The 71,724-nt window shown below is 39.6% G+C and overlaps 2 protein-coding genes across 7 annotated transcripts; one reads left to right on the top strand and one right to left on the bottom strand.

Moving 5' to 3' along the window:
* Positions 1-20,778: 20,778 nt before the first annotated feature.
* On the top strand, positions 20,779-52,382 carry TSPAN13 (tetraspanin 13). Of its 2 annotated transcripts, none has more exons than XM_011961738.1 (6): positions 20,779-21,289; positions 44,398-44,565; positions 45,232-45,312; positions 45,986-46,099; positions 47,202-47,315; positions 51,261-52,382. In XM_011961738.1, the coding sequence occupies exons 1-6, from the start codon at positions 21,227-21,229 to the stop codon at positions 51,333-51,335; spliced, it is 615 nt and encodes a 204-aa protein (XP_011817128.1). In that variant the 5' UTR covers positions 20,779-21,226; the 3' UTR covers positions 51,336-52,382. The 2 variants fall into 2 exon arrangements, with proteins under 2 accessions (XP_011817128.1, XP_011817129.1); XM_011961739.1 differs by having other exon boundaries at positions 44,398-44,550; positions 45,268-45,312; positions 51,261-52,377.
* A 5,199-nt stretch (positions 52,383-57,581) lies between these two features.
* AGR2 (anterior gradient 2) lies at positions 57,582-70,888 on the bottom strand. 5 transcript variants are annotated; one of them, XM_011961733.1, is made up of 8 exons: positions 70,707-70,888; positions 67,407-67,552; positions 67,069-67,132; positions 66,896-66,948; positions 65,489-65,562; positions 63,379-63,442; positions 60,662-60,751; positions 57,582-58,727 (listed from the first exon to the last, which is right to left on the bottom strand). In XM_011961733.1, the coding sequence occupies exons 2-8, from the start codon at positions 67,543-67,545 to the stop codon at positions 58,678-58,680; spliced, it is 534 nt and encodes a 177-aa protein (XP_011817123.1). In that variant the 5' UTR covers positions 67,546-67,552; positions 70,707-70,888; the 3' UTR covers positions 57,582-58,677. The 5 variants fall into 5 exon arrangements, with proteins under 5 accessions (XP_011817123.1, XP_011817124.1, XP_011817126.1 ...); XM_011961734.1 differs by having other exon boundaries at positions 57,584-58,727; positions 60,668-60,751; XM_011961736.1 differs by having other exon boundaries at positions 57,587-58,727; positions 60,668-60,751; positions 67,407-67,550; positions 70,702-70,754.
* Between the last annotated feature and the right edge of the window lie 836 nt (positions 70,889-71,724).

Here is a 71,724-nt window from a genome sequence, read left to right as displayed (position 1 = left end):
CAGTGGGGCAACCGGAGTCTTGACCTCCCCGGGCTCAGATGACACTCTCACCTCCAACCTCTGGAGTAGCTGGATGGACTACAGGTACATGCCACTACACTGGCTACTTTTTGTGTTTTTTATAGAGATGTAGTTTCACCATGTTGCCCATGCTGGTCTCAAACTACTGGGCTCAAGCGATCTGCCTACGTTGGCCTCCCAATGTGCCTGGATTACAGGCGTGAGCCACTGCACCCGGCCCATAACTTTTAAAGTACAAATTCTAATAAGTTTGTTTTGCAAGCCTATTATTGTATGAATAAAAAACTTAAAAATGGGCCAGTCATGGTGACTCATGCTTGTAATCCCAGGACTTGGGGAGGCCCATGTGGGAGGATCTCTAGAGCCCAACAATTCAAGACCAGCCTGGGCAACATGGTGAAACCTCTACAAAAGAAATTTTTTTTTTAATTAACTGCATGTGGTGGCATATGCACCTTCAGTCCCAGGTACTCAGGGGGCTGAGGTAGTAGGATCACTTGAACCTGGGAGGTTAAGGGTGCAGTGAGCCACGGCTGTGCCACTGCACTCCAGCCTGGGTAACAAAGTGATACTCTGTCTCAAAAACAAACACAAAACTTAAAAATGAAAATTATCCTTGAAATTTACCATATCTAATCTGTGATCTCATGGAGCTTATATTCTCTTGGGGAAGATGAACACATAAATGCAGAGGCAACTTTTCCACTGCAATTGTTGGGAATGCTTTGAAGAAAAAATGCAGAGTTAGAGAATTAACTTCAGAACTAAAGGGTAAAAGAAATGTAATCACGCCTCACTGACAAGAAAGTGGTGTGGGGACCTAGTGTTTAGGGTGGGTGAGGAAGAAGAAGGGTTGAGAGTGGACAATTTTGGTGGAATGAACAATGAGTCTGCATGAAGATGCTTTAAGAGACGAGAGATTTGAGGAGGCTCCAGAACAAAGAAAGGAAAGGAGGTCAGTGGAGAGACGGAAGCAGGGGAAGTGAGGGCAGTGGACAAGTGGGCTGGGCCTAATCAGTCAAGTTACACAATTTGGATTTTATCCCAGAATTTAAAAAGCTCCTGAAAGCTCTTCAGCAAGATTGTATCATAAATTTTGTGCTAAGAGAATAAGAGGGGAAGAAGAGAAGCTGGTCAGAGGCCATGCCAGGAACCCAGGTACAATATGAAGGGTGATTGGGCACCGTGAAGGCAGTGGAGATTTTGTGATACATTTCTTGAAAGTAAAGCAACAGGACTTGATGACTAAATGTGAGCATGGAGTTAGGTACAGGGACACTCAGGAGGCTTCAGTGAGCTGAGATCGCGCCACTGCACTATAGCCTGGGCGACAGAGCGAGACTCCGTCTCAGAAGAAAAAAAAAAAAAAAGAAGAAAAGCTAGGATTCTCCTACATGTGGCTAAGATATAGATCAGAAGGCTTATTCACTATAACAAAATCACTAACCAATTAATCTTAAGATAGACAATTTAGAGGACAATTCAAGGAAACACCAATCAATACCTAAGCTCAATTAGTGACTCTTATCAGGAAATTTTAACTGCTTATTTCTGCTAAATCTAATTTGGGTTTCCTGTAAATTTGAGTAGAATTAACTTAACCTGAACCTTTATTATTTGAGATAAGTTGCAGTGAGCCAAGTCTGTGCCATTGCACTTCAGCCTGGGTGACAGTGCAAGACAAGACTATCTCAAAACAAAACAAAACAAAAAACAGCAGTACCCATTCCCTACTAGCTCCTTGTTCTCCAAATTATTCATAAAAACCCTGAACTCTAAACCTTTGGGCAGACTGATTTGAGTGATGACTCCAATTCTTCTGCATTGGCCGGCCTTGTGTCTAGTAAACTCTTTCTCTGCTGAAATGCCCCATTCTCAGTGAACTGATTTTGTCTGTGCCGTGAGCAGGAAGAACTCACCATGCAAATAAAACCCCATCATGTCATCTTTCCGTTTCAGTTCAACCAAAAGAATAATTTCCCTTTTGGTGAACTGCTGCAGCCAGGCCTTTCAGAAGCCACCTCTAAAAATTTAAGTATAAATAATTTGAGGAAAGTCTGTAATCAGTGAGTTAGAATTTCAAGGATCAAAGATAATAGGTCTCTTAAAGTCCCTCTCATCTCTATAGAGCTGTCACCAGGCTAATAGCTCAGACACTCTTAGTCTCTCTCTTTCCTGTCTTTTTCATTCTCTCTGTTTGTAGCTTTGTGTTCTGTCTCTCTCTTTCTCTCTTTTCCCCCATCTCCAGTCTCAGGAATATGATATTTGTTTATTTTCCTTTGGTGATTATCCTGTGATTGTCTGTTTCTATTTTCTGTGCCCATCCTGCTGTACTTCCTCCTGTCCCTCCCATTAAACAAATAAACAAATATTTATTGAGCTTCTACTTTATATTAGGCTCTGTGCTAAATTCTGGATATTTAACTAAAAATAAATAAGATTCTTACCCTCATTTGTAAACATGGTGCTTGCATTTCCCCTTTCCTTCAGTCTGTCTGCTTTCTCTTTCTCTTTTACTTTTTACTCTTCCAACTTCATTAACTGGGTATAATATGAAATTAAACTTTTGTATTTTACTTTATTTTATTATATTCTATTTTTGAGATGGAGTCTCACTCTGTCACCCAGTCTGGAGTACTGTGGCATGATCTCGGCTCACTGCAGACTCCACCTCCCAGGTTCAAGCAATTCTCCTGCCTCAGCCTCCCGAGTAGCTGGGATTACAGGTGCCTGCCACCACACCAAGCTACTTTTTATATTTTTAATAGAGATGGGGTTTCATCATGTTGGCCAGGCTGGTCTAAAACTCCTGACCTCAGGTGATTCACCCTCCTTGGCCTGCCAAAGTGTTGGGATTACAGGCATGAGCCACTGTGCCTAGCCCCAAATTAAATTTTTTGAAATACCATTTATCTATGTTGAATCTAATATTCTACCTCCCACTCCACGTTTTAATGCATTTTTCCTTCAAAAATCAAAGTAAAATGATAAATAAAGCTAATTAAGCAGGATTTGAGGTCTTGTCCAAGATTCAAGAACATTGATAATTCTTAGCAAAATGTATTAAGATTATTTACATCTGGCCGGATGCGTTGGCTCACATCTGTAATCCCAGCACTTTGGGGGGCCGAGGTGGTCGGATCACAAGGTCAGGAGATTGAGACCATCCTGGCTAACATGGTGAAACCCCGTCTCTACTATGGAAAAATTGGCTGGTGCCTGTAGTCCCAGCTACTCAGTCGGTGGGCTGAGGCAGGAGAATGGCGTGAACCCAGGAGGCGGAGCTTGCAGTGAGCCGAGATCATGCCACTGCACTCCAGCCTGGGCGACAGAGCCAGACTCTGTCTCAAAAAAAAAAAAAAAAAAAAAGATTATTTACATCAAGTGAACTAAATAAAGATTATACTTAATTTCATGTCATTTTAGGTCAAATTTTGCTACCAAAACAATCTCAGCACTAGATATAAAAATGTGTATAGTTTTCAGAGCTTTTTAGTTTAGAATAAGCATAAAGGATTTTTCATCTGCCAAGTGCATGGCTAGTACATAACATAAACTAAAAGTAAAATTCTAAGGCCCCCAACTGACTGAACAGACCATTTATTGACCAAAAGGACCCAGAACTACCTTGAAAACTTAAGTTCTTGGCGATGATGGGACAGGGGTAAGACGCACATCTTATACCCCATCCCTTGCAACCTATGATTAGATTTTCTTCCATAAGGGCTAAACAGAAACCACCCCTTTCAAAAGATTCCACCACAGATACCAACCAATCACCTGATACTGTCGCTCATGTTTTGCCTGATAAGAGAGCACGAACAATCGAGTTGCTTTGGCCAGTTTATACAGAATACACAATAAGGATTTTCAAGTCCTCTGCTTTATCTTTTGATACTCGGATCATGCTAATGCCACCATTTTTTTGTACATTGACCCAAGAAGGGGCATGAAGCTCAATTGCACAGGTGCATGTTTCTCCTTTCATAACTATTCATGACGCCTCTTATGGCTTATTGAATATGTATATCTGGGCAGCCTGCTCAGCATAAATTCCTGTTCCCCTTGCCCCTCCCTCGAAATATCTGTTTTTGATTTCTGGTTGGAGGTTATGCTTCCCAGCTTGTCAGAATGGCCAACCTGCAGGCTGCAGCCCTTTGTGAAAAATAAAGCTCTCCTTTCCAAATTTGTGTATGAACGTCATCATTCTTCAGTTGACAATAGTAAGCAATCTTAGAAATATTTGTTGGGTGAAATTTCACCTATTTAATTGTCTTGTATACCTAGAGTCAAAATATGTGCATAATGAAAGGACAAATACAAATGAAAAATAAGAGGCTTATTTCTCCCTGTAGAAAAGGGAAGCGTTTTTTTCTCTCCTCTTATTTTGAGCATTTGCTTTTAAATAACTTGTAATTGTAGATACTCTCTTCTTCTTTTGAAATGTATATAAATCCTTTTGAAGACTAGATTGAGGTTTCCAGCTTTATGACCTAGGAATGCCTTTTTCAAGGAACTGGGGGCCATCACTTTGAAATATAAACATCGAGGGAGATAGCACCCTACATGCTGGTTTCAGTGGAGATTATTTAGGTGGGCACCTTGCTTCAAGTTGCACAACTACCTCTTGTCATAAAGATAGGAGAAGTTTGTTTTTTTTTGAGACGGAATCTCACTCTGATGCCCAGGCTGTGATCTCGGCTCAATGCAACCCCCATGTCCCGGGTTCAAGTGATTCTCTTGCCTCAGTCTCTTGAGTAGGTGGGATTACAGGTATGTGCCACTACACCCGGCTAATTTTTGTACTTTCAGGAGAGGCAGGGTTTCACCATGTTGGCCAAGCTGGTCTCAAACTCCTGACCTCAAGTGATCTGCCTGCCTTGGCCTCCCAGGGCACTGGGATTACAGGCATGAGCCACCATGCCTGGCCTGCCCCTCTGTGATGCTTTTTTTTTTTTTAAAGAGGGATTCAAACATCTTGCAATCTGAGACACCAAAACAGATTCTCCTTTATCAACTAAGAGGAACTCTACAGTTGAGGAAACAAAATCACCTATAGGAGTTGAGGGTTCAGGGCTCGGCTGGCAAGGCAGATTTCTAAATCCTTATGGCTCTAAACTTCCTAACAATAGGAGCTACTGGACCTCTCCTAACTGTGATTTATAACCCAAACCACTACACTCTGACTAGACAAAGGATAGACATCTTTTCTGATGAGCTATCGCAGACTTTAAGCTATTTCAGCCAGTTTATGGAGCCTGCACACACACACAAACTGTCTCTGTGTTCATCTTTTGAGATGAAGAGCCAAATTTCACTTCATTTTAATGGTAAAACTTCACCACAAGGTGAACATGGAATGTACACGACATGTATTTACTCACTGTGCATGCACTCAGCTCCTCTCCTAAATGTGTGTAGCTTTCTCCCCCAACCTGTTGAATATGTATGACTCTATTGTGTGATACAGGCCCTGTGAGGCATAAAATCCAACCTGTCCTTCTCCTTTTCCAAGAGAGAACACCTTTGGCACATGCCAGAGAATGTCTTTTCCGAGTCTGCAAACCAGTATTGCCCAAAAAGCTCTCCTTTCTGCCATTTAACCATCCTGGTAGTCTTTTGGATGACATTCTGGATAAAGTCAATTAACTAATATAGATAGTGTGATACGGTAAAACACATATTTGGTTTTCTTCCTTGTTTCCTGGCATACAACTCTTAAAATTCATAGATACTCCGAAGTGATGTCTTTTTGTGTGCTAATGAGTTGACTGATGGCCCCTAGGTAGCTTCAGAATGGGGGTTGGTCGCTGGAAATATTAAGGCAGAGCTAGAGGACTGGGACTTTCAGCAACATCCCCCACCTAAATTCTGGGGAGGAGAGAGGGGCTGAAGGTTAAGTTGATCACCAATGGCCAACGGTTTAATCAATCATGCCTATGTCATGAAGCTTCCACGAACACCCAAAAGGACAGGGTTTGGAAAGCTTCCTGCAGCTGAACAAGTGGAGGCTTACAAGAGGGTGAACAAGAACTTAACATGTGCAGGAAGACGCGGCACCCCAAGTCCATGGGGACAGAAGCTCCTGCACTCAGGACACTTCCAGACTTCACCCCATGTGTCTCTTCATCTGGCTGTTCACTTATATCCTTTAAAATATCTTTTATAATAAACTGGTAAATGCAAGTAAGTTTCCCTGAGTTCTGTGAGCCACTCTAGCAAATTAATTGAACCCAAAGAGGGGGTCATAAGAACCCCAACTTGAAGCTGGTCAATCAGAAGTTCTGGAAGCCTGGACTTGCAACTAGTGGGAAGGAGGGGATAATCTTGGGGACTGGGCCCTCAACCTATGGGATCTGAGGCTATCTCCTGGTAGATAGCATCAGAATTGAATTAGAGGACATAGAGGACACCCTGCTGGTGTCTGCTGCTTGGTGTAGTGGGGAATCCCCTGCCCTATTTTTTCACAGATGTATTTTGTGTTGATTGTTGTATGAGACCAGAGAAAAAACACAGATGGTCAACCCAATTGCTAGGTAAAGTAGGATAAACTATGGTGTGACAAATGGTGTTGGCAGTCCTCTTATTTGAAAACTACTTGGCTAGGCATGGTGGCTCATCACCATAATTCCCAGCACTTTGGGAGGCCAAGGCTGGAGGGTCACTTGACTGCAAGAGTTCGAGACCAGCCTGGGCAACATAGCGAGACCTCATCTCTACAAAAGCTAAACAAAATTAGCCGGACATAGTGGCACAGACCTATAGTCCCAGCTACTCTGGAGGCTGAGGTGGGAGGCTCTCTTGAGCCCTGGAGGTTGAGGTTGCTGTGAGCCGAGATCATGCCATGGCACTCAAGTCTGGGTAACAGAGTGAGACCCTGTCTCAAAACAAAAGTAAATTATTGCTTATCTTGAAAGTATGTATGTAGTGGATGACATCTGGTTGACGATAGAAGAGGGTGAGATTACTTTTTGTTTTTGCAATCTCTTAGAAGATTGCCTATGATGTACATCACATTCTGATTTAATGTTTATTCAGTAATAAAAGTGTTTTCTTTCTTTCTTTATTATCATTGTGATTATTTCTGGTTTGGGAGAACATTTTTTTACTAAGTTGATTTTTCCCAGTAATTTACACCATGATACAGTAGCCATAGTTTAAAGATAATGTTCAGCTAATTTTAATTCCTTCCTAGTATAATTAGTGGTGCTCACCAATTATTCCATCCATTTGATTCATTCTGGCCAAAGGACTGTGAGCCAAGTTGCATGAATCACTTTTGAGTGGAGGTTTTGACGAGCATGTGTGTGTTCTCCAGGCTCTCTCCCTCTGGTGTGATAAGATAGAAGCTGCTCAGATTGCTGGGTCACTGTACGAAGGAACGCTGCTCTGACTCAATTTTGCACGTGGGAGGAATAAACTTTCTATTACAGCATAGTCTACTGTAACTGACTAATACAGAGCCTAACCCAGGCCTAGGAGTTATAAAGGCCAAGAGTAAAAAGAATATAAGAGAATTAAAAATAGTTTAGTGTGACTGGATTAAAGAGTGCTTGAAGGTCAGTAAGAAGAATTAGGTTGAAAGATAGATAAGGTCCAGGTTTTGAAAAACTTTGTAAACTATGTTAAGGAATCTTTAAGATGGCAAAGAGCCGTTGAGGATTTTAAGCTAGAGTGACAATCAGGTCAAATTTATTTTTTAGAATGATTTCTTTTGTTGAAGGGTAGAGAATAGATGGAAGCAACTAAAGTTTGAGATAAGAAGACGACGTATAGACGCTATCATAGCATGTCAGAAGAAAGTGATCCTGAAATAGGCAGGAACTGAGGGTATAGAACAGGAAGGATTTAAAAGATTATAAATAGGTGTCTTCCAAGGCCTTGGGAGGGATTCTGGGAATGTATTCACACAGTCGTATGCTTTTGTAAAATTTGCAAACTTAAGACATTTAAATTTCAAACTGTTAAGGCTGTTGACTCTACTACAACTTCACCTCTGCCAGGTGGCTTTATAGAGGCCATCAACATATTGGGATTTAGTTAGGGGTAAGTTGAGTTAGGGATATATTTAGTTTGGACTTAGTACAATGTAGTTATATAGCCTGCAGTCACTTCCATATATAGTTAATTTGTTGTTGGTCCCAGGTACGAAGGTACTTCCACTGTGTCAGTTCATGTGGTGAAACACAATGATGCCATGCCAGAGATCATAAAGAAATTTGTTAGGGTGTAGTAACTAGTCTCAAAGATGGCCCCCAATGTTTCCTGGTATTAATGTTGTTGTGTAGTCTTCTCCTCTTGAATCTTGGCTGGCCATATTACTTTATTTTGACCCAAAAACTGTGGTAGAAGGATTGGGTGACTTCTGAGACTAAGTCCTAAAAAAGTCTTGGAGCTTCTGCCTGGATCTCTTGAAAAATGCAGGGGAAGCAAGACATCATATAGGAAGTTCAACTACCCTGAGATTGTCACACTATGAGGAAGGTTAAGCCAATTATGTAGAGAAGGCCGGTATACCCCAGCTATTGCAGCCATCCCAGCTGAGGCTCCAGAGAAGTGGTAAGGAGGCCATCTTCTATGTCCAGCCCATTAGAGCCTTCAGAGGAGTCTACCCCCTGCTTCCAACTAACTGGAGCAGAATGAGGAACCGCAAATGAGAAACACTGAACTGAGTCCAGGCAATCCACAAAACTGTGAAAGATGATAATAAATTGTAGTTTTAAGATTCTGTGTTTTGAGAGTAGTTTGCTAGGTAGCAGTAGATAACTACAACTGAATCACTGGCCACAAAATCTTTGCTACAACTCCTACCAAGAGGTTGAGTCTATTTCCTCTCTCCTTGGACCTGTGCTGGCCTGTGACTGCTTTGCCCAAAAGAGTACAGCAGAAGTGACCCAATGCCAGTGCTGAGGCCTGTCTTTAAGAGTACTGGCAGCTTCTACTTTGTCTCAGCACAGTGAGCCACTGTGTAAGAAGTCCAACAACTGTGCTGGAGAAACCACGTGGAGAGGTCCTGAGGCTGTATAGAGAGGGAGAAGATCCCAGTTGAACCCCAGCATGTGAGGCTGGACCCTCCAGACCAGCCTGAGTGTCACCTGAATACCACAGAGTGACCCTGTTGACACCATAGGGGTAGAATTGGCCCTCCAAGCCCTGCTCAAATTCCTTACCTACAAAATCGCGATGTATAATAATATGGTTAGCATTTTAAGCTGCTAAATTTGGGGGTAATGTATTATATAGTAATAAATAAATGAGACAAAGAATTTCTGCAAAGTTATATAGTATGACTAATAATGAATTGTGACTACAAGTTGCAAAGAAGAAAACAGTCAACGTAAATTATTGATAATAAATAGCTTTAATTAACCATGCTAGAGGAAAGACTTATTATTTTTCTATTCTCTCTGGAAAATATTACAAAACTATTGTCATATGAAGAAGATATGAAAAAGTAAGCAGCCGAAAAGGTATTAAATGCTGGATGTGGTGGCTTATGCCTGTAATCCCAGCACTTTGGGAGGCTGAGGAAGGTGGATCGCTTAAGCCCAGGAGTTCGAGACCAACCTAGGCAATGTGGTGAGCAGCCTGGGCAAAATTTCTGAAAAAAAATCAAAAAATTACCTGGCATGGTGGAACATATCTGTAGTTCCACTACTCAAGAGGCTGAGCTAGGAGGGTCACTTGAGTCCAGGAGGTTGAGGTTGCAGTGAGCCGTGACCATGATCTTGTCACTGCAGCCTGGGAGACAGAGTGAGACCCTGTCTCAGAAAGAAAAAAAAGAAAAAAAAAAAGGGTAGGAAAAAATGTATTATAGAGCGATTTGCATATTACAAGGCAGTTAATTAGTACAAACTATAAAATATTTTTCAGGATTTTGTGAAGGAGGCTTGTGGTATATATAATTATATCATTTGTTTTGAATATTTATAATTTGCTGTTTTTTAAATGTCAATATTCACATTTGTACCAAATTTTGTACTTTGTATTCTTTTTCTGAAAGAGCTTCAGCAAATTTTCAGAACACTGCAATCGAAGTCAAGAGTCTACAAACTTCCAAAGGGAAGGAAAAACAATAATAAAACCAAACCCAAATCACCGCATACAAAGAATCAACATGGCTTTGGACCTTTCTACACCACTGGAAGATAAAATTTAACAGCCAAAAGCCCTCAAACTTTTAGCAGGAAATAATTTCCAACAGTGTAGAATTTATTACACTGTGAAACCCTTGATCAAAAGAGAGAGAATAAAAATATTTTCTGACGGGTGTATAGGGCTTTAAACATTTCAACCATTCACCTTATTTCAGGAAAGTACTAAACAATGTGTTCCAGTGTATTTGCACTGTAAACAGGATATGACTTAACTCTGACACACTTTTATTTCCAAAACCTCTGTGTCTTTGCCATAGGTTGTATCTAGTAGACTTTGTCAGAAATATCACGAACACACATTTGGTACATTTTGACAGTAACAGCCAATATGCAAAGTCCTCTGAAGTGAAATGAGAAAAGTCACCTCACCATCTGCATTCTTTAATAAACAGCTACTGTTCCAAAGAAAAATGTGTGTAAGAAATTAAGTTTGAAAAAGTACACAGATGGTTTTACTATTTTTTTCTATGATAATATTGTATAATCTAAAACTCAGATTACTGGCACATTAGGCTATAAGTATTTATCTTACCTTCTCTGGTCTCTTTTATAGCTTAATCATAAAGTAATCATCTGGGTACATTATCAACATGCAGGGATTCAGGACCCTGTGGTCCTTTCCAATTACTATTTTCTCACCCCTGGACCCCTGAAATGCATGACTCTCCTGACTTTTATGATTATCTGGCCCTCACTTTTATTTACAATTTCACTCTTTAACATTCATCCCTAAACACTGTAAGTTTATATGTTTTTGTTCTGTAAGAGAATCATACAATATATATTTTTGTACTTCTGGTGTCTTTTACTCAACTCTATCTTTGTAAGACACATTCATATTGTTGCTGTAGCTGTATTTTTGTTTGTTTGTTTGTTTCTAGTATTGGATAGGTTTCTGTTATGTGAATGTACCATGACTTAGTTATCCATTTCTAGTATTAATGAATATTTGAGTTGTTTCCAGTTTGGAGGATTGCCAGTACACCAGGAGCTGCATTAGACTGATCAATCTCCCTTTTAGGACTCAGAAATTCTTCGTAGATAAGAGACAGAAAGATGTTTTTATAACATTTAAGAACATGTAATCACTCTTATAAACGCCAAGGTTACTTTCATTTTCTTAAACACAATGACAGCTTATTTAAATAAACTCAGCTGGTCACTTGAATTGCAGTTTCCCCTGTTCGTTCTTACCTATTACTCTCTGATTTATGTGTATTAATTGAGGCAGTATTGATGCAGGAGTTTTCTTGGCCACTTTGTCAGCCAGGGACCTCCACAACTTTTGATGGCCCTCTCCTCTCTGTTTTTTTTTTGAGATGGAGTCTTGCTCTGTTGCCCAGGCTGGAGTGTAATGGCGCTTTCTCAGCTCACTGCAACCTCCGCCTCTTGGGTTCACGCCATTCTCCTGCCTCAGCCTCACGAGTAGCTGGGACTACAGGCGCCCGCCACCATGCCTGGCTAATTTTTTGTATTTTTAGTAGAGACAGGGTTTCACCGTGTTAACCAGGCTGGTCTCAATCTCCTGACCTCGTGATCCACCAACCTTGGCCTTCCAAAGTGCTGGGATTACAAGCTTGAGCCACCGGGCCCAGCCCTGCCCCTCTTCCCTCACCTGGGCCTTGCTCAGGCCCAGGCCTGCCACTGGAGGCACTCCACCCACTTGGCCCACCTGTGCTATAGCTTGTACCCATGTTCAGTGGCTCCTGAGCACTTGTCACACATCCAAGAAGAATGAGGATACACTGACAATTGAAGGGTGAAGATGGGCAGAAAATAATTTTATTGAGCAACGAAACAGCTCCCAGTGGAGAGGGGAAGTGGTGGGGGAGGTGGTCCCACCCCCACAGTCAGGTGATTTATCTCCCAGTGTGGCTGAGGCCAGGACTTCTACGGCCTCAGAATAGGGGAGTGTGTACTGATTGGTTTGTGAGTATGTAGAGAAAGCCTAAAGCAAAGGCACTAATCAAAGGTGGGCACAGCAGGGGAGAAAACAAATTCAGAAACGGTAGGCATATGTAAAATAGGTGAAGGGTGGAGATCAGAGGAAAGCATGTCAAATAGGAAGACAGGTTCTCAATCTGGTCTGTGGATTTACCCTGGACTTTTAGCTAGCCTTATACTGTCTTTGGCTCGAAGGTTGGGTTTCACTGGGGAGCCTCCCCTATCTTTTTTAGGCATTTGCCTGCCTCCTGTCACCATCAGCATTATTAGCTTTCAGAGACAAACAACGTGCATCTATTGAAAGTGGCCCTTGGACACAACACATTGGCCCACAACATTCAAAATGGAAACAGATTCACGCCTCAGAATCCAAAAGTGAGTAAAAGACCAGTGGAAAGTGAGGATGCAGAGAATAAAGAGGCAAAGAGTAGATGGATTATTCAGTCATTAAAGCTGATTGTCCCCCTCACTGAAGGCAGGTTGTCAGTGGCCAGGCTGGATTTGTCTGGTTTTTGAGCTGGATTTGCTCTTTAGGCTCTGGAATTATATGTAATACTGTAGTAGCTAAATATACCACTAAAAATACTCACTTCTAGAAATTTAGAATTGAGATGTTAGTGCTAATATAATCTAACCAGATGGTCAAATAGATATGTATGTTTTACTCTTGATCATATGAAGGAAAGAGAAAAAAAGAATTTACATCCAACATCTGGCTGGTAAAAGCCAGAAAAAAACTTCACATTTAATTTGTGGTTGGAAGAAAAACATTTTCTGAAATTGAATTCTGGTTTGAAGTCCTCTGGTACGAACAGGGATACATCCTGCACAGCAAAAGGGAGACTTAATATTATTGTAGGAGCAATGAATGTGTTGCATTTAATTGCTAATGTTTGGCAATACATTAAAAAGAGTAGGATAACACAGAGAAAATACAGCAAGGGATAGACTCAGAAGGAGAGTGACTTCTGTTGTTCATCAGCTTCTTTGTCTCATTGTCAGCCAAGAAGCTCCCTGCCCATGCTTCGTTCAATCCGAAAGATTGCAAATCATTACACAGGAACGTTTTTGGTTCTTTTCTTTGTTTGCTTAGGAAGCAGAAGAATCAGAGGAAAAATGGAAAAAAAAAAGTAATAAAAAATCTCTTTGTCATTAGAAATAATTTAACCAAATCAATCCACTTAAAATCATTGACATATGTTTTTAAAATTGTCACTTAATTTATTTAATAATAATACTTTATTGGCTAAGGAAATATTACACTGAAGTTTAGTGATAGCAATGTGGACTACAATTGAAGCAATTTAAAATTAACTATACCACTGATATTTTATGCGACTATAACTTATCTATGATAAACAATTAGATAAGCAATTATAAATTTATCTAATTTCATGTTTATATTTCAGAGAAGTCAGGAAAGTATTTTGGTAGGGTAGGTAACAGTTCTGTATAACAGTTAAGGAGTAATTTTGCTTAGGATTTATTGGGGATGATCAGATCCTAGTGTTCAATTATTATTATTTTTTTCCTCCTATGGTCTTGTCTGAAAAGGATTGAATAATATTTGGGATTTGTGTGTGTGTGTGTGTTTGTTTTTTAGAGAAAGGGTCTCACTATGTTGCCCAGGCTGGGTTCAAACTTCTGGGCTCAAGTGATCCTCCCACCTCAGCCCTCTGATTAACCACAGGCATGTGGCACTGCACCTGACTGTCATGTTGAATTCTTTAAAAATAAATGTTGACCTTACGTTTGAATAATAAGAATTTCACAAATTCAAGTTAATGTCAAGCTAAACCTTAACCATGAAGAGTTTTACAATAAGAATTGTTAAAATTTGGCCAGGTGTGGTGGCTCATGCCTGTAATCCCGGCACTTTGGGAGGCGGAGATGGGCTGATCAACTGAGGTCAGGAGATCGAGACCAGCCTGGCCAAAGTGGTGATACCCGTCTCTACTAAAAATACAAAAATTAGGTGGGCGTGGTGGCATGTGCCTGTAATCCCAACTAGGCAGGAGGATCGCTTAAACCTGGGAGGCAGAAGTTGCAGTGAGCCGAGATCGCACCACTGCACTCCAGCCTGAGCAACAGGCCAAGACCCTGTCTCAAAGAAAAAAAAAAAAAGAGAAGAAAAGAAAAAAGAGTTGTTAAAATCTGAAATTGATTACCCAGTGAAGTGAGAGAATTTCTTCCCCGATAAAATGATGAAGACTCCAAAACTGAAAGATGGCTTGAAATGTGACTAGAGAAATCTTTGTAGAATTCAGGGAAAAAATGTAATCAGAATTATTTTTCAAGAAAATATACTTCTAAGATCTATTATGGGGAGCATAAATGAAGCCAGTCCCATGTTATGCTCTGAAATCCATCACAGCATTTGTGCTGATATATCCAGCCTGTGACAGTGTGGCAGGGACACTAAGACAGGGTCATTCCAGGAGAGCATGTGGGATTTCTCTGACATCTGGCTTGGACTCCCAGTTGGCCTTGCCAAATCTCCTTAAACCTGCACTGCAGTCATAGACCCTTTCTTCCTTCCTCTCTATCCCCTTCCTTTCTTCTCTTCCCTTCTTCTCTCTCTCCTTCATAGAAGTCAAACCTGCATTGTGGTCTTTTAGCTCTCCCAGCCTCCAAGAGCTCCCTTCCTATTTTCCCTCATGGACATTTCTCCTAATTAATTGCTTGCACATCTAACCCAGTTTTGGCATCTGCTTCTCAGAAGATCTGGACCAATGCACAAGAATTCTCTCATTGTCCTGACTCAAAAACATGTATATATATGTATATATATATATTTAAAAATGTGTATATATATATATTTTACTATTTTTATATTATTTATTTATTTATTTTTTTGAGAAGAGTTTTGCTCTTGTTACCCAGGCTGGAGTGCAATGACACTGCCTTGGCTCACTGCAACCTCCACCTCCTGGGTTCAAGTGATTCTCCTGCCTCAGCCTCCTCAGTAGCTGGGATCCCAGGTGCCCACCACCACACCCTGCTAATTTTTTGTGTTCTTAGTAGAGACAGGTTTTCAGCATGTTGGCTGGGCTGGTCTGGAACTCCTGACCTCAGGCTATCCACCCACCTTGGATCCCTCCCAAAGCGCTGGGATTAAAGGTGTAAATTACCATGCCCAACCTCAAAAACATATTAAATGAGCAGGAGGAGGAAGAAGGAGGAGGAAGAGAAGGAGGAGGGGAGGAAGGGGAGAAAATGGGGGAAAGGAGGAAGAGGGGGAAAAGAGGAGGAAGAGGAGGAGGAAGGAAGTATACCAATCTCCTAAATTGTTAGAAGGTCATCTCATATTAAAGATTTATTCAGAGACTAAGAAAGTATATGTAAAATGGATGTTTGTCTTTGTTATTCCTAGTTGGAAATTGTTAAAAATAGTTTGCTTATGTAGTACACGTTATAATTTTATGCTGCCACGGCCTACATTTTGAAGTTGGACTCACATCAGAAGCAGGGCTCAGTTTCCAGTTCCACACCTTCCCAGTTTCTCAATGTGGCCAATCCAGACACCCGCCTTATACAACTTCTTCCTGGTGACCACCTCCCAGTGGGATGGCTATTAATAGATGCAGCCTGCCTGACTGGCCCGCTGAGCCTCACACCCTGCATGGACTGTGCAGACATGCCACAGTGACCGCTTGTCAGTCACTGGGTGACCTCCTGGAAGTCGTGCCTGCTTGTTATGAACTCACTAATTAAAACTCCTCATGGGAAACCCCTGGAACCAATAAGGGCATTTGCCCACAGGCCCCCATCTCTCTCCCTGCTCAGACTCCCAGATATCTCTGTGTATGGCCTCCAGGCATGCCAGGTACCCAGTAAGTAATAAAACCTTTATTTCCATCTTGTATCTCTTCTAATCATTGGAGGGGTACTCTGCATCTTAAAGATCTTAAAACAGTTTAGAAGACCCAGTTTTTAAGAAATAAATTTCAATTATCCATTCTATTGATTTTGTGGATAAAGACAACTTTATTGTACAAAAATAAAACCTTGGCCAGGCCTGGCATCTCACGCCTGTAATCCCAGCACTTTGGTAGGCCAAGGTGGGTGGATCATCTGGGGTCAGGAGTTCCAGACCAGCCTGGCCAACATGGTGAAACCCCATCTCTACTAAAAATACAAAAAATTAGCGGGGCTTGGTGACACGCATCTGTACTCTCAGCTACTTGGGAGGCTGAGGCAGGAGAATTGCTTGATCCCAGGAGGTGGAGGTTGCAGTGAGCCAAGATAATGCCATTGCATTCCAACCTGGGCAACAAGAGTGAAACTCCATCTCAAAATAAAATAAAATAAAAGCTCTCCTTCCACTCAGAAATATACATAATCTCATAGCTTAGTCTCCAGTATAACTGTAATATAACTGTAGTCCAGTGTCCCGTTCTTTTTTTTCACTTAAAAAAAAGCAGTTTTTCATCAAAGGAGCAATATGGAGGCATAATATGAAATAAGGACATTGCCTATGGCAGATTTTATTTTCTAAAGACACCACAGTATATCTCATCACATATGCTCTTCCAAAATGTGGCCTTGCACCCTTGAAGGAAAATAGAGCCTGAAGTAAATAATATTTACCCCCAGCAAATGGCACATCCCTTATTCTGTCAGGCTGCTGGTGTGGGTGCCTAAGTCCATCTAAACTAGTTAAGCTGGATTAGGGTTTGCTATAGGTTTAATAGATTCAGTTCATTATTGGCTTCAAATATTCTTGAAGGCGTGATCAAGACTTTCCTTTTGCAGAAAGGAGGTCTGCATAGAGATTTCTTTGCGCTTTGCAGCCTAGCCACCAGCAATCTGAGCCTTGGGAGATCTCTGTGCTTTACAACCTGTTACCTTTCTGTTTGCTGGGGAATAGTCTTTGCTCTCCACTCACATCCTTGGCTTTCTGTATCTTGTGAGCTCTCTTGCTATTCTGTGGTTCTATTCCAGCCATTGGAGGGCTCTTTCAGTGTACCATAGAGAGAATTTTCTTTTCTCCTGCTATGTTAGCCCTGAAGTTAAAGAGCCAGATTGCTTTATTGGAATTTTTCTCATTTTTCCTCACTTAACCCCAGCTTTCAGCCACTATCTTGCATCTGGGGAAGGCCTGCGCACCTTGAAATAGCTGGAGATGAAGAATATCTATTAGCACTTGACATGGTTTGGCTGTGTCCTCACCCAAATCTCAGCCTGAATTCTATCTTCCAGAATTGCCAGATGTTGTGGGAGGGACCCAGAGGAGGTAACTGAATCATGGGGGCTGGTCTTTCCCATGCTATTGTCATGATAGTGAATAAGTCTCATGAGATCTGATGAGTTTATCAGGGATTTCTGCTTTTACTTCTTCCTCATTTTTCTCTTGCCACCACTATGTAAGAAGTGCCTTTCGCCTCCCGCCATGGTTCTGAGGCCTCCTCAGCCATGTGGAACTATAAGTCCAATTAAACCTCTTTTTCTTCCCAGTTTTGGGTACATCTTTCTCAGCAGCATGAAAACGAACTAATGCAGCACTCTTGCCTGACCACAGCCTTTGTAGCTTATATTTCCTGTTTTAAAAGAAGGCCTATGGGTTATAGCTGGCAAGTAGTTGCAGAGTCATTCTGTAGCTGGGGCTCTGGATTATAAACTGTCACATAGTCCAGGTAGGGGCATTAGAAGATGCTTAAATAGTCATTTAGTTTCTCCTTATCCCCCTCAAAGGTAGTGTCTCCCTTCCATAGCCAGTCTATAAGAGATGAAAGTGACTATGGGTGCTTTTCCCCCTCTAATAAAGTCTCATCACTTCTTGGATTTTAGTTCCTTTAGATGCCATTAGCCCCTCAGCTCTTCGATAGTTTTTTGTTGTAAGTATGAGTTTGTAGCTTATCTAGCTCGTTCTTACTTACCTTGAGACGGGGTCTTGGTCTGCACCCCGGCCGGAGTACGGCGGCGCCATCACAGCTCACTGCAGCCTTGATCTCCTGGGTTCAAGCAATCCTTCCCCCTCAGGCTCCTGAGTAGCTGGGATAGCTGGGACTACAGGTCTGCACTATCACACCCAGCTAATTTTTTCAATTTTTAGTAGAGATGGGGTCTCACTATATTGTCCAGGCTGCTTGTTCTTATTAGGGTGGGAGCAAATGATCTTTTGAAAATTTCTATATCCAAATCAGGAGAAATCGCAACATATCCATTTGTTTTCGTTTCCTACTTTCAGTAGTTGTTTTGTTTCCTCTATCAAAAGCCGCATCTCCTATCAGACAACTCTCCTACAATTATAGCTCTTGCCTGGCTTCTGTAACTGTTTTCTTAAATCACCTCCTTAGTCTTAGGGGTAATTAGAACTTCCTGCTCTTACCATCTCTGAGCTGCCTCATCATCCTTTGTTGGTTTCCTTTTTTTTTTTTTTTTGAGACAGAATTCCACTCTCCTACCCAGGCTGGAGAGCAGTGGCACGATTTTGGCTCACTGCAACCTCCACCTCCTGGGTTCAAGTGATTCTCCTGCCTCAGCCTCCCAAGTAGCTGGGATTACAGGCACCCGCTACCATGCCCAGCTAATTTTTGTATTTTTAGTAGAGACGGGGGGGTTTCACCATGTTGGTCAGTCTGGTCTCGAACTCCTGAGCTCACGTGATTCACTACCCTCGGCCTCCCAAAGTGCTGGGATTACAGGTGTGAACCACTGCACCCGGCCGGTTTCCTTTAACTTCATCCACACTTTTGAAAATAGTCCCTTTATGAAATTCTTCTCAATTATGCTATTTGAATGAGTCATCTCCTTTTTGCTGGGACCCTGACTGATAGGTGGTACTTCTCTGGGAAAAGAAAGTGATTCAGCCTATAGGGAGATAGTGAAGAGTATTATGCAGAAGCCAAAGACAGAGTTGCAATCGTTGGTTGAGTAATAGTTGAAGTGGTATTTATATTGGTGACACCTAGGAATAGGAAGAGAATGAACAGATTTCACTGCCAATGCCTCATCTTTCATAATCCTCTGGCTATTGAAAAGGAAAGTTGAGCATCATCAAAGCATTGCTTCTGTTTGAGGATCATTTTCCAGGTTAGTTTTTGGAATATTTCTAGCTGTATATAAAAAGTTAATGTGGAATACAAAACCTAACAAATCAATGAGGTCTTGTTGGTATGGTGGGGTCAGGGGAGGGAAGGAGAGGCTGCAAGAGGGAGCAGAGAATTCTAAGAAGACAAATTATTTTATTTCATTATTATTATTTTTTTGAGACAGAGTCTCACTCTGTCGCCCAGGCTGGAGTGCAGTGGCGCAATTTCGGCTCACTGCAAGCTCCGCTGCCCGGGTTCACGCCATTCTCCTGCCTCAGCCTCCCCATTGGGACTACAGGCACCCACCACCACACCTGACTAATTTTTTGTATTTTTAGTAGAGATGGGGTTTCACCGTGTTAGCCAGGATGGTGTCGATCTCCTGGCCTCGTGATCCACCCGCCTCAGCCTCCCAAAGTGCTGGGATTACAGGCATGAGCCACAGCGCCTGGCCGACAAATTATTTTAATCAGCTGCAATGCTTAATACAAATTTAGCATTTGCAATTACATAATTTACTCCATATGAACCTTTAGGTTAGACACAGTATTGTAAACTTGCAAATCTCTTTATAAAACCTTTTTCTTTGGTAGAAGCTACTATAAAATAACTAAACCTTTATTGCCTTAGCTTAGGGCCTGGAACACAGTAGGCCTTTACAAAATGTTAGATCTACGAATACCAGCTGACATTTATTGAGGCCTTACCCTGTGCCAGGCACTATGCAAAAAGTGCTTGACATACTTTTAAAATCCCAATTTAGAGGTGAAGAATTAAGGATACAAGATGCATTTCTATAGTAGAGAAGCAGTAAACTGATAATGAATTAATTGGGGTGAAGTCTGAGTTATTTGAAGATTTTCACAGTTATTTTTGTGAAAAAGTAAGTTTATCGAAATTCACAACCAGTACACAAAACAATCTATCTTGATTTTCTTTTTAAATTTTTTTTAGAAACCTTTTGTTGACACATAGTAGGTATATATATTTACGGGGTACATGAGATGTTTCGATACAGGCGTGCAATGTGAAATAAGCACATCATGGAGAACGGGGTATCCATCCTCTCAAACATTTATCCTTTGAGTTACAAACAATCCAGTTACATTCTTTAAGTTATTTAAAAATACACAATTAAGTTCTTATTAACGATTGTCTCCTTATTGTGCTGTCAAATAGTGGGTCTTTTTCATTGTTTCTATTTTTTTGTACCCATTAACCATCTCCACCTTCTCCCTCTCTTGATTTTCCTTTGCATGCATGTATTCGTAAAGTTTATTAGTATTCTGCAAATCTTTATAGGATACGTCTGACCTGTCGCAGGTCACAATTATAGGGCACATATCTTATTTTCTGAGAGAAGCAGGGATTTTATTCTTTTTTTAAAAAATTGTTTCACTTATTTTCTCCCTTTCATTTCCCTCTACTTCGTTCTCTTTTAAATCTTTCACATGTTTTCATTCATTACTTGCTTCCTGCCTTCCTTCCTTGAACAAGACCAGGTGCTTAGTTTTGAAATCTCATTCAAAATGGTGCCACGTCATCTGCCACGACCAAGAATCCAGAGGTGCTGTCATATTTCTCCTTGCCAGCGTGGATCTCCTCCGAGCCCCGCCCTCCCTCCTCACCTGCTCCTGGGGAAACCACACCGAGGCCGCCAACACCAGTTCTGGCCTGGGGCTCCCTCCTACACTGCCTTGGCCCCTTCCCCCTCTCCCGGGGACCGCTCCGCCCCTCCCGGATCCCGGCCGGCGGAGCGCATTTATTTGCATATTTCTACCTTTGTTCCCTGACAGCGGCCAATCAGCGCGCGGGGCGAGACGAAGGGGCTGGGCGGGGCTACGGCTCGGGCTCCGATTCAGCTGCGGCGGCCGCAGGTTCCAGAGCTGGTCCGAACCGCCGCGCGCGACCCGCGTATTGCAGCCCCCAGGCCCCGGCCCCGGTCCCCCACCCACGTCCGCGCTGCTGCCCCTCCTGGGCCAGGCCCCAAAGGCAAGGACAAAGCGGCTGTCCGGGAACCTCTGCGGGAGTCGAATTTACGTGCAGCTGCCGGCAACCACAGGTTCCAAGATGGTTTGCGGGGGCTTCGCATGTTCCAAGAACTGCCTGTGCGCCCTCAACCTGCTTTACACCGTGAGTATCCCCAGTTCGTTCCTGCCCGCTTGGGGGTTTTGCACCTGCTTGGGCGCTCTTTGGCTTCCCTGTCTGGCCAACGACTCACTCGTTGCATCCCGCGCCCCCTTCCCGGCTTCCCACGCTCTGCGCGTACCCGGCCTCACCATCCGTCCCCGCCGGGGACCAGGCGCCGGCGCTTGTCGCAATCTTCCTTTCGTTCATTGTGAAGCCGCCGTCTTTCAGGCTCGCTGGCCGCCTCTCTGCCACATTGCTCCACCCTGCCCCCTCACCCACCGCCTTGTTTTTCAAACATTTAACCGGACCTCCCCGCTTTCCCACCCCAACCCTTCTGCCGCTCGCTTCTGGCATCCAAACGCATCTGGGCCAGGCGTGGAGGCGCGAGAGCGGTCCGGGCTTGCGGACAGTTTTGCAGAATGGCGTGGCCTGAAACTGATGAGGCGGCATATGGCTGGTGTGCCTCTGGGTTAGCTCTGGATTTTAATTGAGGCCACTGAGTAGGTTCACAGGATGTCCGCCGCTTCCGAAGTTTGTTTCGTGCTCGCAGTAAAGGGATGTCTTTTTGTTATTGTCAGTTTTGCTCGTACATGGTGCTTTTTCTGCGTGTCTTGTCCATGATCTATAATATCCTAACTCCATTTTAAACCAAGTCCTCCAGGAAATAAGCGAGCCCCCACCCAAGTCGTTTCTTTCCCTGCTAACCAGCTTGGGCCTCTTAGTTTTAACGCTGCAGGCTATCTTTGTGATTTTTTGAGGCGCAATTCTGGGTGAACAGAAGGATGGGCAGGACAGATCGACGTTTATTGAATGCCTATCACGTCCCAGGTTTTACGTACACAATGTTCGTTCATCATGCTGCCAACCTTCAGAGGGAATGGGGCATTGTCTACATTTTATACATAAGGTAAACGACCAAAAAGGTTTTAATAAGTTTATATAGCTGATAGTTGACGAGTCAGGAGTGGAACCTAGGCTGTGGAATCCAGATCTTTCCACAGGCTGCCTCTACCAGGCGGAAGAAACTTCCTCTTCTGTCATCATCCCTCCATTGTAGTCTAGCTCCCTTCTATAAATATACCTGGCGCTTTGCAGCACCCACCCTGAAAACGAACCCAGCACCCGTGCATTAACAGAGAGCTAGGCCATCTGTGCAAGCTTAGATTACATCCTTGGAATAGAGAGGCTGCCTTGTGGTCACCAACAGGAGAAGGAGGTTGGGTCATTTTACCATTACTCTTCCTTTGTATGTGAACATGATTGCAAGCTTTGAAGGCAAGACAGAAACAGGCATTGAGTATACTTTTATGGCTAGTTAGTAAGAATATAGTCAACATGGCCATTAATAGTAGACTTGGGGGAAAAAATCTTAGAACACCTGGTGATACAGTTAGTTCCTTGGAGACACATGTCAAGTTTCAGATCAAAATTCATCTGTATCAACCTGAGGCATGCTTATCACCGTAGCTGTTTATTAAGTAAATGCTGACCAGTTCTCTAGTTTTTTTGTTTGTTTGTTTTTGTTTTTTTTTAAAAATCAATGTGAATGGCCTGCTTAGAACTTTAAATTCCTTATTTTGTGCCCTGAGTTCTGTTTTTTTTTTCTGCCAATGATTTAGTCGTCTGTTTGCCAGACACTTAATCTTGCAGTGTCTGCTTACACAGAGTGGAATGTCTACTTTGCATACTTACTTGACTGAAGGGTCTATATAAATTAATGTGTAATATTTTTTAGAAAGGCAAGTTATTTAAAAATGAAGTTCCACTGTTTTCTAGACTTACCATTTTTAGTTGTATTTAGAGTATATCAGGAAAGTGAGGCAAAAGAAAGGTGATTCTAAAGGGACATATTAAGACTATTTAATATCTATTCTAAATCATTGACCTTCAAAGTGTGTATTCTATTGGTTTTAATAGCTGCGCAGTAAAACTTAATGAATTGGAAATTCACAGGACAATAAAAATGGCTAGCCCTTTTAAATCATAGACTTTTTAGACAAAGGTACATTTTTTGAAATGAATTAGTGATTATTTGGTTCTTTTACATTGTAAATAGGCTTAAATAAATGTAGCAGTTTAAAGTGGAGGCAAGTGACAGGTAAGGTGGATCAAGTCTTAGATAGATGCTGAAAATGTGCTATGGCCATTATTTAGCTTCTATTTCTCCCCTGATCTCTTTCTCAACATTTTAAGATGAAAAAAATGTGAGGCAGTTGGGGATGGTTTGAGCATGAAGATTTGGGAGACATTTCTTTATAAGTCATGAATAGAAACACTCTTTGTAGGTTTTAATCCCACCCTGGTCACTGTCTCTAAAATGTGCTCAACACTACAGGATTACATTTGAGGTCATTTCTAAAAGTGTTGGTTAAACCAGGATTGCATACGGGATCAGCAGGTGCAAAAACCATGGCTGCCTGAAGCATCATCACTGCTGTGTTGAAGCATTTTCTCGAGGAACTTAGGACTCTATCAGCTGAACCAGCTGAACTGTCTGCATGCTCTGGTAGCTTGCTAATGAGCCTGAGATTCGTGCCACGTTCATGGTCAGCTCAGAAAGCATGTCACTAAAAACAAGTTGCAAGTCCCAAACAAGGAAATGTGATCACTAGGCAGAATGTTTTTTTTTTTTTAAGATGGGGTCTGCTCTGTTGCCCAGGCTGGAGTGCACTAGCATGATCTTGGCTCATTGCAACCTCTGCCTTCTGGGTTCAAGCGATTCTCCTGCCTCAGCCTCCTGAGTAACTGGGATTATAGGCGTGCACCACCATGTCTAGCTAATTTTTTGATTATTAGTAGAGACAGGCTTTCACAATGTTGACCAGGCTGGTGTTGAACTCCTGACCTCAGGTGATCCACCTGCCTTGGCCTCCCAAAGTGCTGGGATTACAGGCGTGAGCCACAGCGCCCAGCTGGCAGAATGTTAGCAATTGATTTTTGTTGTTGTTCATGACTTGATTATTTTAGTTAATAGGATCGCCAGTACTGGGCAAACTTAAATTAGTGTAGTATGTGTTAACAATTTGTAAATATAGAAGAAAAGGGGGAAGCTACATTCCCGAATTCACCTTCAGGGGATTCTAAGAGAATGACTTGCCTCAGAACTTCCTGCATTTAAAGAAACTTTCAGTTTCTTCATTCAACAAATGCTTGAGTGCCTACTGTGTGCCAGGCACTATTCTCAGTTTGGAAATACAGCAGCAAACCAAACAGGGCTTAAAAATCAATATGCTTTTATGAAGCCTCGTTTTTATTTACTCCCTTTTCTACACGTTTTCAGGAGTTGTATTCAGTCAATAAACATTTGCCTACTGTGTGCACTCTTTTGAGAACAGTGGGAAATAAATACCTATAAAGGCAAATGCACTCTGAAGACAGGATCTAGATGAGAGATATGGAGTGGGAAAATTAAATGGCGTATAAGGAATATACTGACTTTAGGCACCATAAAATTTAGGAATGTGGGAGATATTTGTGGGTTAGAGAAGTAGGGGGAATAAAGGAGGTGTGATTGAATCAAGGAAATGTAGAAATAGTGTGTGGGTCTTTTTGATACCATTTAGGATATACATAAAAATGAAAACTATTTGGGAAAATGACTTAATTTTAATAGTTTATAGGAATATTTTAGGCCTAAAAGAGTTTGACAAATAGTGAAAAAACTTTTGAAAATTATGCTTCGCAATTTGTGGGAAATTTTAGAAAATATGAAATAAATTTTGTATGAAAATATGTAATATTTTGAAGCTTTGTAATATGTCTCCTTGTGCTTCTTAACCAGAGAAGAAAGCTCTATTGAAAACACCCAACCAGAAAAAAGGTAGCTGACTTTGTTAAATAGAACCAAACTGAAAAATATGACCAAGCGTCTATTTACTGGGACTTTTTAAGAGTTGCCCTGCCAGTTTTAAAATCAGGAGGGAAATTTCAGAAGTTTCTGTTTTGTTTCTCCTGTGTGTGTTCATTCTTCTAACATCTGTCCATGTTTGTTTCTTTCTCTTTATCATGATGCTTTTTCCTTATACTTTTGGTTGTTTTGAGAAAAATTCTCATGCAGCATAAAAATTATACCGAATTACATTATTTCGAAAACACATTAATTTATATTTTTATCATCTCTGAAATTGGGATGCATTTTATTGTTTTTATTTTTATTTTTGAGATGGAGTTTTGCTCTTGTTGCCCAGGCTGGAGTGCAGTGGTGCAATCTCGGCTCACTTCAACCTCCACCTCCTGGATCCCAGCGATTCTCCTGCCTCAGCCTCCCGAGTAGCTGGGATTACAGGTGCCCGCCACCATGTCCAGCTTATTTTTTCTATTTTTAGTGGAGACAGAGTTTCGCCATGTTGGCCAGGCTGGTCTCGAACTCCTGACCTCAGGTGATCCCCCCGCCTCGGCCTCCCAAAGTGCTGGGATTATAGGCATGAGTCATTGCTCCCAGCCTGGGATGCATTTTATGGCAGATAAAGTGTGCCGTATCTATTAGATAAAAAATTATGACTATACAATTTATGGGAAGAAAATTCTGTTTTTTTTAATCTGTTAGATAAAAAAATATGTCCATACAAATTATGGGAAGAAAGATCACTGGATTAATGAAGAAAACTGAAACTTTTCCAACTCTATTACTAGACAAACAGCTTACTTTGAGTTTCAGTTTCTTCATGTATAAATTGGTGATGATATTTTTCAGTCTTCCCTCATGAAGCTGTGTACGGATAAAATCAAAAGATAGTATATAAATGCTTTAGATGTATAATAGAAATAAAATTAAGTTGTTACAGCTTCAGGTGGAAAAAGTTGAATTTTGCTGAATTTATAGACTTGGCTGTTTCTTTCCAGCTAGTCTTCACAGGTAAAACTTGCATAAAGAAAACGCATACAATGTTTTGTTTCTTTTAGCCTATGGTGATCAAGATTAAATGCAGAAGCACAGCTAAATATTTTAAAGCATGAAAGTTAGCATTAGGTTAAAAAGTGGTAATATTAAGTAGGAATTACTTTTATTTATCCACTGTAGAATCGGATATTTCTTGTAATATCCTTTTTTTCCCCATTCTTGGCCAACTTTTCAAACATGTCTGTGGCTTTCCTCTACCCTTTCTCTTGAACAAATATACTTCCTGTAAAATTGTATTATAATTGTAACTGGTTGGGGTTATTTGTGAGTCTAATGTAAGTATAAGATGTGCCCAAGTTATTTTCTTTCTGTTCTTTATTGTAATCATGAATATTAATTGAGCATCAGTAGCAGTGAATGAAACCCCAATGGCTTGCCTTCATGGAGTTTACATTTATGGGGCAGACAGATGATAAGTAAGTAAATTATGTATCATATTAGAAGGGAAATAAGTGCTATGGAGAAAAATAAAGCAGAGAGCAAAGGGAACGATGGGTGGGGCAGTGGAGTGGATGTGGGAGGATGAGTACACAGCTTCACATGTGGTGGTCACGCTTGGCCTGCATAGAAAGAAAACAGTGTTAAGAAAGGTGTTAAACTGTTCTTGCATTGCTATAAAGAAATACCTGAGCTGGGCGCGGTGGCTCAAGCCTGTAATCCCAGCACTTTGGGAGGCTGAGACGGGCGGATCACTAGGTCAGGAGATCAAGACCATCCTGGCTAACACAGTGAAACCCCGTCTCTACTAAAAAATACAAAAAACGAGCCGGGCGAGGTGGCGGGCGTCTGTAGTCCCAGCTACTCGGGAGGCTGAGGCAGGAGAATGGCGTAAACCCGGGAGGCAGGGCTTTCAGTGAGCTGAGATCCGGCCACTGCACTCCAGCCTGGGCAACAGAGCGAGACTCCGTCTCAAAAAAAAAAAAAACAAACAAACAAAAAAACAAAACGAAATACCTGAGACTGGATAAAGAAAAGAACTTTAATTGGCTCGTGGTTCTGCAGGAAACATAGTGCTGGCATCTACTTCTGATGAGGGCCCCAGGAAGCTTACAATAATGGCGGAAGGGGAATGGAAGCCTCTGTGTCACATGGGGAGAGTGAGGGGGAGGTGCCAGACACTTTTCAAACACTTTTAAACAACCGGATCTCACGTGAACTCAGAGGAAGAGTTCACTTATCACTGAGGGGATGGTGCCAAACCATTCATGGGGGATCCACCCCTACGAATCACCTCCCACCAGGCCCTACCTCCAACATTGGGGATTACATTTCAACATGAGATTTAGAGGAGACAAATATCCAAACTGTATCAAAAGGCTTAAAGGAGATGAAGAACAGTTATCTGGGAAAAGTGTTTCAGGTAGAGGAAATGGTCTTTGAAAAGATCCTGATGGAAGAATATTTCTACTTCCTTTTTTTTTCTTTCTTTTTTTTTTTTTTTGACATAGGGTATTGCTCTGTTACGCAGTGGCATGATCTCAGGTCACTGCCGGAGAGCTGTCTCCTGGGCTCAAGTGATCCTCCCACATCAGCCTACTGAGTATCTGGGACTACAGGCATGTGCCACCATGCCTGGCTAATTTTAAAAACTATTTTGTAGAGACAGGGTCTGTGTTGTCCGGGCTAGCGTTGAACACCTGGCCTCAAGCAATCCTCCCACCTTGACCTCCCAAAGTGCTTGGATTACAGGTGTGAGCAACTGTGCCTGGCCAGGAGGAGTATTGCTGGTTTATGCAAGGGACAGATGAGTCAAATATGAGTGTGACAGAGCAAGCAGGCAGTGCAGTGTAGGAAATGAGGTCAGAGAAGTAATGGGTGGACCCAGGAGAGCACTATAGGGACATGAGCTTTTATACCAAGTGAAATAGGGAGCCAATGGTGTGTTTAGGCTTGAGGGCTGATATAGTCTGATTTTTATATAAAAGGCTATATGACTCGAGTTAAGAATAGATTATAGATGGCACAGGTGGGAGCATTGAGACTAGTTACAAGGCTATTGCTATAATTTGCGCATGAGATGATGGAGGCTTGGATTAGTATGGTGGCAACAAAATTAAAAGAAATAGATTCTGAGACTGTTTTGGAGGTAGGGCGACCTAATTTACTGAAAGAGACAAGTCACAGATTACTTATGATTTGTGGCTCAAGGAACTGGCAGGATAGATTTGCCATTAACTAGGATGGAGAAGATGGTAGGTGGAGCAGGCTTTGGGATGAATTAGAGGATTCAGTATTAGATGCGATGCCAAAGAAACCCAAGTGGAAATGTCAGGTAGCACTTATAGTAACCACACTGTCATTCAGGGGAGAGGACTTTCTGGAGATTTAAGTTCAGGGAGCCATTTAAAGAGTTGGGACTGGATGAAATCAACAAGTTTGTGAGAGTAGATAGAGAAGGGCAGTGGTCCATGGATTGAAGCAGTGCCATTCATACATCAAGAGATGCAGGAGATGAGGAACATTCAGCAAGGGAGCCTGAAAAGGACTGGCCAGTCAGGTAGGAGGAAAATTGCAGAGAGATTGGTATCTCAGAAGTCAAGTGCAAACCCTTTCACGGAGATGGGGACCAAGAGTTGGTTCCTGAATTTGTCAGTGAAGAAGTCATTGAAAAGAGCAATTACCGTTTTATTTTTCTTATAATCCTCTGAACAATAAAGGCCATGTCCCAGTCATTCTGGCTTTCCTGCATGCCCGCCACAGCCCTGGCATGTGGTTGGCATTTAGTTAATTGAATGCAGGAATCAGTACAGGGTTCTTCTACCCATACTTCATTTCTTGACTCCCAGAAATGCTCCAAAGAAGGAAGTGATAGGGTGGGGTTGGAACTTTGTTGGCAGCTGTGGAAGTCACCTCAACTAGTTACCCTTGGAAAGTGACAAGTGGAGGTCCCTTACTTTCAGTTAGCTTTATATAATTTCCATATACTTTGTATTTTTTGTTTAGTAAGTATAAAAGCAATGGCATCTTAGAGAACCATAATGAAGAAAAATATTTGCAAGAGCACTTCAGGCTTTCTGTGTCATTTGAAGAATGTTCATAAAGCAGTCAAAGAACTGAGGTTTTGGCTTCAACGCTCAATGTCTGGCTATTTAGCAAAATCTAGATTATTTATAGAGTTTTCACATTTCCATCCAGATGTTTGGCACCGTAGAAACACATGCTTGATCTTTTCGGAATTGCTCTTTAGTTTTCCACAGTAAGCAGAAGTTCAGAAGAGAGTTCAGTATTCACACGTAATTCCTCATTGTGAGTATTGAGGCATATTGAGGAAGATAGTCTGGGGCTTTGTTTTCTTTTTTTAGGGGCAAGGTCTCACTCTGTCACCAAGGCTGGAGTGCAGTGTGTGATGATAGCTTACTGCAGCGTTGAACCCCTGGCTCAAGCAGTCCTCTCACCTTCTCCCCTTCTGAGTAGCTAGAACTACAGGCATACTCTACCCTACCCAGCTAATTAAAAAAATTTTTTTTGTAGAGATAGGTCTTGCTATGTTGCCCAGGCTGGTCTTGAACTCCTGACCTCAAGCAATCCTCTTGCATTGGCTTCCCAAAGTACTGAGATTACAGATGTGAGCCATTGAACCTGGCTACCTTTGTTTTCTTTACATGTCTATGGATGCCATATTACGTTTTGTTGGTAGAGTCCTTCTGTATCTTACCGCTGTTTTAAATTTGCTTGCCTTCCACTACCGTCATAACTTCTCTCTTGCTTTAGTGCTAACAAAACATTTTTGAATAATTTACAACATCTAATCTGGCTTTTTCAAATGTTTTAAATTCTTTCATCCTCAAAGCAATTCACTTACCTCGGAAGAATTTTGATACTCAAAAAAAAAGATAGTTTTCACAATATTAAAATCTGCCTTTTCATCTTGTTTTTGAAATGTGGTGGATATTTGATGAAAGATTGAAGGTTACGTAGACAGAGAATAATATGGAACATCATTAGACTGACTTTCTTCCCCTCCAAATATTTTATAGATTGGAGAATTAGCATTTCCTTGTCCTGAAAGGGTAATGAGCAATATCATATGCTCTTTCATTCAACAGCATGTTTTGAGCACCTCTTCTGCTTCACGGTCTTAGCCAGGTGCTAAGAATATAAGATAACTTGGGCCTTGATTGTCTGGCGCTTAAAGTGTAGAAGACCCATCAGAAGAATTCCAAGGATGGCTGGGAGGAGGAATGGTGGCTAATGAATAACCTCGGGCGATAATCCAGGCCCTTCACATCTTGGGATTTGTCAGCCTTGGAGTATGGACTTTATCTCGAGATCAGAAACAAAGGACAGCCAGCGTAGAAGTGACGTGATCTGATTGGCTTTAAAACAAAGACCACAATGTTAGGAATAGAGTTTAGCCCAAAGTAATAGAAACCCAGCTATCACTGCTTAAAATGGTAAGGTTTATTATTTTCATGGAAAAAGAAGTCAAGACCCAGGTAACCCAGGGCATGTGCACAATTCAAGCATATTGTCATGGGCCCAGTCTCTGTCAACTTTCCTGCCCAACTGTCCTTGGCATGCCACCAAATTACATACAAAACTCTAGGTGCCATGAATTGTTCCATGCTAGGCAGAAGATGGTCTAAAATGTCTTTCCTTGTAAAGCTTTGTCTTTTGGGGGAAACAGATCTATTGAAATATTGACACATTAAGGTGAATATACTTAAAGTGTAGCATTTGGTAAGTTTTGGCATATGTATACACCTGTGAACCCATGACCACATTCAAGACCCCTGAAAATCTCCTCATCCTTCTTTGAAATCCCTTTTTCCCACCCCTAAACCCCCCTCCTAGTCTGCAGGCAACCACGGACCTGCTCAGTGGTAAAACTTACATTGGTGTTAAATTTAGTAACGCCAAGGAGGGTGTTTGTAGAAAAAAGATGGGACATTCCTCTGGCTCATTGATTCCATTCTTCTTTAATGGCAGACTAAGAAGCTTTCGGGATGTCTTTTCAGCTAAAAGGGAGTGCTCATGGTTTTAAAAACTTATTGACAAGGTGAGAATTTAGATTTGGGGTTGGTAAGGAAGGTGGTCTCAATGGTGAAGGTAAATAGGGTCAGTGCAAATTTTCAGGTATTAAAAAATTGTGATAAACACAAGGTGAAGCTTGTATTAATCAGGATACTTCATGGGTTATAGATGTTCTTGAAACAGTCATATTGGCTCATATAACTGGGACATCCAATAGTTGGGTCATAAGGTTTTGCGGGATCAAGGGACTCAGAAGTCGCTCGCCCCTTTCATCTGCTTTTCAGCGTAGCTTGCCTCTGCTTGGTTTCTTTTGGGGGCTAGATCTTTCCCTGTACATGATGGCCACTGGCAGAATCAATGTTGTCCTTATAGCTTGCTAGGTCAGACGAACCTGTTGTTTTTTCCTTTCAATATTCCTTTACCGATCTTACAGGACGCACCTATTGACCCTGTTGGCTTATGGACCCATCCCTTGGATCAATCACTGTCGATAGAAGGATGGGCAACCATGATTGATTGGTAGGCCAGAATTTTGTGTGTCTGCTGCTGCTGATGGTCAGAGGGGCCAGTCATTAAGGGTCATACTGGAAATATATGTGTTAGGTTGCAAAAACAACACATGTCTAAGACAGAGGTCATTCTTCTTCTGGGCAGCAACTTTCCCAGTTCTTCTATTCTTAATTCTAGCGTTTCCTAGCAATTTCTTCATCATCTGCAAGGCTTAGTATAGTGGTTTAACATTTCAACACCTGTATATACTGGATTATAAAGAACATTATGCATATATCTTTCTTTGTTCTTTATTTTTATTTTTATTTATTTATTTTTTTGAGGCAGAGTCTCGTTCTGTTGCCAGGCTGGAATACAGTGGCGCGATCTCAGCTCACTGCAATCTCTGCCTGCCAGGTTCAAGTGATTTTCCTGTTTCAGCCTCCTGAGTAGCTGGGATTACAGGCATGCGCCACCATGCCCGGCTAATTTTTTTTTTCTTTTCGTATTTTTAGTAGAGACAAGGTTTCACAATGCTGGCCAGGCTGGTTTCGAACTACGGACCTCGTGATCTGCCCGCCTCGGCCTCCCAAAGTGCTGGGATTAAAGGTGCGAGTCACCGCGACTGGTTCTCTTTGTTCTTTAATACCATTATTGTATATATCAATCCGAAAGATACATAAACACTTGTTGCTAGAGTGATCTCAAATATATTAAGTTTCTTAATTCCAAGCAAAATTTCTTGTTCTTCTATTCTAGGCAACACACAGTGTGCTTTTCTGCTTGTATGTGAATGTACGTGTATGTGACAAAATTTCTGAATCAGATAAAAGTAAAAAAGCACAAAATGAATAAGCTTAACATTTTGTAGTTAACTAATGGAAAGGTCATATGAGTGGAGGGCATTACTGGTGCTTAAAACATCACTGTGTGACCAAATCTCATAGGAAGTAAATTAAAGAAATGCTATTCAAATACCTGTTGATATGCCTATAAAGCAGGAACTACAGTTTCTTATGCATTATAATATCGTCTTTAATATTACATCTCAGTGTAAAAAATTTCTTAAATATATTCCTAGGCACTATTATGCAGTTCTATAGGGAGAAAAAAAGTCACATTAGTCCTCACCTATAAAATGAAAGGAACAGATTAGGATCTCTAGCCAGGTACTTCAGTGCCGTGGTGTCCTCTCTCTCTCTCTTTTTTGTTTTTGTTTTGAGACAAGGTCTTGCTGTGTTGCTCAGGCTGGTCTCCAAACTCCTGAGCTCAAGTGATCCTGCCTCAGCCTCCCAAAGTGCTAGGATTATAGATGTGAACCACTACACCCCACCTGTGCTGTGGTGTTCTGTGTTTGTGCTGTGAGCACTGGCTAAAAATTTCTTTCTTTCTTTTTGAGACAAGATCTAGCTCTGTTGCCCAGGCTGGAGTGCAGTGGCATGAACACAGCTCCCTGCAACCTTGACCTCCTGGGCTGAAGCTATCCTGAGTCAGTCTCCCAAGTAGCTGGGACCACAGTTGGTTGCCGCTGCACCTGGCTAATTTTTTTATTCTTTTGGTAGAGACAAGGTCTCGCCATGTTTCCTAGGTTGGTTTCAGACTACCTGGGTTCAAGCAATCCTCCTTCCCTGGCATCCCAAAGTGCTAGGGTTACAGGAATGAGCCACTGTGCCTGGCCTGGCTGAGAATTTCTGTTCCTTGCTGTAGCACCTTCCTGTTCATTCACTTTCATCAGACTCTATTCACATGTACACTTGTAGTTTTGCCATTGCCACTTTCTCTTGGGGTTTACTTGAGGAAGAAATGCTAGGTTTTTTTTTTTTTTTGAGACGGAGTCTTGCTCTGTCGCCCAGGCTGGAGTGCAGTGGCCGGATCTCAGCTCACTGCAAGCTCCGCCTCCCGAGTTCACTCCATTCTCCTGCCTCAGCCTCCCGAGTAGCTGGGACCACAGGCGCCGGCCACCTCGCTCGGCTAATTTTTTGTATTTTTAGTAGAGACGGGGTTTCACTGTGTTAGCCAGGATGGTCTCGATCTCCTGACCTCGTGATCCACCCGTCTCGGCCTCCCAAAGTGCTGGGATTACAGGCTTGAGCCACCGCGCCCGGCCAGAAATGCTAGTTTTAGACACTTTTTATGACCAGTTTTATGATCTTGCTTTGGTATACCTTTTCCATTACAGCTCCTTTAGTTCTCTTTTTAAAACTCTTTTAATATGATTCGTCTTTCTTTGTCTTAAAGAGAAAACGGGAAAGGTTGGTGCTTCCTTGCTTATATAAACATTACTAGCAATGAATTAACAGATGCTGCATAATTCCTTTTTTATCAGCATTCTATCTCCCAAAGGGAAGGAAACTGTTTGTCATAGGTGTACATTTACTTTCTATTACAGTTGATTTCATAAGGAAACTGTTATTATAATAGAACAAAAGAGTCTTTGGAGTCCCTTTGTCTAGCAAGTTCTAGTGACAAACTTAGGTTTTTTAATTATGCAGTTAGAGTTAACTATTTGAATCAACAATTTTTAGATCACTGGTTTGGAAGACCTCATATAGTCTTATTCTCTTCACAGTTACAAACCAACCATAACAAATAATTATCACTACTGAGAAATAAATTGTTTTATTATTATCTTTAAAAGTCTCCTTTTTAGTAAAGTTAAAGATACACTGATAATCAGATCTTATTAGAGGCATATTATAAATCTTTAGGTGTTATAATTTTAAAAATTAACTTGGGTATTTGGGGGATTTTTAAAATAATGTGTTAGAAACACCAGTCATACACAAGAAAACACATTGTTTTTGACTTTTTAAATGAACAAATCCAACATACTTTGGTTGTTTATTAGAAAATTGGTTAGCACAAACAAGTTTATGATGTACAGTTTCACTGTTGCTGTAATAAGTGCAAAATTTGTTTTGGATTAGACAGTTGAATCTATGTTTTCTTTTACCTTTGGGAATGGCCCTTACAAATGAGAATGTGTATTTGCATGTGCATGTGTGTGCGTATGTGCACCTAGGAGTTGGGCATGAAAATGGGGTAGGGCAGTGTTTTGGTTCACATTGGAGACCATCTGAGTGTGATGAACCTAGAGCATTGCCTTCTGTTATAAACATGTGGAGAATCAGCAACTTACTGCCTGTTGCCTTCAGTTGTATACCACCTTCATTCCCAAACCTCCTCTTTCCTAAATAGGAACAAATTATAGGAGGGAATGTGGACTGCACTTGAATATACATAGATGGGAATCGATGTGAAATATTTGAGAGAGAAGTGAGAATGTCTAGATTTAAGTAGCTGGGTTTGGGAGATCGTGGGAGCTAAGGCTGGATGAGGAAAAGTTGGACTAATTTACAGAGGAAAGCAAAGCAGAAGAATTTAGAATTGGTGACTTAGTAAGAAGGGGGTTGTTACATTTTTCAAGGCTAGTTTTAATTAGGAAATTTCATATGTGCAGGAAATAATGCGGTAGACCCCTCTGAACTCACTGGCTTTATAAATTTCACGTATGCCAGTGTTTTTTTTTTTTTCTCTCTCTTTTGAGATGAGGGTTCTCTATGTTGCCCAGGCTGGAGTGCAGTGGCTATTCCCAGGTGCAGTCACAACGCACTACAGCCCAGGACTCCTGGGCTCAAGCGATCTGCCTCAGCCTCCCGAGTCCCAGCTACTGTTGAGACTGTAGGCACACCACTGAACCCAGCTCATCTCTCTTTTAAGAAGTTAAATGTTACTCTATAACTAAAGGCCCACTCTCCAGTCCCTTTCCCATTTTCCCCTCTCAAAGGTAGTCACTGTCCTGAAATCAAGATCTGTCATTTCTGTGAATATGCATGACAGTGTCATATATTACATACATTAATCATCTACAAATAACATATAGTATTGTTTTTTGTTTGCAAATTTATATAAATGATATGTTTTATCTGTATTTATGCAACTTGTTGGATTTTCTTTACATTTTTGAAATTTGTCAATTTAATGGAAATAGATAAGTCATTTGTATTCTATTGTGTGATCACACTGGAGTCTGTGAATTCCCTAGTCATGATGTTTGCAAATGTTTTTAATTTTTTACTGTAACAAACAAGGCTGTGGCAGAATTCTGGTATATGTCTAGTTGGGGACATAGGTGTTCTCTTGGGGATTAACCTAGAAACAGAATTGCTGGGGTAGTAAAGGGTACATATCTTTAATTTTCCTAGGTGTTGTTAATTTGTTACATAAAGTGGCTGCAACAATTTATATTTCTACTTATACATGAGTTCTAGGTTCTTTACATTCTTGGTGTCATCCGGCTTAGTTTTTGCCAGTCTAGTGCATGTGAGATAGTATTTCCTTGTTTTAATTTTTGTTTCCCTGATTTTTGATGCGATTTAACATTTTTCATGTGTTGGTTGACCTTTCAAATTCTTCTTCAGTGAATTGCCTCTTACTGCCTTTGACCACTTTTCAGTTTGCTTTTTGTTTTAAGTTCATTTGTAGGCATTTTTATTTTATTTTTATTTTTATTTTTGAGATGAGTTTCGCTCTTGTTGCCCAAGCTGGAGTGCAGTGGTGCCATCTTGGCCCACCGCAACCTCCTCCTCCTGGGTTCAAGCGATTCTCCTGCCTCAGCCTCCCAAGTACTTAGGATTACAGGTGGGTGCCACCACACCCAGCTAGTTTTTTGTGTTTTTAGTAGAAACGGGGTTTCACCATGTTAGCCAGGCTGGTCTTGAACTCCTGACCTCAGGTGATCTACCTGCCTTGGCCTTCCAAAGTGCTGGGATTACAGGCCTGAGCCACCGTGCCTGGCTTTGTAGGCATTTTTAAATATTCATGTGTGCTGGAAATATATTCTCCTAGTCCTAGGCTTCTCCCACATTTGTCTTGTAGTTTTCACTGTACAGTACAGAAGTTTAAATTTGTAACAGGTAGGATGGTATGGTAGGCAAAAAACACAGATCTACAGCCAGGTAGCCTGGGTTCATATCCCTTCCTTGCTGTCTGACCGTGAGCAAGTTACTTAAGATCTCACTCTGTGCCCAGCTTTTCCCATCTGGAAAATGGAAGCAGTAGTACCTACTTCTTAGGAGTTTTGTGAAGATTAAATTAGTTAATAAATGTAAAATCCTTATAATACTTTCTTAAACAGAGTAAATGCCATGTCAGTGTTATATGTGCGTTTTTTGAAACTTGTTTCAAAGGCATTTTTCCTTACCCACAAAGTCATTAAAATTTTTTCTATACTTTTAAGTTGTGCTTTTAAGCCCAGAGTTTATGGTTTGAGATAGGGATACATAATATCAGTTTTCAAAATGAGAAGGTGATTGTCACAAGGCTACTTATTAAAGCCCACTCTTTCTCTACTGACTTAGAATTTTGCCTGTCTCAGAGACTACGCTGCTGGCTTATTTAGATCTGTATCAGTTACCTGCTTTAATGACTGAACCATTAAAATGAGGTATTTGTCATATCTCTTATTTTATTTTATTTTTTTGAGACAGAATCTTGCTCTGTCACCCAGGGTGGAGTGCAGTGGCGTGAGTGCAAACTGTCCCCCAAGTTCAAGCTATTTCTGGCTAATTTTTGTATTTTTAGTAGAGACGGGGTTTCACTATGTGGGCCAGGCTGGTCTCGAACTCCTGACCTCAAGTGATCTGCCCGCTTTGGCCTCCCAAAGTGCTAGGATTACAAGCATGAGCCACCATGCCCGATCATTATAATAAGTTCTGATATTTTTAGATGGTTTTTAACTTACTTAGTTTTTAAATTTTATGTATTTAATTTTACTTAAAAAAAAAAAAGGAAATACATCCAAAATTTGTAGAGTCAGGCTCAAGTTTTACAGACATGGGTGAAAACAACAACAAGGGTGACATTCGGGACAGTTAGATTGAGTCACTGACAGGACTTATTTGCTACCCAGGAGCATTTCTTCTTCATGGTTCTGGTGATAGTGCAGCTGGGCTGAGAAAACGTGCAGCAGATACAAGCTTTTGTCCTTAATCTTTATCTCTGTTTATTTTAGGTCTTTTTTCATGTGCTTCAAATACATTTCACAATTTTCTTCATGAAAATCTTGGACTACTTTTGTTGGATTTCTTCCTATATACCTTATATTTGGGGGGCATATTACAAATTATAGACTAAAAAGTACATGAAAAAAATTTTTTTGGTGCATCAGCATGTTGTTGATTTTTGTGTATTGATTCTGTTTCTAGCAACTTTGCTGGTTCTTACCAATTTTAATTTTTTTTTATTTTTTGGATTTCCTTTGTAGATACTCCTAATAATTTGTGAATAATGAAAGCTGTATTTCTCTCCTTCCATTGTTCTTCTATATTTACACTTAGTTGTCTAAAACCCCACTACAGTGCTGAATAGATGTGGTGAAAGCCCACACCCTGTCTTATTCCTGAGTTTTGGAGAAAATGTTTACGATTTATTTTTATCTTTCCATTGGCTAGAGTAATCTTTCCTGTCTTTTGTCACTGAGTTTGATTTTTGCTTTGGGTTTTTGATAGGTATTTATCAGTTTAAAAATTTGGAAGGATTTATTATTAATCTTTCTCTTAAATAATTTTGCCAGGGGCTGTTACTTTTTTCTCCTTTAATGAAGCTTTATGTATTCTTTCTGTTGTAAGTTTCTCTTCTTTCTCCTACCATTGGGTTTGTTTTATGTGGCTCTTTTTTAAGTTTGCGTTTGTAAAAATATCATTTTTTTAATAGTTTTTATTCCCCCTTTAACTTTTTATTTTATTTTTTCTTTTTAATATTTTTAAATTGTTTATTATTATTATTATTTTTGAAATGGAGTCTCACTCTGTCACCCCGGCTGGAGTGCAGTGGCACGATCTCTGCTCACTGCAACCTCTGCCTCTTGGGTTCAAGCGATTCTCCTGCTTCAGCCTCCCAAGTAGCTGGGATTACAGGCGCCCACCATCACACCTGGCTGTTTTTAAAAAATATTTTGGTACAGACAGAGTTTCACCATGTTGACCAGACTGGTCTTGAACAACTGACCTCAAGTGATCTGCCTGCTTTGGCCTCCCAAAGTATTGGGATTACAGGCGTGAGTGACCACGCCCAGCCCCCTTTGATCTTTTTAGTCAGTTTAAAATGTTTTGTTTTAGTCTCCTTCAGTTAGTTCTGTCATCTCAAGTTCCTGGGAGATTTTATCCTTCTTTTGTTATATTTGTCATATCTCTCTCATGGTAAATTTTTTTCTTAGTCATTTTGTGATTTATTGATTGGCACAATGTTTTTATTTTTTTCTTTGGAAATCCTGGAAGGGCTGGGATTTGGAAGGGTCCATCCTGAGCAAATTTTGGATATGCTTTTATGAGCTTTTCTCCACCAGGTGCCATCAGCTTTTATTTGAAATATTTGTCTTGAGGATTCCTGCATGCCTGAGGCAGTGCACTCTTAGACTGCAAGCATGGGTGTGGTAGGCTCTTGTTTGATAGGCTCATGTTTCTCTTTCTTGCAGACTTTTTGAAGAGACTGACAAGTCCTTACTGTCTTTCTGGATAGATTGTTGTGTTTTTTCTCTAACCCCTGACACTAAAAAGACAGCTTTCTGGACATCCCAGTTATGCACGAGTCTCAGTTACACTTCCTAGCTCTGCCATGAAACCTAAATCCATTCCCATTAGGGACTGTTCTGATGCAGGAACTCCTTCCCCACCTGCTCGTGGAACCCCAGAGCACCAGCTGTATGCTTGCAGTTCTAACTTTCAGTTCTCCTTTCATTTCTGACCTGTAGGAATTTCCCATAGTTTCTCTGTGCTCAGTTACATATTTAAATAAAATGTTACAATCTTTTCAGTGTTTTAAAATATTTGTAGCTGAAAAGATTCTATGGTAGCTCAGTTGTCCATGTTCCAATAACCCTCTGTGGTGGGCTAACACACTCCAAAAAGTCGTTCATATCCTAATCCTTGAAACCTACAAACATGTTACTTTATGTAACTAAAAGGACTTTGAAGATGTGATTAAATGAAGAATCTTGAGATGGGGAGATTATTCTGGATTACCTGGGTGAGCTTTATGGAATCACACAGGTCCTTAGAAGAGGGAGGAAGGAGGGTCAGAGTCAAAAAAGGATGTGTATATTTGAGGGTTTTGAACATGGTATGCTGCTGGCTTTGAAGACAGAGGAAGGGGTAATATGCCAAGGAATGCGGAAAACCCCCAGAAACCAGACGAAGCAAGGAAACAGATTCTCCCTGCAGTTTTCAGGAGTACAACCTGACCAACACGGCCTCCAGAACTGTAAGGCACTACATTTGTATTGTTTTAAGCCACTACACTTGTGTTAATTTGGAAAAGCAGCGATAGGAAACCCTCTTTGATGGTTTTAGAGGACTGCCTGGTAGTGGTAATTAGGGTAGATGGAAAATTATATCGAAGACACAGCAGAATCAACTTGGTGAGGAATGCCCTTGACAGAGGGTTATATAGAAGGAAGCAGCCTCTTTTTTCCCCCCTTTTATCTGCAGGAAAAGAAAAAAAAGAACAGAGGTACTTGTGAATATTCTAGATAACATTCTCAATAATAGCATAATGCCTAATCTGAGAATTAAACTAGTGCTCTCTTCCCTCTTTTTGGTTGTAGAGATCTTTTTTTTGGTTTACATTTACATTAATAGATTCTCATTATTAATGAGCCTGTTAGTTGGCAACTGAGTGAGTATTGAAGAGTTTCCTCATTTTGCCGAAATGATGAGGCAAATAGTGTATTTGCTTTCCTGGGAGGATGCTGATGAGGGCACCAGAACACTTTACCCCAGCTACATGGTAAGGATTCCACTGATGGTAAGATTCCAGGCAGGTTCTATAAGAGTGAGAGGTTCCTGATTTGTCAAACTCCAAATAGGTGAATTGTTCTGTATTTCTTTTCTAGGACTGCTGTAGCAAATTACCACAAACATGGTGCCGGGAGACCAGGAGTCCAAAATCAAGGTGTCCACAGAGTCAGGCTCTCTCAGGGACCTCAAGGAGAATCTGTTCTTGCGTCGTTCATTTTCTGGTGGCTGCTGACATTCCTTGTGGCTGCGTTGTCTCTGCCTCTTTTTTTTTTTATGTAACTTTCTACATTGTGTGTCTCTCTTTCTAATTTCCCTGTGCCTCTCTCTTAAGGATACCTGTTATGACATTTAGGGCCCACCTCATAAAAGGATACAGCATTTAGGACCCACCTCATAATCTAGGATAAGCACCTCCTTTAAAGATCTTTAATTTAGTTCCATCTTTTACCATATATGATAATATTTATTCTTGGCCAGGCATGGTGGCTCATGCCTATAATCCCAGCACTTTGGGAGGCTGAGGCAGGTGGATCACCTGAGGTCAGGAGTTCGAGACCAGCCTGGCCAACATGGTAAAACCCCGTCTCTACTAAAAATGCAAAAATTAGCTGGGTGTGGTGGCATATGCCTGTAATCTCAGCTGCTGGGGAAGCTGAGGTGGGAGAATCACTTGAATCCAGGAGGCGGAGGTGGCCCTGAGCCAAAATTGTACCATTGTGAAAGAACAAAACTCTGTCTCCAAAAAATAAAATAAAATAAAATATGAAAATTTATTCTTTTACTCCTTAAGGTTATATTCACAGAGGGGTCAGCTGGCCTATTCTATTTTTCTGGATTTTTTTTTTTTGTGTGTGGGAGATTATTGTTCTCTACTCTGACTCACCTTATAAAAATTCTCTGGTGTAGCAATTATTTGTCCTATTGTAATTTTTCATTTTCTTCTATACTGACTTCTAGAGCAAGGGTCCGAAGACTATAGGTCACAGCCAGATCCATCTCATTGACTATTTTTATACAGCCTGCTAGCTTAGAATGGTTTCACATTTTTGAATGTTAAAAAAAAAGGAGGAATGATATTTTGTGATACATTAAAATTATATGAATTCAAATTTTGCTATGAATAAATAAAGTGTTATTGGAACACAGCCCTGCCTGCTCATTTGTTCACATATTGTCTGTCACTGCTGTTGTGTACAGTGGCAGAGTTGAATAGTTGTGGCAGAGACCATGTAATCTGCAAAGCCTGATAATAAATATCTGGCCCTTTGCAGAGAAAGTTTGCCAAGCCCTGTTCTAATAGGGATGTCTTGTCTCTGGTGTTTAACACATAGTCAGCATCAAGTACTTGTGATGAATAATTAACTTGTAATTTAACATTTAAGCATGTATAACTTTTAATATTCTCATATTTAAGAATTTCAGTAATATGGTAAGGTTGTAGTATAATTCCCAAAAGGATTTAAAGAATCTTTTAAAGATCTTAAAGAACTATGGGGTTAGAAGAATTTTATTAATAATACCAGGTTGTTCATGCTTCTTATCTTTTTGGCTCTAAGACTTAAAGGATACAATGTAGTTCTCCCTGTGAATTTAACTGAATTAGGATATGCATCACACCCAGGACTTGGATGTTGGCAAATGTGATGGTTAATTTTATATGTGAACTTGGCTAGGCTATGGTGTCCAGTTGTTTGATCAAGCACTAGACTAGATGTTGCTGCGAAATAATTTGTAGATGTGACTGACATTTACAGTCAGTTGACTTTAAATCATATTACCTTCCATCATGTGGGTGGGCCTTATCCCATCAGTTGAAGAGCTTAAGAACAGAGATTAAGATTTTCTGAGGAAGAAGGAATTCTGCTTGAGTTTCCAGCCTGCTGGCCAGCCCTACAAATTTCTGACTTGCCAGTCACGACAATCACGTGAGCCAGTTCTTTAAAATCTCTCTTGTCTCTGTCTGTTTCACTGTTGGTTTTTCACTCATTAGACAGATAGATATAGATATAGATATATTTCCTATTGGTTCTGTTTCTCTGGAAACAGAAATACAGCAAGCTGCTCTGATGTCTTGCACATGTGGACCGTCTTCAGTGTTTGGTACCATGATGCAGCAAGGATGCTAAGCATAGCCCTCCTGCCGCGCATCATCCAGCTCTCCTTCTTCCTTCGCACCTCCTTCAGGCTTCTGTCTTGTACAGCTCCCGAAAGGAAATGTGTTAAATTTGAATACCACAGAGTCAGAAATAAGCTCACTTGTGAAGGGGCAGAGTACTTTTTCTCAGTCCAAGACTGTTTGAAGTTGTGAGAAGACTGTCAGTGTGTATGATAAAATGAAACAGAGGCAAATGGGCCTGCTGATAAGGAGCAGTTGGGAAAATGAGAAGGACTAGGTGAATTTCTGAGTGGCAAAATTTGTGAAAACTTTTGCCTCTCCTTGTCCCTCTGAAAAGAAAAGCTTGCTGGGTGTACCAACTGCAGTGGAGCCCACCAAGTCCATGTAACTCTCTAATTTGATTCTATTATGCTGTAGATGGTTCCTTTTATTTTCAAGTTTTGTCTCTTTGGCAAAAAAATACAAAAAAAATGTTCTGTAAGAGTACAAATAGACATTCATGTAGCAGTTTTGCTTGTATCTCTACATATGTAAGAAGGTTTACTATACCAGTAGATGTTAAATTTGCCTGATAAACTATTATATTACATATGAAAATTTATACATTTGAGCAGAAAAAGATCCATTTGAGTAAGTGGTAATTTATGTTTATATTTCTAAGCAAAGTTTATCAGGCTTTTAAATGGTGCTAGAAAGTAGACATTTTGTGTTTTGATTCTTCCTAATTGAGTATTGTGCTGTCAGATTGCTCCAGAAAATGGTTGATCCACGATTGAAGTGAAGATACTGTTTCCTTCCTGTTCAACAACCTGTCCCCCATTCCTTCCCTAATATCTATGTAAGCTTCATCTTCTATAAGTGAATTATCATCTTTATGTGGCATACTATTTTTAAGTGGGATTTTAAAAAAGTAATGTCATTTTGAGTTTTACAGGTCATAACCACTAGGCGTGTGCTCTTCAGCCAGTGTTGTTTTATAAATATATGGATAAAACAATTGGAATATCAAATAATTTCTTTTTGCTCAGAGTACTGGTTCACTTTAAATAGCTAAAGTCTCTTACATTCTTTTTATTCTGCTAAGAGTTTTAATGATCTGTCTATATATGATTTTTAATAAAATAGATGATGACATTTAAAGCAATTAATTTCAGCAGCAATTCTATGAGCAGTTTTTGAGTATTCCCCAGGGACCTGGTCTTGTGATAGATTCTGGGGCTATGTAGCCAGGTGAAAAGATGCGGGTCCTTGCTCTCAAGTTGCTGCCAGTCTTCTGGAGAGTCAAGCTTGGAAACACAGTGTGTGATGAAGGGAACGAGAGAACCATGTTCCAGGAACAGAGATCGACCAGACAATGGAGGGATTTATTTAGTCTGTTGGGGACTAGGAGGGCTTCACAGAGAAAATTACAGTGCCTTTGGGCTTTGAAGGAAAGATAGGGGATGTCCATTGGAAGAGATCAATATGTTGGACTGAGATTGGCATCTGGAAGTTTTTGCATGTATGATTTCTTCAAAATCTTAAGTAGCATGCATTTAGGCTCTACAAACAGATGACTTCTGAGGCTTTGTGAGAATTTTGGGTGTTAGTATATTAGTCTTTTTTTTTTTTTTTTTTCTTTTGCAAGAATAAAGCACGACTGGGGATTAATGTAAGTTGTTAAGAAAATACTGCCTACTGAGATCTTGTGTGTGTTCTTGTATTGAGTTTTAGGTGCTTATTTGTAAGAGACTAAGTAGGCGCCTGAAGGATGTTGTTGATATTTAATTAACTGGCGTTTTCCCCATTCTCTCTCTTCTCCCTTGTCCTGTACCCCTGTCCCCGGGTGTTTTTGCAGTTGGTTAGTCTGCTGCTAATTGGAATCGCTGCGTGGGGCATTGGCTTTGGGCTGATTTCCAGCCTCCGAGTGGTCGGCGTGGTCATTGCAGTGGGCATCTTCTTGTTCCTGATTGCTTTAGTGGGACTGATTGGAGCTGTAAAACATCATCAGGTGTTGCTATTTTTTGTATCCTTTTTAAAAATCAAGATTTTACCCTTGATGACTATTTTGATGGTTACAACTAATTTAATATTATCACTAGGAAATTTATTGCCAGAAAGCAACTCCAAGCAAGCCTTATGCATATTTGTTCAAGAACTGTTTGAAACATTTCTTAGGGTAATGTTATTGTATGTTTTCATATTCTCACCCTGCCCTTGTGACATCCTGAAGAATATATTCTGCAAGTTCAGTGTAGTCCTATTTATCATGTATTGTAAATTCAGAGTTAAATTGAATTGATTTGGTGACTTCTAGGCCCTTTTTTACACGTTCATGTTTGGTTGAGAATTTCAGTGTTTTTTAGACTTAATATTAAAAAGCTTACATATATTTATCTATACTTATTTCTGTTTTGTATATGTAAGAATTTTTATTTTATTCTGAATGAAATTCAAATCTATTTTTAGTTATGTAATTATCATGACTAGTATTTTTCTATATAAATTTGATGCAACTGTGTATTACCAAAATAATAATATGTGTATCCTTTTTGAACTTTCTTTAAGTGCTGTCTGTTCTGTATTCTGGGTTAATTGCTTCTCGTGCAATCTGAAGTTGTCGGTACCTCTGCACCTCTGTTTTATGCCATTTTAAGAATATTTAGAAGTATCCTTAACTTCTAACTCTCAGTATATGATTATTCTCTTACTTGTATTTATTGTTCAGTTTTCTGTATCTTGTGCTTGTTTAGCCCTGAACCAGGAGCAACAGGTAAGCTAAGACTTTTTTCTTCTACTTTATTATACCGCATAGCATGAGTATGAAAAAAAGGAGAGAAATGATTAGAATATAAAATAATTTCATCTTGCGCAGAATGCCGCCTTCACTCTGGATAGCAAAACTCTCTTGTTGCCTTTGCATTAGTGCAGCAGGTTGGAGCTGGACACCATCAGGTGTTACTATTTTCTGTATCTTTTAAATCGGATTTTGCTCTCACTGGGTTAAAAAGTGCTATGGCTATAAGATGTTCCCCCAATCTCTTCCCACCATTATGCAATGAAATATTTGCTCCAGAATGTTTGCGGCTCCATTCTAGCGATGACTGTTTTCAAGCTCTAATTTGTAGACAAATTCAGGTTTCTGTCATGGAGCAACAGAACTTTTGCCTTGTTAACACTCTGAGAATTATGCCTTTGAACCAAGTGCTTCTTTTAAATTGCATGTAAATTCTTTTAAATGCATGTAAAAAATGAGGAGTTTTTCATCCTTGGGATAGAAAGAGTGCCTTAATTTTTGCTGCAAACTAAGGAATAAGCCTTTGAAAAATTTTACTGATTTTTAAAATAAAAGTTATTTTAGGTACACAGTACTAAAAGTTACAGGCTCCAGCTTTATACATTTTCTGCAGGGATGACACATTTTATATATTAAATACATTTGCTAGGGTCAGCTTCTGGAAGTTGGTTGGAATAGTACGGCAAGCGCTCGAAATGACATCCAGAGAAATCTAAACTGCTGTGGGTTCCGAAGTTTTAACCCAAATGACACCTGTCTGGCTGTAAGTACATTGTATATTATATGTTTTTGGAAATGTATTACATACAGATAAATAATGATTAACATGGAAGAAATGGACTTTCTGATGCTGAGTTGTATTTCAGAATTATTTTATATATATATTTACATTATTTTTCCATGTCCTCTGTTATATCATTTGCCTGTTCTCAAATACCCACTCCAGAGAGTGCTGAGAATTTCAAGGCCCTGTTGGACACAGATGCTAATGGTTTATTGTCCCTAATTTCTTCCCATTCTTCTCTTCATAGAACAAGTTATTAAAGAAATAACATTAGGTCAGTTCATGTGTTCATATTTTGGGGAAACTCCTGTTATCACCTCCCTGAGCCCTAAGCTGAATATTTCCTCAGTGAGGCTTCTTTTGTGAGATTATCTCCTTGTATGGGGTCTGTGTTATGTTTCTGTTGCTGCATAACACATTATTACACAGCAATAGAAACACACTGGCTTTACAGTTTAGTGGCTTTAATACCCATTTAGTGGCTTTAAATACCCATTTATTATCTCACAGTTTCCCTGAGTCAGGCTTGACTGGGTCCTCTGCTCACCTGGCAGAAATCAAGGTGTCCCATCTGAGGCTGCAGCCTCATCTGAAGCTTGAGGTCCTCTCCCCACGCTCAGTGGTTATTGGAAGAATTCAGTCCTTGTGGCTCTGGGACCACCCCTGTTTTTTTTGCTGCCTGTTGGCTGGCAGCAAACTAGAAGCTGCTCTCAGGGACTATGTTACTCTTTCACAATGTGGCAGCATCAAAGTCACCATGAGAATCTCTCCATTCTGTTAAGATGGAGTCTTATGTAATGCATAATGGAGTCTTATCTAATGTAACGTAACACGGAAGTGACTGTCCTATCATATTCACAAGTTCCACCCATACTCAAGAGCAGTGATCGTACAGGGTGTGTACACCGTTGGGGTGGAAGTGCAGGAGTCTTGGGGGCCATCTTAGAGATTTGCACACTAAAAAACCAAGGCCTCAAATTGGATATAATACTCTTAGACACTAATTTTGTGTGTATGCAGTTTTTATGTGCTTTTTATGAATGTATTTTGAAGTAAAAGTTTTTAACTTTAATTGGTGCAGAGCTGTATTAAAAGTGGCCACTCGTGCTCGCCGTGTGCTCCAATCATAGGCGAATATGCTGGAGAGGTTTTGAGATTTGTTGGTGGCATTGGCCTGTTTTTCAGTTTTACAGAGGTATGTGCAAATAATATTTTTCCTCCTTTGTCACAGAGGTTTCTGTTTTGTATGGCAAAGAGCCTTGATTCTTGTAATGTTATCAGTGAGCATTTTCATTGAGAACTAGCACTGTAAAAAGAGGAACCTTGGTTTAGAATTAGAAGATCTTACAAGTCTGTTAATAGCGCCAACTTTAGGACCGGGTGAAATGCTTGATCCGTCTCCTCTTATGTAAAATTTAATGAACTAATGAGTGAGATTAGACTGAATTATTTCTAGGATCTCTTCTATTTCTAGAGTTGTATGATGAATTATAATTTTAAATTTAATTTGGAAAAGGTAGGAGTTTCACATTCTTTAATATGTATGTTAATATCTATAATACACAGACATACTTACATAAAAAGATATGCTTTGAAAAATTACCTTCCTACACCATTTTTCATTCCCCTGTTCCTAGCCTTCTAAAACCTATGCATAATGTCTATATGTGTATAATGTACTGTGTATAATATGCAATTAATATATAGTACATTATATGTATATGTGTATTTATCATATATTTTATTCAAGTTTAGTTTCTTTTTTTCCTCATCAGGAATGAAATATGCACATTTGGCTGTCATTAACAGCATAGGAAAAAAGAAGACCAAGATTAGTATTCATTTTTAATTTTTATTTATTTATTTTATTTATTTGTTTTGAGACAGAGTCTTGCTCTGTCGCTTAGGCTGCAGTGTAGTGGTACGATCTCGGCTTACTGGAAGCTCCACCTCTTGGGTTCAAGTGATTCTCCCACCTCAGCCTCCTGAGTAGCTGGGGTTACAGGCATGCACCACTACACCCAGCTAATTTTTGTATTTTTAGTAGAGACAGGGATTTACCAGGCTGGTCTGGAACCCCTGGCCTCAAGTGATCTGCCGACCTCAACCTTGCACCCGGCCCAGTATTCATTTTTTTAAAGTTCCCTCTGACTTCCATTTTTAGTCTGACTATTTTTTCATTTCACTTTTTCTCAGAAAAGAGCTATCTGACTTGTGAGTTGGTTGTGACATTAATTCTAGAAAAATGATATACAGCTTGAAAAGAATTCTGAGCCTTTCCCTTTTTTTGTTTAAAAACCATAGATTTTTATCATGAAAACTAAAAAACACAGATAGAGAAAAACTGGAGTGAGTAATGTCTCTCCACACACCAGCTAGAGTCAGCAGTTATCAGAATTTTGCCACGTGGCTTCTTTTTTATATCTGGAATTTATTTTGAGAATTTAGTTCTTTTGAGCAGCCCAGTTTTCTTGTCATCAGATCACACTGCCTTCAGTTATGCTATTTTTTAAAATAGGAGTTCTTTAAAAATAGAACTCATGAGTCTTAGATTTCTAAAGTGTTCTTTCATGGAATCCTGCTTTATATCTTACATACTATCTCCTTTGGAAACCTGGCTAGAGATTTTTATAACTTCTGCAACCTGATATTTTTTGGTTAGTGATAGTGGTAGGCTCTCTCACTTTTTAAGTTTATATTTTGCTCAGTATTTCACAGAATCAAAGATTCTCAGAATTTGAAGGGATGCAGTTACTTAGCTGATGACTTCCCGTAGGTGAAATGGAAAGATTTGATTTGAACTATTTATTATACCTTTAAACAAACCTAAACCATGAGAGAAACATTGATTTCGAATCCGAAAAAAGGTACGATGATTAATATATGTTCTTTGTAGTAACTTGAGAAAATACAAAAAATTATGAAGATGAAAAATTAGATGTAGCTACTAAAATTACCTACTCAGAAATAATCATTTATATTTTGGCATATTTCCTTCTGCCTGTTCTATATTTAATAAAATGAGTACCAACTTATTGCCTGTTCTACATATACTTTATTTTTCTACATATACGTTTTCATGTTATGAGCAATAGATTTTGGTGACCTACTGCACACTGGGCGTAGGTTCTAGAGACCGCATAGTTGTTGATGATGTTTAATCAAAGTTACCTTTGAAAAGTGCCCTCTTAATTATGAGCACTTTTGTAAGCTTGAAGTTCAATAATTATCCAGTTTTGATCTTCTTGCATTTTGGATGTGGACTCCCCTACCATCCCTCTCTGAACAATGGGGCAAGGAAGGAGAGAGATTTTCCTCTTTTGTCACTTACAGCCGAGTTGGAGGAATACGATTCTGGTAAAATGTGGCTCTAGATTATGAGTATTTAGTATGTTGGACTGCTTCGCTTCCCCTAAGGACTGTGATTTACACTCTCAGCGTATATCCAGGGGTGATAGTCAAAATATTAACATCCTCAAAAATTCTGACCGGAAGCTCCCTGTGCCAAAAATTTCCAAGGTGGGGAACTTTGGCAAATGATTGGGCAGGTTGACATGGGGGCGGGGGGGTCTCAAAGAAGTAGTTGTTTAACAACAGATATGTTAAGTATTTCCGTGTTGTAAATCTGGTGTGGTTGAGAACAGCCAGTGACATGTCAGATTGCTGAATAAAACCACAAAAGTGGGGTAGTTTATGGGCTGCAGGTTTGAACATGGGCTCTACCACTGAGGACCTGTGTGATTATTCTGTTTAACTTCTTGTTGCCTCAGTTTCCTCACTGATAAAATGACAATATTGTATCTATTTTATGAAAGCTGTTGGGAGGATTATATGAATTTGTAGTTTGTAGAATGGTACCTTTCATAAAGAACTCTTTGTTATGTTTGTTAAATCAATTTCTTTTCCCCCGTTAGATGGATTCCAAAAGAGATGACTTTCCACATCTTCAAATCAGGCTTACCTTTCCTTGATTCAACCTGCAGACCTCAGTCCAGCCCATACATGTTGTAGCTATAAACACTGCCAGTTGTGAACCTTACAGTAATTTGTGGATTCTTATTGTGGTCAATGGAGAGAATCTGGGACTTAGCTAATTCTCTAGAAGTAGTTTAAAAGGGCTAATGGTGGCTACAAAGTCACATAAACAAAATTTAGGTTAAAAGTTGGCACACATGTAAAGTGGAAGATACAGTTTAAAATTCATTTTATTCTATTAAAATTTTGTATCTTTTTTAGTCTAAAAAGTTAGAATTTTCATTTATTTAAAGTAAACCAACTTTGAAATAGAAACAGCACACGTTTCTTAATTTAAAAAACTGTACTGGCTAACAATTTAGTGAACTTGCTGTGGGAAATGGCACAGTAACAGCTTAATCGCTTCCTACCAAGAGAGGTAGGAATTATAACATTTTAAATTTCTGTGTTGGAAAATTTATTCATTTTAAGATTTTTGCTGTTGCTTACATTTTACTGAATCTAGTTTATTTCTGAATTATCCAAATATATGCTATTTTAGCTATTTAGACTACTGAGACTTTAGTTTTCCATATTTCTGCTGTAACAAGTTACCTTGCACTTAGTTGCCTAAAACAACACAAATGTATTGTCTTACAGTTCTGGAGATCAAAAGTTTAAAATAAAGGCACCTTCTGGAGGCCTGGATCACCAGCCCATCTATTACATCTTCAAAGCCAGCAGAGTTGCAGCTTCTGTGTTTCCCTTTACTTCTGCTATCACGGTGCCTTCTCTCCATGTTTCTGACTCTGTCCTTCCTGCCTCCCTCATATAAGGCCCTCTGTGATTATGTCATTGTGCCCACCTGGGTAATAATCTCTTTATCTTGAGCCGCTTAACCACACCCACGAAGTCCCTGTTAAGGTACCATATTTGCAGGTTATAGGGGCTAGGACGTGGACATCCTTCGGGGCCAGTCATTCAGTGTACCACAGTGTTCATTTTAATTTTTTCTTAGAGTGCCTCATGTGGTTTACTTCATTTCAAAAAGAAAAAAAATGCCTCCCTGTTGAACAAAAGATGCAAAGCAATTCACATGTTCCAGAGTTATTTTATTGATAAACTGAATAAATATACATAAATATTACTTTCTTTTTCTTCATTTTTTTTTTTCCCCCCATTCCAGATCCTGGGTGTTTGGCTGACCTACAGATATAGGAACCAGAAAGATCCCCGTGCGAATCCTAGTGCATTCCTTTGATGAGAAAGCAAGGAAGATTTTCTTTCGTATTATGATCTTGTTCACTTTCTGTAATTTTCTGTTAAGCTCGATTTGCCAGTTTAAGGAAGGAAACACCATCTGGAAAATCACATTATTGATAGTGGAATTATATATTTTTACTCTATGTTTCTCTAAATGTTGTTTTCTTTTTCCGTTGCTAAAAAATATTTGAAACTTGTGGTCTCTGAAGCTCAGTGGCACCTGGAATTTACTGTATTCAGTGTCGGGCGCTGTCCACTGTGGCCTTTCTTAGCATTTTTACCTGCAGAAAAACTTTGTATGGCACCACTGTGTTGGTCATGTGGTAAATCTAAATGTGCATCTCACTGGTATAATTATATGGAGCACTGTGCTGTGTAGATAGTTCCTGCTGGAAAAAGAGTTGAAGTTTATTAAAATCAGAAAGTATGAGATTCTATTATGTTAAGGGAAATCCAAATTCCCATTTTTTTTTTTTGTCTTTTTGGGAAAGATGTGTGGTGGTAAAATGTGTTAGTATAAAAACGATAATTTACTTGTAGTAGTCTTTTATGATGACACCAATGTATTCTAGAAATAGTTATGTCTTAGGAAATTGTGGTTTAGTTTTTGACTTTTATAGGTAAGTGCAAAGGAGAAGTGGTTTCATGAAATGTTCTAATGTATAACATTTACCTTCAGCCTCTGTCAGGATGGAACGAGTTTTGAGTAATCAGGAAGTATATCTATATAATCTTGATATTGTTTTATAATAATTTGAAGTCTAAAAGACTGCATTTTTAAACAAGATACTATTAATGCGTTGGCCCACGTAGCAAAAAGATATTTGATTATCTTAAAAATTGTTAAATACCTTTTTCATGAAATTTCTCAGCATTGTAACAGCAACTTGTCAAACCTAAGCATATTTGAATGTGATCTCCCATAATTTGAAATTGAAATCGTATTGTGTGGCTCTGTATATTCTGTTAAAAAATTAAAGGACAGAAACCTTTCTTTGTGTATGCATGTTTAAATTAAAAGAAAGTAATGGAAGAATTGATCGATGAACTAAGTGAGGTGGAATTCTTTTCTTTGTCCTTTAGGTTCTCTCTGTTGGACTTAGAGCTGGGTACTGCTATTTTAGTGTATAATCAAGCTGTGGAAATACATTTCCAGCATTAATGTCTATTGGTAGTCATCCTCAAATCCTTTCTTGAAATGTTTCAGTGGCTAATGTTATCTCCATAGTGAGAAAGAGTTTTTCTAAAAAGAGAAACCATTAATATTTATTTGGGAAAAATATGTAAGTTCTTTCCCATTACTAAAAATTACTAATTTCTTGTTTTACATTCTAGTTAGCATGGGTTTTTAGACTGAGAGAGGGTAAATGGTTGATCTATAGAATTTTAGAACATTTTGTAGGTTTGTCACTTCTATGACTTTGCAACACTAGCTAATCTTCCAAGGAAACAGAATTGTGCCGTTTTCATAATGTCATAGGAGCTCTGGGGTAGCCCTGACAGTGTCCCCACTTATACCATAAGATGAGATTATAAGTGACGCATGAAGGGAGATTTTATTATTATTTTGTGTTATTATACTTTAAGTTCTGGGATACATATGCAGAATGTACAGGTTTGTTACACAGGTATACATGTGCCATGGGGGTTTGCTGCACCTATCAACCTGCCATCTAGGTGGGAGATTTTAAAATTCTGTCTTCCTTTGAGGCATTTGGCATTTTCCATGTTTGTTTTGTTACATTTTGAAATTCTTATAAGGCTCTGGAATCTCCTAATGTGATACTTTCCTTGGTACAAATGATTATATGTGGAAAGCGCTATTCCATAGAGAATCAGCCCTTACCTTGGTTTGTGCTCTAATTGCAGTGCCCTTATTTGGGTCAACCCAGTATGCTTTATGCATCATCTGAAGTTAAATGATGCATCCTGGAAATTCTAACAAAGGAAAGTCTCTCTTCTGTTCAAATATAGATTGACTGATGTCAACCCGCCTCAAGTGTGTTACTTAAAAAGCAAGGTGCAAAGAGAACAGCTGTCAGGGTGAGAAGTCTAAACACATTTTTGAAAGTAGCCTGGTGCTCACAAAATGCATTTAATCATGCTCAAGACTTCATGAAATTGAGTTCATTAAATTAGGATTTTAAATCATTATGGCTAAGCAAAACGTGTACCTAAATATTAAATAAAATAAAATGTAAAGATATCTAAGATGTTAAGATTTTAGTAAAATAAGTTTATGAAAAAGAAAGTCAGGGTCTGGGAAGTATGAATATTTAGGACTACTAAACTATAGGATTATAAGAGTGGGTATTGACAGCCACTCAAGAAATACACATTTTCAAGCACCAAGGTTGTCCCTATCAAATGAGTCTGGGCTTTCTGTTTTCTCAGGCAGATCTGAAGGTGATAGATTACCTAACACCTTCTGTGATGCTTCCTGTGATCTTTGTGTCTGGGTGCATATTTAGTGGAAAAAACCTTTGAATAAGTCCGTCCTGAATTCCTGATGGCCCTGCTATGATCCTGCAAAGGTCATCCTGATCCCAGGATTAGAGAGGACCACTGCTCACGTGCACAGAAATGCTGCCACAAACACGTAGTGTCAGAGGAGGATGAGTTTCAGATCAGGGTCTGTCCTTGAATTACAACAAAGGGCTGTAAGGCAAACCAAGACCCTAGATGCCCTTTCTTCCCAAACCTAGCATTTCTTTAAAGAGAAACTGTACTACTTTAAAAAAAAAAAAAAAAATCTCTTATTCTCTATTTGCACATTCCATTTAGAGGAATATTTTTTGGAACCTTTGCTGAGTCAGCCTTGATGTTAAGGGTTAAATTTTATATAGGGAATATAATACTGATGCAAAGGAAAAAAGAGTTCAGCTATAATTTCTAAAATCTGAGCTCGTTGTAGCTTAAATTCATCTCAGATAGTCTGTTATCTAAGCAACAATGTGTTTGGTATGAAAACCAGTTTTGCATGTTCAGCCTAAGTTACATGCTGCTGAATGGAACCTTTCAGAGAAGGAAAGGAAACCAGAAGCGTGGCTTTTAGTTCTAAAGAACTGGGTTTTTCCGTGAGCCAAAACTTCCTCCTACAGTTTTTCTAAATATTTGTTTAATTCTGTTAAAGTTTATTCATTATTTTGCAAATACACTAAATACGTGAAGCTGTTTCAATTTTTAGCTGGTACTAAAGAAGTTAGAACTACATTTTTCCATAGTATTTCATAGGAGAAAAACACTTTCAGTCATTGTGATTGTACAGACATGATCATTCACATGTGAATTGTTTTTTATTAGAGATGACAATAAAGTTAAAACCCAGCTTTTCCGGGGACCTGGATACGTGGGGGGATTGATATAAAGTTTTGCTCTATATTTGGTACGTTTGGGGCTAACAGATAATTTTTAGACCAGGCTTTCTATGCCAAATGAAATTATAATATGTGTTAGTGAATGTGTTTTAAATAAGTTTAAGGGAGCAACCCCCTTTCCCCAATACCTCCACTCCACAAGAAGAGGAGAGGGAGAGAAGGGAACGGAGCTTGTCACATTGATGTTTTTCTTAAAAATGTCATAACTGAGTGATTGTAGTCATTGGAATATCTCTTGAAAATATGAGAAAGGGGAAAATCAAACTCCTCTGTCATGTGCCAGGCTGCTTCTCATCCCTCTCCTTAGGAAAACCAGCTTTTGGAATTCATTTTCAAATGAGGATTTGAGGCCTGTGAGTTAAAATATATGTCAAAGAATGGACTTTGACATCCCTTGGAGGGAGAAACCACTTTGCTTACTTTTAGGATCTTGCTTTTCATAGGTCGTGGAGTCCTAACTTGACAGGTAGTAGCCTTTTAATAGGTTAAGCTGACTTGAATTGGACTTTGAAGTCTAGGTCCTTGAACTGAAGTAAGTTCTATTCTTGCCTTAGAGCTTTTAATGATTTTCTCCTGACTGGTATTCTTATCAGTGATTGCTAGAGGGTTCTCAGTAGACTATAGGATTACTGAATTAAAGAAATGAAGAAAACAGAGTTAGACAGTCACAGAAGATCATTTGAAGAAGATTGTTGCTCTGAAATCGGCAAAAATGGTTTAATTAGGCATGTTGACCGTCTGTGTAAATTACTTTTACAAATGATTTATGTTAGCTACATTTTTTTTTAACATTTAATTCCTGTTTTTTTCTCCCTAAGCTGTTGGATCTCAGATAAAACTGAAATTTTTGTTATTGTGGTAAATACATATAGCATAAAAGCTATCATTTTAACCATTTGTAAGCTTGTAGTTCAGTGGCAGTAAGTATGTTCATATTGTTATGCAACCATCGCCACGACGCATTTCCATAACTTTTTATCTTCTGTAACCATTAAGCAATAACTCCTCATTCCCCTCTTCCCCTGGCGACCTCCAGTCCACTTTCTATATGAAAACTATTCTGAGTACCCCATATAGGTGAAATTGTATAGTAGCTGTCCTTTTGTAACTGGCTTATTTACTGAACATAATGTCCTCAAGGTTCATACACGTTGTTACAGGCTGGTCTTGAACTCCTGGGCTGAATCAGTTCTCCCACCTCCGCCTCCCAAAATGCTGGGATTATAGGCATGAACCACCGCGCCCAGCCATGAATTTTCTTCTTTAAGATTGGATAATATTTCATTGTACGTATATGTCACATTTTGTTTATCCATTCATCCATTGGTGGACACTTGAGTTGCTTCCACTTTTTAGCTATTGTGAATAATGCTATGAGTGTGGGTGTATAAATATCTGTTCCCTGCTTTTAGTTCATAAGCATATACCCAAGAGTGGAATTACTGGGTTGGATGGTAGTTCTATGTTTAATTTTTTGAGGGACCACCATATTGTTTTCCACAAAACAAAAATGGCTGCACCATTTTATATTCCCACTATGTTATTAACATTTTTATTTGGCTGTTTGAAATAGCACTCTTCAGTCTTCTAGTACTCTTCTACTTCTCTGTAGTCAGAGAAATAGTCAAGATATACTTTCACTTGAAATTTATTTAAACGCAAATGAAAGATTGTGAGATGACATAAGAGGGATTTGGTAGAAAGAACAGGCATTGCTAATATTTCAATGAGTTTAGAACAACCATTTCCATGTACGTATCTTCTATTTTTTAATTTTTTTTTTATTTTGGAGACAGAGTCTCTCTTTGTCACCCAGGGTGGACTGCAGTGGTATGATCTCAGCTCACTGCAACTTCTGCCTCTCTTGGTTTCTTATGCCTCAGCCTCCCAAGTAGCTGGGGATTACAGGCATTGGCCACCGTGCTCGGCTAATTTTTTTGTATTTCAAGTAGAGTCGGGGTTTCTCCATGTTGGCCAGGCTGGTTTCACACTTCTGGGCTCAAGCGATACGCCTGCCTCAGCCTCCCAAAGTGCTGGGATTACATGTGTGAGCCACCACAACTGACCTCAATTCTGTTTTTAACTGTGTGTGTACACATTTCCTGTAGTTGCAATTATAGCATAGAAGGTCTTAAATTCTTTTTTACTTAGGCCTTTTCTGTTTCACCGTTATGTTTATTATTTTTGTAGATGACAACATAATGCATTTCATCTTAATATACCATGTAGCCATTATGTTTTCCGGAGGTTGCTTTTCTTTGGTGTATTTAAATAATGTTACCATTGGCCTCTTGACAGAACTGTTTCTGTTGGATGATTTCCTTAGAATAAATTCTCAGTAGTAGAGGAGACTGATGGGATAAAGTCAATTAATGACTCATGCTTTGTGTTTCTCCAATGCTTTTAAAAGGGGGACTTATTTTCCTTACAGCTGTAACATTTGATTTCCTAAATATTTATTTATATTTTAAAAGTATTTGTATGTGTTAAGATGTTTTGCCATTCAATACATTTTAAGTTAATCTTACTTCACGTGAGCCCAATGAAAAAAATATTTTGCTATACTATAGGAGAAACTTGAATCACTTAGAAGTTGTCATTTAAAATATTTGTTTATGGAAGGGAAACCTCTTTTTCCTCTTGTTATCCCTCAGAGAGCTTTGTAAATGGAATGTGTTACCTTTTTCAGCACGTGTAAGTTATCTACTTGTGAGAAGGGAGCTGATTAACCTGTGATATTTTTGCTGAAGATTTGTATGTCATTAAATCAGCAGTATATGCTCAGCACCTACTAATGATAGTAGTCACTATGAGAGATAGAAAAGATTGAAAATATATCCCTGGAAAAATTAATAAATGCCAAAAGATCTGTTCAAAAAAGGATCTATCCAAAAAAAGTTAATCAAGACAAGCGACAGATACTGCAAAGTGTTATACAGAGCCCCATAGTCCAGGGGCCAAAGAAATCAGTAGGGGCTGGGCAGTAGAGGAATTCCATATATTAATGAATGTGAGATTAAGTATATAGTGAAGAAATTAACACACAATTCTAATTTCTGTTAGGCAGAATGCTCCCCTACCCCGATGCCACCACCTTGCACGTTTCCTAAACCCTAGTGACCTCTGATCTCCATCTGCCTCATCAACACGTCACCACACTTTGCTCTTCGTCCAGTTAGTCACATGTTGGCTGAATTTATTTCACTCCGGTACTTTAGGACCTTGACACGCAAATCGATTACAAGGCCAATTCCCAGCATTTCTTTAGGGTGTGTTCAGGGGTGCAGATGTTCTTTGGATGACCTTTCTACTAAATTAGACTTCTGAAGGAGAAAGCTACCCTGAGAGAGGCTTTCCCTGAGAGCATTAAGTGGGGCAAAATCTGACTAAAATTTAATTTACTAAATGAAAATGTGTACATTAGAGTTCCTGGCCAGAGTTGACTCTAGGTAGTGACATGATTTTCTTGGGATGTTTTTCTAAATATTCTTTTATGCTAAAGCACATGGCTTGATACTCCTGTTGATTAAGCTCAGGTCTACTTATAGTCATCTACTGAGAACCTGTGGTGTGGTGAAATAACTTGGTCTTTGGTCTTCATCATTTGAAGTAGTTTTGGTTTTGTCTTGTCCCTTCCTTGAGCATTTTGTGTGTGTTTAATCCTATTTGGTAAACAAACCACTGTGAAAGACCAAGTTGGAAAAAACAGAACACCCCCAAAAGGATTTATTTTTTTAAGAAAATCATGGCTCATTATAGTAGTATACAATATTGCTTTCACACATGTACACTTGAAACCAGATTTCTAAAACTTGTTTTTCTTAAAAAATAGTTGTTGTAACATTAAACCATAACCTAATCAGTGTGTTCACTGTGCTTCCACACTTGCCAGTCTTCTCACACTTCTTCTGGTTTCAAGTCTCAAGGCCTGACATAGACAGAAGGGCTTGCAGATTTTTTTCTTTACAATTCGGTCTTCAGCAACTTGAGAGCTTTCTTCATGTTGTCAAGCACTAATGGGGGATAAAAGCAGGAGAGTCAAGACACCGTCATACATTATATCGATATAATAACCCCAAACTTGGATGCTTAATTCATTATTTAATGGGGTGCTTTTTTTGTGAGACAAGGTCTCACTCCTGCTCAGGCTGGCGTGCAGTGGCGCAATCTCCGCTCAGTGCAACCTCTGCCTCCTGGGTTCAAGTGATTCTTTAGCCTTAGCCTCCTGAGTAGCTGGGATTAGAGGTGTGCTTCACCATGCCCAGCTATTTTTGTATTTTTTGGACAGACAGGGTTTTGGCCAGGCTGGTCTCGAACTCCTGAGCTCAAGTGATCCACACACCTTGACCTCCCAAAGTGCTGGGATTACAGGCATGAGCCACTGTGCCCAGCCTGATAGGATGCTTTTTCATCATGAGGTGAGTAATTGGTAATCATATTGTAATTTAAAAACATTATATGAAATGGCTTTTGTGACAATCTAGTTTTCTACTGTATTCATTCCTTCCCAGATCCTTCATCTCCAATCCTTACTTCCAAAATATTCCTTTAATAAGCTCTATCAGCAGAAAAGAATTTTGGCTCATTTAGAAGTAAATTTAAATCACGTTTAAAAGCAATGTCTATTAGTAGGTGTGTGCATCTACTGTAAGTTGTTTTAGAAGTAGGGGAAATATAAATAATAGCAAATCAAGTGCTTTATGCACATGAATTATTTAATCCTCATACAAACATGATTAGAACTTTACATATACATAATGAAACAGGCAGAGAGAGGCTGAGTAGCTTGCTCAAGGTCACACAGCTAACAAATAATGGAGCTACTGTTCAGAGCCCTAACTCTGGGTCACTGTTTCTTCAACAGCAATTCATCAAAGTGAGGTATGTGATCTACTAAAAATAAGATGTCCACGCGACAGGCACTGAACAGCTGCTTATTCACTCTTCCTACAAATATTTATTAAGTGCCTGTTCTACAAGGCATTGTGATATTACCTGTGTAGGACACCTGCCTTTAAAGAGCTTAGTCTTATTAAAATGTACGGTATTATCTCAAGAATGGCTGACACTACTTGGAATGTGCTTCCCCTGGTCCAGCACACACTGGAAATGTTGCTAATGGACCACGATGATCTCTCCTGCTTCCTAGACATGGCCTCATTTCTCTTCACAAAATGACGTTCTAAGTCAGCACTGGCTAATAGAAATTTCTGTGATGATGGAAATGTTCAGTGGGCATTGAGCACTTGGAATGTGGCTAGTGTGGAGAAATGAATTTCTAACTTTAACCTAAATAGCAACGTGTGGTGAATGGTTAACATATTGGACAGTGCAGTTCTAGGCAGCCACTACTAATTGATCAGAGTTGGTTCCTAGGATAAAACCCACTTTTCTTCCCAGAGGACTAATCAGATGTCACAGCTAGCTACAGCCTTGCATTGAGGTACCTCATCTCTCTCTCTTCCATTCATGGCAACCACAGGGAAGGTGATTTTCTTGGCAATCATTTGGATCATCTTTCCTACTGATCTTTACATTGAACCTGAATTTAATTTTAAGCTGGACCACACATTCTTTCACTTTTGTTATTTAAAAAGTTAAGACATGCAGATTATTACAATTATTACACTCAGTTCTGTGATAGAAGGAGTGTGTGCTAGTGTACCTAACAGAAAACCTGAAAATCAGGTAATGTGGTCATAGAATTCTCCTAGAGAAAAAGATACCTAATCTAAATAATTCATCTTCAATTGAGATTAAAAACAAACAAACCTGAGATGGAAAGAGAGTGTGATTTGCCTGAGGATGCAAGGCTAGTTAGGGTCAAACTGAGTGTGAGGCGTCCCTAAGCCTAGCTCTCTCTCTCACCTCACCATGCAGCCTCTAGTCCCATCACTACAGCAATAAAAGTGTTCAACTCTTGGGCAACATCGAAATTGAAGGTCACACTTACACAGAGCTGTATCTGCAGGTTCGTAAGCATAGAGACGATTTGAATATCTTCCAGTGATATCAGCTCTAACTGTCAGAGATGGGTCTGCAAAGATAAACGAAGCAAAAGGGAATGGAATGGTTTGTTTTCAAAAAAACCTCTATTTAATGCCACGGGGAGCTGCAGTTCACGTATTCATGTCCCGTGAAGGAATGAAGTGTGTCTGCACTCACAGGAGCTCTGAGCCATCCACTCTACTACCCAGTCCCTGGCAGTTAGTAGCAAATGCAGGGCTGGAAACATCCACAGCTGTGCAGTGCTATTTGTGGAAAATGTTATGAAGCCTTCTGTTCTATCTGTGGCAACCTGAAAACAGATTAATATGTATTTAGGGGTGACATGGTGTTTAGTTTTTTGGTGAAAACATTAACATTCTGTACTGCAAAATTATTTTAAATTCTTGAAATGATTATGTTGTAGTTTACATGTTTCTAGATCATTGGAAACCCACATCCAATGCTAGTTTTCAAAACAGTTTTTTTTTTTAATTAATAGAGGAATACAAGTCCTTAACAGCAAAGTTCAAATAAACATATAGTACCTTCACTGTATTTTACTTTATTGTTAATTAACTGCATTTTTAAAAGTAGAGATCGGTCTTCTCTTATGTGTACATATATCCCTCTAAATTTAAATCCATCTTGCCATGTTTTATGTTTAACTTGAAGTGATCTAATTAATGAGAAAAAGGGGTATTTTAAAATTAAGATGCATCCGAAAGGGAAGCGTGAGGATACAGAGAGATCTGGAAACCTTGCCTTGAGAGACGTAATCGAAAGAACCTAGGACACGTGCCCTGAAAACGAGACAAGGAGGACATGTGAGAACCATCTGCATGTTTGCAAAGTCTGTCGCTGGTACTGGAGTGGGCAATCTGTCATTTCAGAATGTTGGACTAAGGCCAGACACATAGATTACAAGAAACAGATGTACATTTATTCACCAGATTTGAGACCGACCATACTTCTGTTTGGTGCAGAGGATAAAAAGACACAGTCCAATCTTTGTAAGAAATTAACCTAAGAAGGGCCTTTTAAATACCCAACTAGCAGCTCACAACCCTGGCTGCACATTGGAATCATCTGGAGAACTGTAAACACTACGGATGCCTGCGTCCCACCCCCAGAGATTCTGACTTAATTGGTTTGAGGTGTGGCCTGGACAACTTGATCTTTAAAATCCTCCAGGTGATTCAAACATGTAGTCAGCGTGGCTGCTGCGGAGCTAGAAGAGCAAGCTGCCTTGGAGCTGGTTCTTAGGACTGAAGGAATTGAATGTGGGTTAAAATGCCCTTCCACAGGGATGCTGTAAAAAGAACTCCTATACAAGGTATGACCGGACAATCTATAAATTCCCTTTCACTGTTAGGATGCCAAATGTTCTAAATTCTAACAAAACTAAACCTATAAAATTAGTGCTTTAGTTCAGCCTTCCTTTTTTCTGTCTCTCGTTTTTCTTTGCCCTGCTTTATACATTCAGTGTAAACTTTAATGAACTACACAGGTGAATCATATGATTAGCTTGCGTTCTTGTAAGTGATAGATTTCATTATGGATTGTCCTTAAATCAGTATGACTTTGAACAAAGCCAAACTCAGTACAATCATCGAATAATTCAGCACATATTGATGGAGAGCCTACTGCAGGGTCATGTTGGGAATAGCATGGTGAGCAGAAATAGGTACAGTCCCTGCCATAGGGGCTTATAGTCCATGGTGGGATTTATTACATAACCATCCCCAAAATGCAAAATTATACCTGAGGAAAGTATGACTAAAAAGAGAGACATGGTGCCACAAGAGCATGTAGTAGGGATTTGACTGGGTCAATGAATGATGATTGGGGAGTTAATGATGTGAAATTGGGGGACAGAGAAGGAAGTGGGAAAAGCACATGAAAAAAGTACCAGTGGCAGGAAGGAGCATGTGGCTTCTTTCATTTCTTTTTCCCACTTCATATTCTTTTTTTTTTTTTTTTTTTTTGAGATGGAGTCTCGCTCTGTCGCGTAGGCTGGATTGCAGTGGTGCTATCTCGGCTCACTGCAACCTCCACCTCCTGGGTTCAAGCAATTCTCATGCCTCAGCCTCCCAGGTAGCTGGAATTACAGGCTTCTGCAACCACGCCTGGCTAATTTTTTTGTATTTTTAGTAGAGATGGGGTTTCACCATGTTGGCCAGGCTGGTTTCAAACTCCTGACCTCAAGTGATGTGCCGGCCTCAGCCTCGCAAAGTGCTAGGATTACAGGCGTGAGCCACCCAGCCTTATTCCTAACTTTCTTAAAAATAATAATACAAAATGTCAGATAGAAAAATCTAATACACAAAGTGAAAGTTTGATGGGTTAAAAAATAAATATTTGCAGGCCTCTTGTATTGAGGAAATGTATCAGTATGTTTAAATTGCGAATAGGGTGCTTTGTTATCAGATGTATCATAGCAGAAGATGAAAAGTTACAATTAGCACGTGAGAAAAGAAAGTGTTGTGTGGAAATAGGTAAAAGCTCACATTTTCTAAAGAAAATATGTTGTGGAACTTAAAGGAATGTCATACTCCTTGCTAGAGCTTAGTGATGACATGGGCCATGGCAAAGTGGCAAGGGACAGTGGGGAGGAGAGAAGGAAGATGGCAGCACTAGTATGAGCTTCCGAGTTATCTCATTGTCACTTCCACTTACCAACAAACATAATCCTGGGGACATACTGGCCATCAGGAGAAAGGTGTTTGTCAGTTGTTTCATACTAAGATAAAAAGAAAAACGTCTTTTAGTTTACTTTTCCTTTTCAGTCATTTTCAAACTTGTTAATACAAGAATCCGTCCATTTCGGGCCAGGCATCTTACAATATCATAAGGTACCTCTCTTCCACAAAGAGTTTATTGTATAGATGAGGAGACAAGTTGCAAGCATGAAATAATAAATACGATAGAGCAGAACATGAGATAAAGTGCTGAATGGATGTGATACAGAGCAAAAAAATTAAGGGAGAATTTGGAAGGAGTTATTGTGTTTGGGGAAGACATCTTGGATGAAATAAGAGGTTATTAAGGAAAAAAGCAGATGTAATTTCTAGAGAAATTACAGAGACAAATACAGGATTTTCTTGAGTATTCATTTATCCATTTACCAATTTTTATTTGGAACTGTATTCAGCAAGGCACAGTGCTAATCTTTAATGAATGCACACTCTATTGAGAGATACAGGTAGGAAAATGAATATTGAGGACTCAGTGGGTGAAATGTTATGGTGTAGGATATGCAGATTTGGTGGTTGCCTTGAGGAAGACATTTAGCTCAGAATGCAGATTCCACCCCGACTAGGACTTTTTGAAGTGGATAAGGAGGAATCTTTAAAAATGAACAGGAGTCAGTTATGTGGAAAAGAAAGACACTTCATGCAGGAGGAAGAGTATGGAGAGGACAGGCGGAGCATTTTCTTCTATGGCCAAGTGCTGGGGAAGGACTGAGTTGGGGGAATGCATGAGGGCAGTGGCGAGAAAAGGTGCCTAGAGCTGCTTCAGGGGCCAGCTTAGGAATGACTTTTCACACCTGCCATGGTGTTTTCCTTTGTTCAGAAATAGTTAAGAACCACTGGAGGGATGTTAGAAGAGACACTGTGACCCCAGTTTGGTCTGTAAAGCAACTACTCTGACAGCCATGTGGGATTAGACAGGGTTTATCTTGTAGACTGGGAGCCATTTAGCAGTATTACAGTAAGCTAGGGAAAGTGAAAGAGGCTTACTAAAATAGTGGTCCTGAGTTTATAGAGAATTGACTAATAGCAGGAATACTTGGAATTTAGAAGCACAGGGCTTACTGAATGCTGTAGGTGAGTAGGAGAGTCCAATCTAGCACAGTACCACTATCAATAAAATAGGGAATAGAGAAAGAAGAGCTACTGGAAAAGCGCAAACCAAGATGATTAATGTGCAGTGAGGAACATTCTGAGTTTAAGGTGATAATAAGATAGCTGGAATATGGTTGGATAGACAAGTTGGAAGTTGTTTTATGTTTGGGTAATATGTAGAAATTATTAGTGTGTCAGAATTGATTAAAGGCAGTTGTAGATGAAGCTGTTCACTGAATACAAAATATGGAAAGAGAAAAGGATCAAGTAGAGATTCATCATGTCACTCACATTAAGGAGTAGGAAGAGGAACCCATGGAAGAGAGGCAAGGAAGAACTACTGGTGTGAAGTGCTCTTTCAGGAAGCCAACCTGTGAAGAGGAAGGGCAGTGGGGCTCAAAAGGACATATGACTAGGTAGAGTCATTTTTTGTTGGCTTGCTTTTAGAAGGAAAATGAAATGTTTGTATACAGTAAAAAGAACTTGCTGAGACAGAAAGCTTGAGCACCATGAGGGGTGGTGATGGTGAAGTAAGGTGGGAATGCATAAAGCTAAAGCACGAGAGGCACGATTAGAGTTGGAAAGCCAGAGAGCCATCTCTTCCTGAGAGGTGACCAGGATCAAGAATGGGTGTAGAGAAGCCAGGACTATAGAGGGATGGGCACAGCAAGTAACAAAAACCTTCTACCAACAGAAAAATTCTGACTACAGGATAGAATTTTTCAGACAAACTGAGATGTTTAATTACTAAATAAAAACAGACATGCCAAATGGATTGTTAACAAAATGAAATATCTTTTCTTCTCTCTAATCTATGAGATGGGATATTTGGAAGCAATCCCAGTTAATGCGGTATGACTAAGATGTATAGGAAAAATGAATCATCTATTTCAAGTAATGAGCCATAGAGAAATGTTAGTAATGATGAAAAGGAAACTTACAACCAGATTGAGGAGGACAAACTCCTCTGCCAATTTCTGGATTTCTTTATTTTCAGCAAACACTTTCTTTAAAGCTATAATATAAAGAAAAATCATTAAGCATCCATCTTAGCATCGGTTAAAAGCTTTGTTCTATTTTAAGTTAAATTGCATTTTATTTATTTATTGAATTGCATTTTAAATACAATATTCTACTTTGGCCTTTTAGCAAATGATTAGTGAAGTAATATCTATGGCATTGACTACCTCTGCTTTTTATTCACTCATTCATCCATTCATTCATCCATTTATTTTTTCTCCAGCTCATATTTATTGAATGGCTGCCATGTATTAAGCACTGTGTTATGCACTAGGGATAGTACAGTAAAAAAAAAAAAAAAAAAGCATGTATTTTTTTCATAGAGCTCAAATACTTGTGTGGGAGACAAACCATAAACAAAGAAATAAGTAGATGATAATTTTAGGTAGAGATACGTACTTTGAAGAAAAATAAAGCAAAGGGTTTAAAAACTGTGAGTGGTCCAGGCAGATCTTCCTGAGGGGCTAACATTGAAGTGAGGGAGTGATCCATTTTGGGCTAGGCCACTGGGCAGCGGAACTGCAAAGCAATAGCTGTGAGGTGGGAATGAGCTCAGATTTGGGAGGAACAACATGAAGGCCAGGCTGGACAGAGTGAAGAAAGCAAGAGGAGAGTGGTAGGAGGGGAGAGATAGCCATTGGTCTGATCCTGTCAGCCTCATAGCTTGTGGTCAGGTATCCGGATTTAATTCTGTGATAAGAAGCCACTTGAGCACGTGAGTGATAGGATCTGATTTATGTCTACCAGCCTCACTCTGGCTTCTGTGTGGACTTGGCTGTAGGGTGGCCAGTTAGGTGACTGTTATGGTAGTCTAGACAAGATCTGATCTTGGCTTGGACCAGGGCAGTAGCATGGAGGCCATAGGAAGTGGTTGGATTTGGGTCTAGTGCAAAATGAAAGTGTAGAGCCCCTTGTTGAAGAATTACTGAGGCTTTTAAGACAATGACAGCAGAGTTTAAACCAAGTGTGGGAACCTTCTAAGCTCGGGGCCCTGTGAGATGGCACAGGCTTCATGCCTGTGGATCTGGGGCTGGTTTAAGGATATATTTTGAAGATAAAGCCAGTATTTGCTGGTGGATTGAATGTGGACTGTAAGAGAAATCAAGAAGTTGAAGATGAATCCTAAAGCTAGTTTTTCAAAATATGTACCAATGGTTATCACAAAACGTGGAGATATTTGAAGTCACTTTTGAATATGTTTTCACTATAGGAAATATTCTTTTTTTTTAATGCAACTGTGGTTCTAAAGATACAAACATGAGTGATCTGAACCCTGGCCCTAAGGCTAAAAGCCTGTAAAGGAAATCATATTTAGAAGAACAAATTACCTTGACTGTGTGGGCATTCATCCAAGTGATGAATAATCATCAAGGGTTTGTTGCTTTAAAGGACAAAGAGAGATTAGACAAATTTTATTGAGTAAGATTTCACATATATCTAGATGTCACTAGGTGGTGCTCTTGAGAGCTTTGAGGGATCTCTGGGTAACCCTGATCTTTACCTTGTCTTGGATTTGTATAAAGCTTCTTCATATGTCTGAGTCCAGATGAGTTGGTCACCCCAACCTAGAATGAAATGAATCAGTATATTTGAAGCTTTTCTAAATTCAGACCCAAAGCTGTTGCAAAGCAGTGGTAAAGACTGGGATAATAGACCTGATACTAAAGAAGAAGAAAAACCCCTGGAGAAAGTAGAAATAATTATAAACAATGATATATCTAGAGGGAACACAGCCCAAAATAACCTGGCACCAGGTTAGCACCAGGTTTAAGCACCAAGAGAGAGGAAATCTTTTCCAATTAAGTAGCAGTTGGAAGCCAACAAGAAGCTGACTCCTACCTCTGGAGAGGGTCTGGGGCAGTTTGGGTCGAGAGTCCTTTGTGTCCTTTTTAGCTCCAGGTTTGACTGTGGTATCTCTGGCCAGAGTGTAGGAGAGGGCCACAAGGAGCAAGAATGCTGACACTGAAATTTTCTCCATGGCAACTCTAGTATGGAAAACCAACGAAAATCAGTAAACAAAAATGAACTAGCAGTCTTCAGGGTCTGCAAGTTGCCCCACAACGGTGGAATATACCAGAAACTGAGGCTCTGCTGAGACTGGACATATGAGATTGGAGTAAACAGCTCTGTTCCATGGGATTTTCCTAAGAATACAGGTGGTCTTTGACTTATAATCGAGTAATGTTCCAATAAACCCACTGTTAGCTGAAAATATTGTAAGTCAAAATGCATTCAGAGTAGTGTCTCCTTTCCCAGGGTTTTACTTTCTGAGGTTTCAGCTATCCATGGTCAACTGCATCCAAAATAGGTGAGCACAGCGCAATAAGATATTTTGAGAGAGAGAGCAAATTCACCTAACATTTGTTATAAGATACTGTTGTAATTGTTCTGTTTTATTATTAGCTCTTGTTAATCTCTTATTGTGCTTAATTTATAATTTCAACTTTATCATAGATATGTATGTATAGGAAAAAACATAGCATATGTAGTGTTTGGTACTAATCTGTGGTTTCAGGCATCCCCTGAGGGTTATGGACCATAACCCCCACAGATAATGGGGGAACTACTGTAATACACCTAACCTAACGACCACCACAGCTGAACCTGCCTTAAACGTGCTCAGAACACTCACATTAGCTTGCGGTTGGGAAAAGACATCCAACACAAAGCCCATTTTATAGTAAACTGTTGAATATCTCAAGGAATTTTTATGAATACTGTATTAGAAGTAAAAACCAGAATGGTTATATGGATACTTGAAATACAGTTTCTACTGAATGTGTATTGCTTTTGCACCATCATAAAGTCAAAAAATTAAGTCAAACTACTGTAAGTTGGGACTGTCTGTATATAGTATGGATAGCTGTCTATTGATCCACATAGATACAGACAAAAAGATAAAGATCTCTATAGCTATAGAGTTATCTATATAGATATACATCTATATAGAAATAATATAGTTATATTTTAAGAAAATAGATGTATGTACTCTAGTAGCTAAGGAAATTTACATTTACTTTTTTTGGAGACAAGGTCTCACTGTGTTGCCCAGGCTGGAGTGCAGTGGCACAATCTTGGCTCACTGCAACCTCCACCTTCTGGGTTCAAGTGATCCTCCCTCCTCAGCCTCCCAAGGAGCTAGGACTACAGGCAGGTGCCCCCATACTTGGCTATGTTTTTGTATTTTTTAGTAGAGATGGCGTTTTGTCATGTTGCCCAGGCTGGTCTCAAATTCCTGACCTCAAGTGATCCTCCTGCCTTGGCCTCCCAAAGTGCTGGGATTACAGGAGTGAGCCACCACACCTAGCTGATATCTTAGTTAAATTACTTTTTCTTTCTGGTATTCCACAGTTGATTCCCAGGAAAAGCTAAAGCCTATGAACAGGAAAATAAATGACAAGATAAGTTTAATGAGTGAGGAGGAGGGGAGGGAGCAAAGTGAGTTCCTCTAGCAAGTCACTAGGTTGTCCACGGGGCTGTAACATGAAAGGCTGGAGATTTGGGATTCTGATAAAACCAAACACTGAAAGTGCTAAAAAGGAGATATGAAACCATAGCACCTAACTCTAGTATTGGTGAATGGTTCTGAATGAAGTCAAATAAACTCTGCAAGGAATGACTATTGTTAAGCGGGAAGTTTTTCATAATCTAATATCTTGAGTGGAAACCTTTGCTAAGCATTAGCTGATTTTTTTTTTTTAACGGTATTGCTAAGTTACCAGATCGAAATGTCATTTTGTAGTTAACTGACCAATTATTAACTAATTCATAGTACATAAGCACAAAATGTCTTACTCAGAAAAGATGTAAGCAAAAATCAGGGGTATACTTTGTTCAATTTCTATACCCATAAAGATGTGGAAATGCCAATAACTTTTGTCTTCTAGAGTTTTGCAAAAACAACCTAAGTGTACACTGTAAGTCAACAATTCTCAGCCTTCTTTGTATAAAGACTTCTTTTTAATGTTAAAAAAATCAAGAACTTTTACATGAGAATAATTATACTTTTAGAATACTGGTTGGTTCAGAAACATAATGGCAAATAACTTCTTTGAATCTACCAACAAACATTTGATTTTGCCTTTTATTTATAACAGCATCTATGTATATTCTAAAAAATAGTAAATTGATGGTAAAGCATTTTTATTTACCTAGCCCATTTACAGTTCTTGTTTTACAAGTAGCTATTAGGACCTTGCAATATCTCCAAAGATTATAGGTTGGAACTATTGATATATTGCTTGTGTTTTATGGCAGGATGACTCAAGGAAGGCTAATATAACTCCTGCTGTACAAACATCCTGCTCCGAGGTGACTTTCTGAGATTCACTCCACTGGGTTTTTGTAATATGAATAGATTCTGCTCTGCAAATTTCCTGCATAAGCCACCTCAAAACACAATTCCAACTATGGAAAATATTGATGATTTGGAGACAAACAGACACACACACATAGGAACACACACACACACACACACACACACACACACACACACACACACACACACTATGTGAAGCCAGCACTTTTTACTCGTCACCATATCCCTGTCTTCTCATCTTTAGCAAAGAATGAACTTGCAAGACATTTTAGTGTCCGTGTTTGTAAATGCTTCAGGAAAGCAACCAGCCCTCTCCTTTAACAGCCTATCCCATGAATTTAAAGATTGCAGAGGCAACAAGAATGTCTTTGCACCAAAAAGAGAAAGAAAACTGTTTTCTGATTTGCAATAATATATTCCAAGCGGACAATCCGGGCTGAGGTGTCATAGTGGAGATGCCTACGGGGCTTTGCTTTAGCCTGTGGGAAAGAAAGCTTTAGATGGTGACAGATGAAAATCCCTGGACCCTGTCTCAGGCTTGAAAAATCCTAGGATTCACCTACTCTTGGAAATTTTGTTTCCCAAAGGAGAAACCCTTTCTCTGAACTAACTCAGGAACGTCACACTGTGCCAGCTCTAGCCAAAGAAAGGCCCCAGTAAGCCTTTGGTGGAAATTCCATATTTCCCTTCCAAATTCTACTTCATTGCCCTTGGAAACTTGCAGTTCTCTGTTGCTTGATTGCCTACAACTTTATATAGCAATCAGAGGCCAAAATTCACTCCAGCAAGGGCCCATCTAAAGCTGCTGTCAGGAGCCTTACCTGGATTTCCTCACCCACCTGTCTTGTGTGAGCCGGCGGCTAGGATGCGGTCCAAGCTTCTGAGTGTGCCAGCACAGCTGAGTCTCTATTTATGCACCACGGCACACCTCAATCCCACCCACTAGTGCTGCATTTACTTGTTGCTAACTCAGAAACGAACCTTCTTTTTTTCCCAAGTGATTATCTTCCCTGGGTTAAAGAGTTCCTTGTTTTTAAAAATAGCATTGCAAAAGTAGGCTTTTCAGTATACATGCTTTTAACTATTTGTGAAGTGTATTGTTAAGAGGTTTTGAAACGATGGGCAGAGTGCCAAATCCAGGTAGACTTTGAATGAAGACATTTGATTTGCCTGAAGGCTGATTTGTCTTTATGTGATTGGACGGAGTTTGTAGTTTGTAGATTTTTTTTTTTTTCTGCCCCATGGGCAGATTGCCTTTATTTACTTGAAAACACACAAGAGATGATTCACAATTCTGATCCTCACAGTCACATAACCTGCCATACTCCATTATGATAAAAAATTATTTTCTACAATACTTCCCCACTCCTGTCAAAAAAATGCACCCTAACTTCTGCAGGTATGAAAAAAATACAAATCAAGTAACCCATGTAATATTTCAAAACTGAGGAAGTATTAGAAAAAAAACAGCCTAATACTATGAGCTTGTAATAACTACCTTGCCATTGAATATATGCAGCAACTTCCCTCCACAGAGTTCAAAGGTATTTCACAGATAATTTCTTACTTAAAGGCAAACTTTCCTGCTACGCAAGCAGGAAGCCATTTACTCCATTTTTTCAGACCTAAAAACTAAGATCTGCAACTAATTTTTTTTTCCACTCAAGATTATTTAATTACTCCCTGAAGATTTTAAAACTGGAATTTAAATTTTCTGTCAGAAAATGTTAATCCTGTATTTTGTTCATGAAGTTGCGTGCAGTCTTTAAAATCTCAGAATGGAGAAAATTTTAACAACAGAAAGTTAATGAATGGGATGCGAACCCTATATAAATGACT

Source organism: Colobus angolensis, unplaced genomic scaffold (genome assembly GCF_000951035.1).
Source record: "Colobus angolensis palliatus isolate OR3802 unplaced genomic scaffold, Cang.pa_1.0 Scaffold568, whole genome shotgun sequence".
NCBI lineage: Eukaryota > Metazoa > Chordata > Mammalia > Primates > Cercopithecidae > Colobus > Colobus angolensis.
This window is presented reverse-complemented; position numbering and strand designations above follow the sequence as displayed.

Bases quoted from the DNA above. Each gene is read 5' to 3' on its own strand.
- TSPAN13 (XM_011961738.1), top strand. From the start codon at position 21,227: ATGGTTTGCGGGGGCTTCGCATGTTCCAAGAACTGCCTGTGCGCCCTC. The intron at 46,100-47,201 runs GTAAGTACATTG...TAATTGGTGCAG, and splicing joins CAAATGACACCTGTCTGGCT to AGCTGTATTAAAAGTGGCCA. The intron at 47,316-51,260 runs GTATGTGCAAAT...CCCCCATTCCAG, and splicing joins TGTTTTTCAGTTTTACAGAG to ATCCTGGGTGTTTGGCTGAC.
- AGR2 (XM_011961732.1), bottom strand. From the start codon at position 67,545: ATGGAGAAAATTTCAGTGTCAGCATTCTTGCTCCTTGTGGCCCTCTCC. The intron at 63,443-65,488 runs GTAAGTTTCCTT...TTTTTATCTTAG, and splicing joins TTGTCCTCCTCAATCTGGTT to TATGAAACAACTGACAAACA. The intron at 60,752-63,378 runs GTAAGTGGAAGT...TTATCTTTGCAG, and splicing joins CCCCAGGATTATGTTTGTTG to ACCCATCTCTGACAGTTAGA.